The sequence below is a fragment of the Mustelus asterias genome, chromosome 8, assembly GCF_964213995.1.
Source record: "Mustelus asterias chromosome 8, sMusAst1.hap1.1, whole genome shotgun sequence".
Classification (NCBI taxonomy): domain Eukaryota; kingdom Metazoa; phylum Chordata; class Chondrichthyes; order Carcharhiniformes; family Triakidae; genus Mustelus; species Mustelus asterias.
This window is the reverse complement of record NC_135808.1, coordinates 25833469-25905557: the sequence shown is the minus strand read 5'-3', so window position 1 is coordinate 25905557 and position 72089 is coordinate 25833469. Positions and strand designations below refer to the sequence as shown.

General features: G+C 49.5%; 2 protein-coding genes across 2 annotated transcripts in view; both read right to left on the bottom strand.

Moving 5' to 3' along the window:
* The window catches only part of LOC144497860 (zinc-binding protein A33-like), a 13875-nt gene extending 2447 nt beyond the window's left edge, over positions 1 to 11428 (bottom strand). Inside the window, exons 1-5 of the mRNA XM_078219299.1 lie at positions 11057 to 11428; positions 8379 to 8474; positions 6699 to 6932; positions 1471 to 1493; positions 708 to 823 (exon numbers count right to left, since the gene is read on the bottom strand). Coding sequence (XP_078075425.1) covers positions 708 to 823; positions 1471 to 1493; positions 6699 to 6932; positions 8379 to 8474; positions 11057 to 11275 — 688 coding nt within the window. The 5' untranslated portion in view covers positions 11276 to 11428. The remainder of the gene's footprint in view (positions 1 to 707; positions 824 to 1470; positions 1494 to 6698; positions 6933 to 8378; positions 8475 to 11056) is intronic.
* An 18607-nt stretch (positions 11429 to 30035) lies between these two features.
* LOC144497691 (E3 ubiquitin-protein ligase TRIM39-like) lies at positions 30036 to 59955 on the bottom strand. Its single transcript, XM_078219133.1, has 6 exons — positions 59554 to 59955; positions 53364 to 53453; positions 40125 to 40355; positions 34326 to 34348; positions 32266 to 32381; positions 30036 to 30598 (listed from the first exon to the last, which is right to left on the bottom strand). Exons 1-6 carry the CDS (start codon positions 59953 to 59955, stop codon positions 30036 to 30038), a joined length of 1425 nt encoding a protein of 474 aa, XP_078075259.1.
* Between the last annotated feature and the right edge of the window lie 12134 nt (positions 59956 to 72089).

The following is a 72089-nucleotide window of genomic DNA, read 5'->3' as shown; positions in this document are numbered from 1 at the left end:
AATAGTCTAGCGATAATACCACTAGGCCATCGTCTCCCTACCTGCCCTGAACTTGTAACCCTGATGCCCTAAAAACATTTGCGTTTGAGTTTCTCGATCCTCTATTTTGTTGAGGGTGCGTATTCCAAGGAGATTAATTCTATCCTGGGTTTGAAGACTTGTGCGTTCCCTGGCGTGACTCCTGAACGGTACATAGAATCCCGACAGTGCAGAAGGAGGCCATTCGGTCCATTGAGCCCGCACCGACCACAACCCCACAGACACCCTATCCCCACGTATTTACCCTCCTAATCCCCCTGACACTAAGGGGTAAATCACTATGGCCAATCCACCTAACCTGCACATCTTTGGACTGTGGAAGGAAACTGGAGCACCCGGAGGAAACCCACACAGAAACGTGTAAACTCCACACAGACAGTGACCCAAGCCGGGAAGTGAACCCGGGTCCCTGGCGCGCTATGAGGTAGCAGAGCTAACCACTGTGCCACTGAGCCGCACCCCCAATTTCTGCCTATAAATAGTAACCGGTTCGCGAAATTTAATTCCCAGAAAGTGCCTGGATGGAAACAGGAGACAGGAAACTCAGGACAGACGAATGTGAAGTTAAAGGAATGAATCATCCCACTCACAATTTGTCTCAGATTGTCAGCAGCTGCAGAATTTAATTTAATTTTTTTTTCTCTCTCTCCGCCGTTTGAATTCTTTACCTGGGACGATGCTGTTCCTCATCTCCTTCCACACCCGGTACTGGAGAGGGCCTTTGAATAGGCCCACGCACAGCTTTGCTGAGAGCACGGACGGGTGTTGAATCTCCTCGTGGGGCCTGTGCACAGTAAGAGTACAGAAAGTAAGAGGGTGACTGGAGGGTATGGAACCAGTGACAACAGATCTGAGTGAGGGGAGGGGGGGTTGTTTGGGGTGGGGTGGGGTGGGGGGGTCCATGCAGGTGGTTGTTAAGACATGCAGTGATCTATTTATTTATTTAAGTTTTTTTTTATTAGTATCACAAGTCGGCTTACATTAACACTGTAATGAAGTTACTGTGAAAATCCCCTCGTGCCACACTCCGGCGCCTGTTCGGGTAATACTGAGGGGGAATTTAGCATGGCCAATACATCTAGCCAGCACGTCTCTCGGACTGTTTGAGGAAACCAGAGCACCCGTAGGAAACCCACGCAGATACGGGGAGAACGTGCAGACTCCACACAGACAGTGATCCAAGCCGGGAATTGAACCCGGGTCCCTGGCACTGTGAGGCAGCAGTGCTAACCACTGTGCTACAGTTCCGCCCTTCTATCAGTGGCAGCAAGGGGAAAATCATGGGGAAATGGAATCTGTTAACCTTGGCACGGGATGGCTCATTCTTTCAACTAGCAGGGGCAAGCCTGATGGGCTGAAGGGCCTCCTCATACGCGACAACGTGATTCTAAGAAATGCGATGAACAGCAGGCGAGTGGATTGTATACATACCTCTCCCTCAGCCAGTTGATCTCCTTTTTTTTTAAAACAAAAGAAAGATAGAAGAACAAATGTTAAATGGTCGTGGCAGTTAACTCATGGAAATTGAATCACTGAAACTCTGGGCCTTGGCAAGGGCCTGGGCTGCAACCGCCACTGCCCCCATCCCCTCATCCCTGCCCCTTTACCCCCCCCACCAATCCTCCCCCACCACCACTCCCCCACCGCCATCAACACCAGTGGGGTGAGATTTTGGGGTCATGATGTGAACTCGGAAGCAGCAAAATGGCTGCCGCAGATCTCGATACTGAACAGCTACGATGTTCCATTAAATCCTGACTCCTGTTTTTCTATTGGTGGATATGGCTTTAAGGACAGCTCTTTGAGGCCTTGTGAAAAGGTAGGGTTTTGTTTAAACCTCACAGTTCCCACCGCACTGAACTCAGTACCCATCACACCCCTCCTCTCTGCTCCACATGGGAGCGAAAACAGAAACCCCTCCCCTGGGTGAATTCTGAAGCCTTACAGTGAGCTCGCACTGGGAAAGAAAACAAAGAACAAAGAACATTACAGCACAGGAACAGGCCCTTCAGCCCACCAAGCCTGTGCCGCCACATGATGCCTTTCTAAATGAAAGCCCTTTTGCATGAATAGGTTAGAGGGTACAGCCTCTTTGAGAGAACGGGTCAGGTCCCAGCTTTGGGTTGAGCTTGCCTGGGGCAGTCTTATGTTGACTGTGCTAGGACTTAGATGTAGAATAAACTGTTCCATTAGTTTACTATCACTGGCCTTATGGTCTTTATTAGTGTTCAATATCATACCTCCAAATATAATAACCACTCCGGCACAGGATCGGGCACGGTGGCACAGTGGTTAGCACTGCTACCTCACAGTGCCAGGGACCTGGCTTCAATTCCAGCCTCGGGTTTGTCTGTGCCAAGTCTGCACATTCTTCCCATGTCTGCCTGGGTTTCCTCCGGGCACTCCGGTTTCCTTCCACAGTCCAAAGATGTTTGGGTTAGATGGATTGGCCATCCTAAATTAACCCTAATGTCAGGGGGATTGGCCGGGTAAATATGAGGAGCTATGGGAATAGGGCCTGGGTGGGATTGCAGTTGGTGCAGACTTGATGGGTCAAATGGTCTCCTCCTGCACTGTAGGGATCCTATGATTCTATGAAGTGGAGAGTGTTCCATTGCACTCCTGACTTGCAACTTGTCGATGATGTAGCGGCTTTTGGGAGTTTGTTTTCCACTGTGTTTGCCTTTCTGTTTCACAGCACAGCTAATGACAGGATTTTAGTCACTCTTTGTGTAGTCAGGGAGTGGGGGAAATAATGAACAGCTATGGATGTCAGACTATCCCAGCAGGCACTGCAGCGCAGAAAACCCTCTAAGTCTACTGCTTTTCTCTTTATAGCTGAAGAGTCTTTGAAAGAAGCATCAAATGAATCTCACTCCCTTCCTCTCGCTCCAGAGCCGTGCAAATTGTGTTCTTTTCAACTATTTATCCAATTCCCTTTTGACTGTAAGTATCAAATCTCCTTCTGACGCTCTTTCAGGCATGGGGACACCATTAAGATGTTTGCACTCGTGGTAGAGACCAGAACTAGGGGGCACGGTTTGAGAATATGAGGTTTACCATTTAAGAGGAGGATGAGGAGAATAGTATTTTTTCTCAAAGGACGATTTGTCTGTGGAATTTGTTTTCCCAGCGAGTAGTGGGGTTAGCCCATCGAAACTATCCAAGAATTGCGTTCGACAGGTTTTTGATGAGCAGGTTTTTGAAAAGTGGAACTGAGACACCCAACCAGATCAGCCGTGACTTTATTGAAAGGTGGAGTAGGTTTGAAGGCCTACTCCTGCTTCTTAGCCCTCTGTCTACCATAGGGTATCCCAGCTGGAGGAGATTACGGAGACGAGGTGTGGGAGGGGGAATTTTGGGAGGAAAAATAGAATGAGAAGTTTAATAATTGAGTTGTACAACTAGGAGCCAGTGTGGATCTTTTCATTGGTTCCTGGGATGTGGGCGTCGCTGGCTGGGCCAGCATTTATTGCCCATCCCGGAGGGCATTTAAGAGTCAACCACATTGCTGGGGGTCTGGAATCACGTGTAGGCCCAGACCGGGTAAGGACGGCAGATTTCTTTCATTGAGTCATAGAATCCCTACAGTGCAGAAGGAGGCCATTCAGCCCATCGATCCTGTATCAACCATAATTCCACCCAGCCCCCATTCCTGTCGCCCCACATATTGACCCAACTAGCCTGACATGAAGCGGCAATTTAGCACGGCCAATAACCTAACCCGCACATCTTTGGATTGTGAGAAGAAACCGGAGCACCCGGCGGAAACCCACGCAGACACGGGGAGAAAGTGCAAACACCACACCCTAAAGGACATTAGAGAACCAGATTCATGAACCAATCGACAATGGTTTCATGGTCATCAGTAGATTTTTAATTCCAGATTCTTACTGAAAAATCAGCAGGGTGGGGTTTGGAGAAACAATCTTGGAATTCCAGTGACAAATGGATGTTGGTATTGGGACACCAACTGAGCAAAAGACTATGGAAACTTGACCCAAACACTTCTGGGCTGAACATTGACGGGAACGGCAGATCTTGAGGAAGACTGTGTACTTTTGAAGAACGCTGACTGCCAATTGGAAGAAATTGAAAACAGGGCTTAAAGATAAGATAGCTTCTACCGTTGGGGAGTTTAGGAGAAGTTATTCAAACCAGAGAGGAACTTACCAAGCAAGACACATGGACAGGTCTGGTTTTTTACTGAGCAGAGAGAGAGAATTTCGAGGGTTCATTTTAGCCTATACTTTCCATTGTGAAGTTAACACGATCGGACTGGTGACCCATGTTGTACAAGCCCGCTTTGATTCTCTATCTCATACAAACTAGGAGCAGGAGTAGGCCATTCGGCCCTTCGAGCCTGCTCCACTCGCCATTCAATATGTCATGGCTGATCTTCCATCTCTGTCGGTACCATGGAAACCCAGCAGGGCCGTGTGTAAAACAGGTAAACAATCTGACCAGGTTCAATTCTTTCGCGTAACGGTACAAAGGAGTAATTTGACAAGAAAGTGCTCAGTGAAGAAGTCCTCAGTCGAGAACTAGGAAGTTCTGTGGGACGAAGGGACCTTGATGTGTTTGTCCACAGATCTCTGAAGGCGGAAGGGCATGTTAGTGGAGTGGTGATAAAGGCATATGGGGCACTTGCCTTTATCAATCGAGGCATTGAGGTGGGAGGCACGATGGCACAGTGGTTAGCACTGCAGTCTCGCAGCGCCAGGGACCCGGGTTCGATTCCAGGTTTGGGTCACTGTCTGTGTGGAGTTTGCACATTCTCCCCGTGTCTGCGTGGGTTTCCTCCAGATGCTCTGGTTTCCTCCCACACTCCAAAGATGTGTGGGTTAGGTGGATTGGCAGTACTAAGTTGCCCCTTAGTGTCAGGGGGAGTAGCTAGGGTAAATGCATGGGGTTATGGGTGGGGTTGTGTTTGGTGCAGACTCGATGGGCCAAATGTCCTCCTGCACTGTAGGATTCTAAGATCTATAAGTTCTACAGATTACAAAAGCAAGGAAGTCATGTTGGAGTTGTGTAGAACTTTGGTGAGGCCACAGTTAGAGTACTGTGTGCAGTTCTCGTCATGACATTTGTGGTGAACCATCGTTGGTTCCCACTGGATAGTACTGAGCCAGGGTCTGGCCAGTACTACAAGGATGGACATATGTTACTGTTGGGTTGTGCTACTTGTTGCTGTTGGGGTTAGGGTGGGGTTGTTACACCTTTGTACTGTAGTGTTGTGGTACATCCCAGTCGGGCTCCGCCTCCTGGGAGAGGTATAAAGGTCCCTGCTCTGGCTGGGACCCCTCAGTCTGGGATCGTGTATATAATTATTGGCTGCTTCATTACAGTAAATAAAAGCCTTTATTTCCCGAGCATCTAGCCTCGTGTTTGATAACGCGCATCAACATTATAGAAAGGAAGTGATTGCACTGGAGAGAGTGCAGAGGAGATTCACCAGGATGCTGCCTGGGATGGAACATTTAAGAGAGGTTACGTAAGTTTGTGTTGTTTACGTTGGAATGGAGAAGACTGAGGGGGTGACCTGATCGAGGTGTATAAGATTGAGGGACATGGACTGAATGGATAGGGAGCAGCTGTTCCCCTTCGTTGAAGGGTCAGTCACAAAGGGGACATAGGTTCAAGGTGAGGGGCAGGAGGTTGAGGGGGGGATGTGAGGAAAAACTTTTTTACCCAGAGGGTGGTAACAGTCTGGAATGCGCTGCCTGAGAGGGTGGTAGAGGCGGGTTGCCCACAGGGTGGTTAGAAGGCCATTCAGCCCTCTAAAAGCAGGTGATGGCCTCTCGGGTAAGGGAGAGTGTGAGCTTCCCAAGATGGACTCCCCCCCTCCCCCTCCCCACCTTTATCGAGCTCACACATGTCTCTCTCTCAATTTGACGATGTTTTAAGTTTAAGCTATTGTTAAACATTCCTTGGCGCCATTGCGGAGAGGGAACTGCCAGAAAGGATATGATCCCTGATGCCTTTCGGGGCCGAGAGGCCAACTGGAATTTTCTGTTCTACTCCTGAAATAAAGCCTCAGAACAAGGCAGCTCTCGAGCAGAGACTAAGAATTCAGCCCCAAGACGCTGCTGCAGGAAACCATGTGAGAAAATCACCAAGGGGGTGTCAAAAAACCGTGTGTATTGAGCATTTTTGTTTATCATAGAATCCCTACAGTGCAGAAGGAGACCATTTGGCCCATCGAATCTGCACCGACCACAATCCCACCCCTGTAACCCCACATCTTACCCTTTTAACCCCACTGACACTCGGATTCACTTATCATGGCCAATCCACGAGTCTTTTGGACTGTGGGAGGAAACCGGAGCATGCGGAGGAAACCCACACAGACATGGGGAGAATGTGCAAACTCCACACAGACAGTGACCCGAGCTGGGAATCGAACCCGGGTCCCTGGCGCTGTGAGGCAGCAGCACTCGCCACTGTGCCAGCCGTGCTGCCCCAATTGCTTTCTTAAGATACTGAGGAGCAATCCCACTCAGCACACCTCTCCCCCCCCCCCCCCCCCCCCGCCCTCCCCCGCTGGCCTAAGACAGGCTGAGTGGGGCTGGGGTGGTGGCTGATGGGAGTTCCTGTGGCCAGTGTTAGCGCCCCCCCCCCCCCCCCCCCCCCCCTCCTCCTCCCCGGCCTGCTGCTACCTGTAGGAACTGTAGGCTGTCGTGCTGATTGGCAGCGGCCTGGCAGTAGATGATGTCCTTCTGTATAGAGATCAGGGCCCGCTGGATACCTCGCAGGTTTTCTTCCAAGGGCAGCAGCAGGCCGCTCGTCTGCTCGGCCAGCTCCATCCTCAGGACTCGCTCCCTCTCATCCAGGAACCGGTGCATACTTGTAAACTCCTCCGCAACGTGGCACGTCAGATCCTCAATCATATCCTGCAGGAATAAAAATGTGGACAGGGTGGCGTCATGGACCAGACACTGACCTTTCACCTGTGGGACTGGGTGGCGTCATGGACAAGACACTGATCTTTTACCTCTGGAACTAGGTGGTGTTATGGGTCAGACACTGACCTTTTACCTCTGGAACTAGGTGGCATCATGGACCAGACACTGACCTTTCACCTGTGGGACTGGGTGGCGTCATGGACCAGACATTGATCTTTCACCTCTGGGACAGGGTGGTGTCATGGGTCAGACACTGATCTTTTACCTCTGGAACTAGGTGGTGTTATGGGTCAGACACTGACCTTTTACCTCTGGAACTAGGCAGTGTGTGGTGTCATGTGTCACACTCTGACCTTTCACCTCTGGGAGCACACAGTGTCATGGGTCAGACGCTGAGCTTCCACCTCTGGGACTGCATGGCCATGAAGGTCAGAACCTGACCTTTCAAATCTTGATGTGGAAATCTTGGACATAGGTACAAATTTTGAACAGATCACTGAGATGGAGATCCCTTCCTGCCTAAACTATTTAAAATAAAATACACAGTTATCGCAGTGTCAATGTGAGCATGGCGTGCAAACCTCTTCCACTTTGGTGTTCAGTTGTCAGTCTTGGTCAAGATGGCAGGGTAGTGGGTGAATCAGTCAGCCTGCTAGAACAGGATGTGAGCCAGGATGGTGGAGAGTAAGAAGTATTGGTCAGTCTGCAGGATCAAGATGACAAGCTCAAGACATGAGGTTCAATGCACTCCTTTCCTCTTCAGCACCACATCTACACTGGGAGTGTTTGATGGGGACAGTGTAGAGGGAGCTTTACTCTGTATCTAACCCCGTGCTGTACCTGTCCTGGGAGTGTTTGATGGGGACAGTGTAGAGGGAGCTTTACTCTGTATCTAACCCCGTGCTGTACCTGTCCTGGGAGTGTTTGATGGGGACAGTGTGGAGGGAGCTTTACTCTGTATCTAACCCCGTGCTGTACCTGTCCTGGGAGTGTTTGATGGGGACAGTGTGGAGGGAGCTTTACTCTGTATCTAACCCCGTGCTGTACCTGTCCTGGGAGTGTTTGATGGGGACAGTGTAGAGGGAGCTTTACTCTGTATCTAACCCCGTGCTGTACCTGTCCCGGGAGTGTTTGATGTGGACAGTGTAGAGGGAGCTTTACTGTGTCTAACCCCGTGCTGTACCTGTCCTGGGAGTGTTTGATGGGGACAGTGTAGAGGGAGCTTTACTCTGTATCTAACCCCGTGCTGTACCTGTCCTGGGAGTGTTTGATGGGGACAGTGTAGAGGGAGTTTTACTCTGTATCTAACCCCGTGCTGTACCTGTCCTGGGAGTGTTTGATAGTTATTTTCATTGCCCAGCACAAACATCCTTTATTTTGATGACCTCTCAGCTCTTTTGAATCTAATTGGGGGAAGCGGTATTGGAAACACACCTTGAGAGCTGCAATCTTGTGTTCTTGTTTCTTCATAATCCCAGTGAACACGGCCTTCCTGTCCTTGAGTGCGTTTAGAGAGAATCTCAGTTCGTTCTGTGAACACAAGTAAAGATTCTTTTTAACAACTACTGAGGTGTGGGCATCACTGGCATTTATTGCCCATTGCCTATCCTTAATTGCCCCTTGAGAAGGCGGTGATGAGCTGCCATCTCGATCCCTTGCAATCCATGTGGTGCAGGTACACCCACACCATTGTTAGGGAGTGAATTCCAAGATTCAGAGCCAGCCACAGTGATGGAACGGCCGATATATTTAAAAGTTAGGATTGTTAAATTAAATCACAGTTCTGCCTTTTTTGCGTCCTGCCTCTGTCACATGAACAGTTTCCCAATGCCATCTTCTGGTAACTGGCACTTCAGAATTGAGGGGGAACTGATGGCAATGTGTTTGACCATTTTCGACTTCACACCGATGCCCTCAAATTGGAATCACCCCATGCATAAGGACACGAGATACAGCGGGTTATTGGGCATAGCTGGAGCAAAATTCCTGTTTGACCTAATTGGTCATTAATGCCGGGACAGTAAAATTCAGTCAATCCAAATCGTGTACCGAGGGAGTGCTCGCTGGGGTTGTGTACCGAGGGAGTGCTCGCTGGGGTTGTGTACCGAGGGAATGCTCGCTGGGATTGTGTACCGAGGGAATGCTCGCTGGGATTGTGTACCGAGGGAATGCTCGCTGGGGTTGTGTACCGAGGGAATGGTCGCTGGGGTTGTGTACCGAGGGATGCTCGCTGGGGTTGTGTATCGGGGGAATGGTCGCTGGGGTTGTGTACCGAGGGATGCTCGCTGGGGTTGTGTACCGAGGGAATGGTCGCTGGGGTTGTGTACCGAGGGATGCTCGCTGGGGTTGTGTATCGGGGGAATGGTCGCTGGGGTTGTGTACCGAGGGAGTGCTCGCTGGGGTTGTGTACCGAGGGAATGCCCGCTGTGGTTGTGTACCGAGGGAATGCTCGCTGGGGTTATGTACCGAGGGAATGCCGCTGTGGTTGTGTACCGAGGGAATGCTCGCTGAGGTTGTGTACCGGGGGAATGGTCGCTGGGGTTGTGTACCGGGGGAATGGTCGCTGGGGTTGTGTACCGGGGGAATGGTCGCTGGGGTTGTGTACCGAGGGAATGCTCGCTGGGGTTGTGTACCGAGGGAATGCTCGCTGGGATTGTGTATCGAGGGAATGGTCGCTGGGGTTGTGTACCGGGGGAATGGTCGCTGGGGTTGTGTACCGGGGGAATGGTCGCTGGGATTGTGTATCGAGGGAATGGTCGCTGGGGTTGTGTACCGGGGGAATGGTCGCTGGGGTTGTGTACCGAGGGAATGGTCGCTGGGGTTGTGTACCGAGGGAATGCTTGCTGGGGTTGTGTACCGAGGGAATGCTCGCTGGGGTTGTGTACCGAGGGAATGCTCGCTGGGGTTGTGTACCGAGGGAATGCTCGCTGGGGTTGTGTACCGAGGGAATGCTCCCTGGGGTTGTGTACCGAGGGAATGCATGCTGGGGTTGTGTACCGAGGGAATGCTCGCTGGGGTTGTGTACCGAGAGAATGCCTACTGCATATATATATATTATTGTATTGGATGGGTTAGTAAGTTTTTAGATGTCACAAATATAGGTGGAGTTGTGTGGATAGTATAGAAGATTGTCAAAGTATACAGTAGGATATAGATCAGCTGCAGATATGGGCGGAGAAATGGCAGATGGAGTTTAATCCGGGCAAGTGTGAGGTGCTGCACTTTGGGAGATCAAATGTACAGGTTAAATACACAGTTAATGGCTGGACCCTGAACAGCATTGATGTACAGAGGGATCTTTGGTTTCAAGTCCATAGCTCCCTGAAAGTGGCCACCGAAATAGAGAGTGTGGTAAATAAGACGGATGGCATGCTTGCCTTTATTGGTCGGTGCATTGAGTACAACAGTCAAGATGTCATGTTGCAGCTTTCTACAATTTTGGTTCGGCCATACTTTAGAGTATTGCTTTAAATTCTGGTCGCCACATGACAGGAAGAATGTGGAGCTTTGGAGAAGGTGCAGAAGAGGTTTACCAGGATGCTGCCTGGATCAGAGTGTATGAGCTATAAGGAGAGACTGGACAAACTCGGCTTGTCTTCTCTGAAGTGACGGAGGCTGAGGGGAGACCTGATAGAAGTCTATAAAATTACGAGAGGCATAGATAGGGTTGACAGTCAGAATCTTTACTCCAGAGTTGAAATGTCTAATACTACGGGGCACGCACTTAACCTGAGAGGGAGAAAGTTCAGAGGAGATGTGAGGGTCAGGTTTTTTACACAGAGAGTGGTAGGTTTTTGGAATAAGCTGCCAGGGGTGGTGGTGCAGGCAGATATGACAGGGGCGTTTAAGGGGCTTTTAGATAAGCACATGAATCTGCAAGGAATCGAGGGATATGGAGCAAGTGCAGGCAGAAGGAATCAGTTTAATTTGGCATCATGTTTGTAGGCTGAAGAGCTGTTCCTATGCTGTACTGTTCTATATTCAATACAGACGCAGAGCTGCTAAGCGGGCTTGGGCTAGAAGGCCACTTGCCGGATAGCAAGCATGTGATGGGCCAAATGGCCATCTTGTGTGCGGTATAACATCTACGCTCGATCGCACCCAGTGCCTACCTTGTAGTTTCGAACTGCCTCGGTGATGGGGTTGAAGTTGTGGTCCCTGTGCGTTTCGGTGTCGATGCACAGCAGGCAGGCGGGGGTCCTGTCCACCGTGCAGTACATCTTCAGCGCCTCGCCGTGCTCCTCGCAGTAAGCCTTCTTCCTTCCTTCCTTGACCCGCGGGTCCATGGCCTCCCCATCCTTGGGTGACAGGGCTGGGTCTGGCTGGGGCATCCTGCCAGTGGTGGGGTGAAGGCAAGCTATCGTCCACACCCTACTCCACTGCCAGTCACTTACCCAACCGCCCACCTGGTGCTTGAAGAGAAAAGGGTTTTAGTGTTTGCCTGGACGTTCCCTGAAGCCAGACTGCAGCTTCCAGGCAGACGTTCCGACGAAACCTCTCACTCGCTGCAGAGGTCAAGTGTTGAGTTAAGTCAGGAGTATTTATAACCCCCGTCACCTGATAGCCTTGAGGCAGCTATCAGTGCCTGTTTGTTATTACAGTGACCTGATACAGCTAGAGGCTCACCAACCACCACCGCCCCCCCCCACCCCTCTCCCTCCACCCCACCAGCCCTTTCCACAAGCACTCAGCGCCTTCCCATTCTCCCCCAGATTCACATCACTGTCTCGGTTTACACCTTCCCGGCTAATCCCTTGGGATTTTCCATTTTGGATACTTCGGTCCTGTGAGGCGCAGATCCATGGCCTCTTGTTGGGAGGGCGGGGGGAGGAGGGTTACTCTTGATTCTTTACATCAGTCACTGAAAGCTAGGTTTGCCGATGTATTTTGTGAATGTGTCCCACATCAGGGAACATGGCCAATGAAGCTTGCCTTTCTGTAGCCGTGTAATAAATCACCTTGAGGCCTTTTAGAAATTTGACCCTGTGACACATGAGGAACTACCAGAAGACCAAAGGCTTAGTCGAAGATTTGAGCTTGTAAGGAGCATCCCAAAGGAGGGAAAAAAGTGCCGAAAAGTGTGGGGGCGGGGAGGGAATTCCAGAGCTCAGTTGCCCAGACCACTGAAGTCATGGCGGCCGATGATTAAAATCGGGAATGGTGGAGCGATCAGGATTGGAGGAGCGTAACAGAGATCCCGGAGGGTTGTGGGGCTGGAGGGAATTGCAAAAGTTGCAGGACCAATGGGGGGGAATGGGATGGGATCGGGAGGTGGGAGTTGTGGTCGGTTTAGCTCAATTGGCTGGATGGCTGGTTTGTGATGCAGAGCGACACCAACAGCGGAAGTTCAATTCCCATGCCGGCTGAGGTTATTCAAGGCCTCCTCAACCCTGCCCCTCGTCTGCGGTCCAGTGACCCTCAGGTTAAAATCACCACCCACCTCACGGTCACATGAGATGTTGTTCGTGACTTCGATAAGGGACCGTTGAGGGGGGCAGAAGCTGATTGGAGGGATTCAGACATGGAGTTGCGGGAAAGGTGGACAGGAAGCAGGGATGCCACATCGCGGTTCGAGGGCTTTGTGGGGTGAAGGGAAGTGAGGGATGAGGATGTGGTTTGCGAGGGTGGAAGGGGTCGAGGGTTGTTTTTCTTTTCGGCTGGATTTGAAGGATAGAGGGTAAGAACCCAAAGAGAGAGAGAGAGAGAGAAAGAAGCGTTTTCCAATCTCAACAAACTGACAGGACAAGTTGGGTGACCAGCAGTTCAGGAGGTGTTGGGTCCCATGGGCAAAATGAGTCTGGTAAGAGCATGGGGGAGGTGGAAATGGGTGAGAAAGTAGGGTCCCGTTTAGGTGAAAGTTTTTAAGTGTATCTATTAGTGGCTTACTTTAACACAGCAATGAAGTTACTGTGAAAATCCCTGAGTCGCCACACTCCGGTGCCTGTTCGGGTTCACTGAGGGAGAGTTTAGCACGGCCAATGCACTGAACCAGCACGTCTTTCGGACTGTGGGAGGAAACCAGAGTACCCGGAGGAAACCCACGCAGACACGGGGAGAACGTGCGGACTCCATTGATCTGAGCTGGGAATCGAACCCAGGTCTCTGGTGCTGTGAGGGAGCAGTGCAAACCACTCTGCCACCCCATGCCGCTCTAATCCCACCTTCCTGCACCCAGCCCATAGCCGTGCAGCTTACTGCACTTACGGTGCAGATCCAGGTACTTCTTAAAAGAGTTTAGGGTCTCTGCGTCCACCACCAACTCGGGCAGCGAATTTCAGACACCCACCCTCTGCGTAAAAACGTTCTTCCTGGTGTCCCCTCTACACTGCCTGCCACTTATCTTAAACCTATGTCGCCTGGTTCTAGAATTCTCCACCAAGGGAAACAATTTTATGCTGTCCACTCTATCTCTTTCCTTCCTAATTTTGTGCACCTCTATCAAGTCACCCCCTCAGCCTTCTTTTTCCAAGGAAAATAACCCCATCCTATCCAATCTCTCCTCATCGCTACACTTTTCCAGCCCTGGCAACATTCTTATAAACCTCCCCTACACCCTCTCCAGAGCAATTACAGACTCATTCCTGTAATGTGGTGACCAGAACTGTGCACAATACTCCAGTTGTGGCCTCACCACTGTTTTGTGATGTTCATTCACACGTAGTTTGCCACCCACCCCCCCCTACCTCCCCCACCTCCCCCGCGCCCTCCACTCCGCTGCATGTATTAGGTGCAAGTGATGTGCAGTTGTTCTTTTTTCTGCTGGCTATACATACTGGAAGAAGTCTCACAACACCAGGTTAAAGTCCAACAGGTTTATTTGGTAGCAAATTATTTGGTAGCTTTCGGAGCGCTGCTCCTTCTGGACATACTGGACACACAGATCTCTCCACTCCCCAGAGCCCCAACGGTTTTGAAGAAGTGAGAATGTCAACTCCTTAATCCAGTTAAGTGGTGGGGACAGTACTGCGTGATATTAAATTATTTTGACAGATGATCTGTATTTATTTCGACGGACAGCTGGTTGCCAGAGCCCAAAAATGTCCATCAGCTGGAGAGCTGAGTGACTAGGAGAGTGGAAAGTTGCGGTCGCTGAGGTGTTTTGCAGTCAGATTGAAGACGGAGTCAGTCCATGCCTCAGGTGAACTTGACTGAGGTGGGAACTGTGCAGTGAGCTGCCCAACCTCTTACCCAGCAGATAGGAAGTTGGGAGGCAGCAACACCTTTGAGGCACGGTGCCACAGTTGTTAACGTTGTTGCCTCACAGTGCCAGGGACCCAGGTTCAACTCCAGCCTCGGGTCATAGGCTGCGTAGAGTTTGCACGTTCTCCCCGTGTCTGCATGGCCCATCAAGTCTGCACCAACAACAATCCCACCCCAGGCCCTATCCCCACAAACTCATACATTTACCCCGCTCATCCCTCTAACCCTATACATCCTCGGACACTAAGGGACAATTTAGCATAGCCAATCAACCTTACCTGCACATTTTTGTACTCGGGTTTCCTCCGGGTGCTCTGGTTTCCTCCCACACTCCAAAGATAGAACATAGAACATAGAACAGTACAGCACAGAACAGGCCCTTCGGCCCACGATGTTGTGCCGAGCTTTGCCTGAAACCCAGATCAAGCTATTTCCTCCCTATCATCCCGAAGTACTCCATGTGCCTATCCAATAGCTTCTTAAATGTTCCTAAAGTTTCTGACTCCACTATCCCTGCAGGCAGTCCATTCCACACCCCAACCACTCTCTGCGTAAAGAACCTACCTCGGACATCCTTCCTATATCTCCCACCATGAACCCTATAGATATGCCCCCTAGTTACCGCTCCATTCACCCGAGGAAATAGTCTTTGAACGTTCACTCTATCTATCCCCCTCATCATCTTATAAACCTCTATCAAGTCTCCTCTCAACCTCCTCCGCTCCAAAGAGAAAAGCCCAAGTCCCTTCAACCTTTCCTCATAAGACCTACCCTCCAAACCAGGCAGCATCCTGGTAAATTTCCTATGCACTCTTTCCAGTGTCTCCACATCCTTCTTGTAGTGAGGTGACCAGAACTGCACACAATATTCCAAATGCGGTCTCACCAAGGTCCTGTACAGTTGCAGCATAACCCCACGGCTCTTCAACTCAAACCCCCTGTTAATGAACGCCAACACACTATAGGCCTTCTTCACGGCTCTATCCACTTGAGTGGTAACCTTCAGAGATCTATGGATATGAAAGATATGCAGGTTAGGGATGGATTGGCCATGCTAAATTGTCCCTTAGTGGCCGAAGATGTGTAGGTTATTGGGGTTAGCAGAGTAAATATGTGGGTTTGCAGGGATAGTGGGGTGAGCCTGGGAAAGATGCTCTGTCGGGGAGGCGGTGCAGACTCGATGGGCCAAATGGCCACCTTCTGCACTGTAAGGATTCTATGATTCTAACCCTCACTGCCGTCCCCTTAATGAGTATTGTGTGGCTCCTGTGTTACTGGACATCATGGTCGTGTGGAGTGGCTAGCCTCCTGGATGCAAACATCTAACTGTTTGGAATCAGCATGGCCAGTGAAAGTGGTGGAGACCACGATCCAAAATGTACTCTGTAGGGACGGCACAGTGGTTAGCACTGCTGCCTCACGGCGCCAGGGACCCGGGTTCGATTCCCGGCTTGGGTCACTATCTGTGCGGAGTCTGCACGTTCTCCCTGCACTCTTCTCCAGGTGCTCCGGCTTCCTCCCGCACTCCAGAGGTTGGGTGGATTGGCCATGCTAAATTGTCCCTTAGTGTCACAAGGTGCACAGGTTAGGTTGGTTAGCCATGGTATGGGGTTACAGGGGTTGAGCCTGAGTGAGATGCTCTTTCAGAGAGTCGGTGAAGACTCGGTGGGCCGAATGGCCTCCTTCTGCACTGTGGGGATTCGATGGTAAGATATTGAGTGCCCTGCCAAGTTCTGAGAATGAGAGGTTGAGAAAATCTCACCTATATTCTGTTAAGAGTTTAGAAGAGTGTGGGGCAATCTTCTGATTTATATTCTGAAGGGGTATGACAGGAACACGGAGAGATTGTATCCGCTGGTCAGATCATCTAAACCGGGGGGGTAGCATGGTCTCAGGATAAGGAGCCAATCATTTAAGACTGCGATGAGGAGACATTTCTTCATAAATGTCTTGTGAATCTTTGGAATTCAGAGGGGCTGGAAACTCCATTGTTGAGTATATTTAAGACCGGGTTTGATACGCTTTTCTTCTCTGGGAATGAAGGGATTTGGGGAGTGGGTGGGAAAATGGAGTTGAAGACTGAAATCACATTGAATGGCAGGTTAGGCATGAGGGACTGTGTGGTCTACGCCTGTTCATGGTGTTGGTGATAGATGAAATATTGGAACCTTTACTAAAGCAACTAGAAGTTATGCATAAGACTAGTCATCACGCATGGTGGTACTGCTGCCTCATAGGCACCCTGGTTCAATTCCTGGCTTGGGTCACTGTCTGTGTGGAGTTTCCACGTTCTCCCCGTGTGTGCGTGAGTTTCCTCGGTGCTCCAGTTTCCTCCCACAGTCCGATAGGTGCATTGGGCATGCTACATTTTCCCTCGGTGTACCCATAAGACATAGGAGCAAAATTAGGCCACTTGGCCCATCGAGTCTGCTCCCCCATTCAATCATGGCTGATATTTTTCTCATCCCCATTTTCCTGCCTTGTCCCCATAACCCCTGATCCCCTTATTCATCAAGAACCTACCCGAACAGGCACTGGAGTGTGGCGACTGGGGGATTTTCACAGTAACTTCATTGCAGTGTTGATGTAAGACTACTTGCGACACGAATAAATACACTTTAATCTTAAGCTTTTCAGAACAGACGTCATACTTGATCAACTTTATTGATTTATTTGAAGTATACAAGAAAGATTAGATAAGAGGGAGGAAGGTCTGGATAGTTTTTTAAATTTACTTTTCTCAAGATTTGGGCCTCACTGACTGGGCCTGGCATTTATTCTCCACACCAATTGCCCCCTGATACCCATTGATTCCAGTTTCACTCGGGCTGCTTGATGCTACACTTGGTCAAATGTGGCCTTGACCTCACGGACAATGACTCTCACCTCACCTCTGGAATTCAGCTGCTTCGTCTATGTTTGGACCAAGGCTGTAATGAGGTCAGGAGCTGAGTGACCCTGGCGGACCCATGCTGAGAGCCAGGAGCAAGTTATTGCTGAGCAGGTGCTGCATGATAGCACTGTCGATGACCCCTTCCATCACTTTAGTGATGATCGGGAGTGGACTGATTGTGCAGTCATTGGCCGGGTTGGGATTGTCCTGTTTCTTGTGTACAGGACATACGTGGGCAATTTTCCACATTGTCAGGTAGATACCAGTGTTGTAACTAGACTGGAAGAGCTTGGCTAGGGAACAGTTGATAGGTTAAATGAAGAGGTTTGAGAGGTGCCTTGTATTGAGTGTAACTGCGAGCATTGATGTGTTGGGCTGAGTGGCCTGTCTCTGCTGCTTAATGTTGGGTTAGGACAGAACAAACCCAATCACCCGGGCCAGACACGGCATTCACTGTCACTTGATGCTCAGAAGAGGATGATACGGGAGGGGAGAATGGGGGTGGGAATAGGGCATTGAGCAGAGGGAGTGGAACGGGGAAAGAGTGGGGGAGTGGGACAGGAGAGAGTGGGGGGGGGGGAGGAGGAATGGGGGGGGAGGAGGAGTGGGGGGCAGGGAGTGGGTGTATGTGGCAGGAGGAATGGGGAGTGGTGTTAGGGAATGGAGCATGGGGGGGGAGGATGAGGGGGGAGGATGAGGGGGAGGATGAGGGGGAGAGGGAGGGTGAGTGGGGGGAGGATGAGGGGGGAGGATGAGGGGGAGGATGAGGGGGAGAGGGAGGGTGAGTGGGGGGAGGATGAGGGGGAGAGGGAGGGTGAGTGGGGGGAGGTGAGTGGTGTGGGGGGAGGGGGAGAAGTGTCCAATTGTGGATGGCAGTGACACCGGACACCACAGATTTTTGCAGGATGTTGGCAGCTCCCGACCTGGTTAGTCACTGCGAGCCTGCGAACAACTGCTGGGGACTGAGGACTCTGAGCCTTGGCTGTTTATTCAGTATTTGCTCTCTGTTGCCGAGGAGACAGTTGCTCCAGTCCACACACCTGTTTGTTTTGTGGAGTTGCTCTCGGGGAGCGGGCTGGCGATGGCGGCTGGCGATGTTCCTATCCTGACCGTTTCTTTTCTTTTCTTCTTTCATGGGATGTGGACGTCACTGGCAAGGCCCACCCCCCACCACATGCCCGCAAGCCCCCCCTGCTGCTGCCCGCCCGTCTGACTTGCCGCCGCCCGCTCGTCCCACCTGCCGGTCCCGCCCGCCGGTCCCCCCCCCCCGCTGCTGTCTGCCGGTCACCCCGCTGTCGCCCCTGCCGCCACCCGCCCGTCCCGCCCTGCCACCACTGCCCCGCCCCCCCCCGCCGCTGCCCGCCCATCCTCCCCCCACCGCTGCCCACCCATCACCCCCTGCCTGGCTGTCCCCCCCGCCGCCATCCACCATCCCCCCCGCCGTTGCCCGCTCGCCCTCCCCGCCATCACTCGCTCGTCCCCCTCGCGCCGTCACCACCCGCCCCTCCCCTCCGCCGCCCGTCCCTCCCCCTCCACCGCCCACCCATCCCACCCACACCCCCTACCTGTTTCCCCCCCCCGCCGCCCGCCCAACCCCCCACCACCGCCCACCCGTCCCCCCACCACCGCCCACCCGTCCCCTCCCCACCGCCCTTGGGGAACAGAATAAGTCGCTTCAACCTCACCATTTCAGAGTCAACCACATCGCTGTGGGACTGGAGTCACGTGTACACCAGACCAGGATGTTTGCTGATGATTACACAATTTTTAGCACCATTAATGTCTCCTCAGATACTGAAGCAGTCCCTGTCCAAATGCAGCAAGATGTGGACAACATCCAGGCTTGGGCTGACAAGTGGCAAGGAGAGAAACAGTGTGGTCCGTAACCATCTCCAACAACAGAGTTTCCACTCATCGCCCCTTGACATTCAACAGCATTCCTATTGTTGAATCCTCCACTATCAATATCCTGGGGGCTACCATTGACCAGACACTGAACTGGACCGGCCACATAAATATTGTGGCTACCAGAGCAGGTCTGAGGCTAGGAAAACTGCAGTGAGTAACTCACCCTCTGACTCCCCAAAGCCTGTCCAGCATCTACAAGGCCCAAGTCAGGAGTGTGATGGAATACTGTCCACTTGCCTGGATGGGTGCAGCTCCACCAACACTCAAGAAGCTCGACACCATCCAGGACAAAGCAGCCCGCTGGATTGTCACCCCTTCCACACACATCCAGTCCCTCCACCACAGACACAGCCTGTGTGAGAGTGCAGTGATTGATCAGGATGGCTCCTGGGGTGAGGGGGTTCAGTCACAAGGTTTGTGTGAAGACACTGGGGCCGTGTGGAGGCACTGGGGCCGCGCGGGGCACATGGGGGAACATGAGGCCGCGCGGGGGCAATCGGGGGCACACGGGGCTGTGCGCGGGCACACGGGGCCGTGCAGGGGCACTCAGGGGCACACGGGGCCGCGCGGGGGCTCGCGGGGGCACTGGGATGATGCGGGGACACTGGTGTTGCCTTCCTTGGGGTGAAGGGGGATGGAGGAGAGATTTGTTCGAGGTGTACAAGATAATGACAAGATTAGTTCAGGATGACAAAGAGGACCTGTCCTGCTTGGCTGATTTGAGGTTTGGGGAGGTAGGGGGATGCAGGTGAGTTCAGGTGGGTGGTGGGGCAGGGTGAGAGGAAGAACAGTTTTACTCAGCGAGTGGTTATCGCTGCTGCCTCACAATGCCAGGGACCCGGATTTGATTCCCGGCTTGGGTGACTGTGTGGAGTTTGTATGTTCTCCCCGTGTCTGCGTGGGTTTCCTCCGGGTGCTCCGGATTCTCCCTACAGTCCAAAGATGTGCAGGTTAGGTGGATTAGCCGTGCTAAATTACCCCTTAGTGTCAGCGGGACTAGCTCGGATAAATGCATGGGGTTATGAGGATAGGACCTGGATGGGATTGTGGTCAGTGCAGACCCGATGGGCCGAATGGCCTCCTCCTGCACTGTCGGGTTTCTCCCAATGAGTGTGGTGGAAGTAGAGGTGGTAAATAATCTCAAATGGACCTTGATAGGCAGTTGAAATAAAGATTGTCGGGCTATGGCAGTAGGGAGCGGGGAGACAGAAAAGGACTGACTGCTTTGCCCTCGAGAGAGCTAGCATAGGGCCAGTGGGCTGAATGGCCTCCCTCCCCACCCTCTACAAACCCTCGAGTCAGTGGGTTGAAGGTTGAGGCCCTGTTCCGGGAGAGTTGAGAATGAATTGTAGGCTGACCCTGCCGGTGCAGTAAGCAGGCTGGGGCCTTTCAATGAGGCCTAGTGTGGCCTCTCGGGTTAGATGGCATTGTTTGATGATTAGTGGGGGGAGAGTTACCTCACTGCCCACACCAGCACACACCACCCTCCACCCACCCCCCTCCGCCCCCCCACCCCCCCCCCCCCCCCCACCCCGCAGTGACCTGGGTTAATATATATCCCCACCAACCTCATTAAAAGGAGCAACCTGGCCACTGCTGCAGCTTGGCGGCCTGCAAAATGGCCACCGCACTTGGAAGGAAGGCAATGCCCTTGGGCTGACCGTAGGACATGAAAGACGCTCCATCGGTGCCTGCTTTGAGTTGACTCGCTCTCTTCCTGACATCTCGGAATGGTTAGGTTTCCTCTGCCAACTGCTGGGGTTTGGTTTCACTGAGACTATACTCTGAAAGGTCTGGGGGTTGGTGGGGGTGGTGGGGGAGGGGGGTTGGGGGGAGGTGAGGCAGCGAGGGGCAGGGAGCAGGTCCTGAGGGTGTTGGTAAAGGCAACCAGCTGTCTCTCGATCTGAAAGTGCTCAGCCTTTTCCTATGTAAATAAACAAATCCACAAGTATCCCTGTTTACGCCGTTCCCATGCCGACCTTCAGTCATGTCGAGATGGAAGACGAGGCTGCTTCTCGACATCAGCAGAGCTGGGGTTGCGCCATTCTTTCGAATTCTCACTCCCCTTTACAGATCCCTCACTTCCACTCTGTGCTGAGGCCCACAGCTCTCCAACATAACCACCTCTCTCCAACTCTCACCTCTTGTCCAGCCCCGATTTTAATTGTTCCACCATCGGCGGCTATGCCTTTGACTACCCTGGTGGCACAGTGGTTAGCGCTGCTGCCTCACAGCTCCAGGGACCCGGGTTCAATTCCCGGCTTGGGCCACTGTCTGTGTGGAGTGTGCACGTTCTCCTCGTGTCTGTGTGAGTTTCCTCCGGGTGCTCCGGTTTCCTCCCACACTCAAAAGATGCGTGGGTTAGGTTGATTGGCCATGTTAAATTACCCCTTCGTGCCCAGGGTGCGTAGGTTATCGAGATTAGTGGGGTCAATATGTGGGGTAATGGGTTAGGGCCTGGTTGGCGTTGTTGTCAGTGCAGAGTTGATGGGCTGAATGGCCTCCTTCTGCATTATAGGACTTCTGTGATTCCATGATAAACTCTGGAATTCCCTCTCTATCCCTTTACATCTCTCTCTCTCTCTGTCCATCTTTCTAACACTCCTTGAAACCTGCCTCTTTTTACTTCGATGTGGAGATGCCGGCGTTGGACTGGGGTGGGCACAGTAAGAAGTCTCACAACACCAGGTTAAAGTCCAACAGGTTTATTTGGTAACACAAGCCACTAGCTTTCGGAGCGCTGCTCCTTCATCAGGTGAGTGGGAATTGTGTTCACAAACAGGGCATATAAAGACACAAACTCAATTTACAAAACAATGGTTGGAATGCGAGTCTTTACAGGTAATCAAGTCTTAAAGGTACAGACAATGTGAGTGGAGAGAGCGTTAAGCACAGGTTAAAGTGCGATGGGAAAGTCTCTCAGCGTAGTCTGTGTTATAGCTTAACCCTCTCTCCACTCACACTGTCTGTACCTTTAAGACTTGATTACCTGTAAAGACTCGCATTCCAACCATTATTCTGTAAATTGAGTTTGTGTCTTGAAATGCCCTGTTTGGGAACATGACTCCCATTCACCTGACGAAGGAGCAGCGCTCCGAAAGCTAGTGCCTTGTGCTCCCAAATAAACCTGTTAGACTTTAACCTGGTGTTGTGAGACTTCTTACTCTTTTTACTTTGGCAATCTAACTCTCCCAATCTGCTGCCTCGTCTCATTGTCATGTTTTATCTGATCGTGCTGCTGTGAAGCATCTTGGGATATTTGACCTCAGTTAAAGGTCCTCAATTGGAGCAGGTTATTGTTGAGAAGGGAGAGAGGTACAATTGGTCTAACCCCTTGGTTAGGGAGGGGGAGAGTCACCCAGGGCTACAGTTTGTGATCCCTATTGACAGGTGTGCGTGTGTATGTATGTATGTGTGTGCACAACATGTACAGCTGTGGTTGTGAAGTCCAGTTCCAAAGATAGAAGGTCACATTAGACTCTCTCTACAGCTGCTGTCACACCTGTTGAGTTTTTCCTGTAGTTTCTCTTTTTATTTCTGTGGCTCTGTGTGTGTGTGTGTGTGTGTGTGCATGTACAAGTGTGAGAGGGTGTAATGTGTGTGCATGTGTCTGTAGTGTTTGAATGTGTGTGCATGGTGTCTCTGTATATGTGTGTGTATGTGTGCATTTGTAGTGTGTGTGTGGTGTGCACGTGTAGTGTGTGCAGGTGTGTGTGTATATATGTTACGTATGTGTATGTGCCTTTGTACGGTGTGTGTGTATGTGTACGTGTATATATGTGCCTATGTGTGTTTACAGTTTGTGCATGTGCCTGTGTGATGTGTGTGTGCATGTATGTGCCTGTGTGTTTATGCGTGCACATGTCTGTGCTTGTGCATGGTGTTTGTGTATGTGCCTGTGTGCATATGATTATGCTCGTACATAGGATTTGTAGTGTGTGTGTGTGATGGTGAGGATCGGGAGTAAGATGAGGAACATGCTAACATAGAGCTGTGAGTGATTTGTCTTCATATGTTGGTAATGTTAGCTTTCAGCCTTGTTTGTTAGACCGTGCAAAATGATTCTTAAACGATGATAGTCAATTCCTCGCTGCCTCTGAAAAGTCACATTAGAAGGACAGAATCACAATATTCCGCCCCTCCCCCACATGACTCCACCTCCTCTCCCCCCCCACCCCCCACCCCCCAAGTAATGCTGGGGATCCCTTGCCCAAACCCTGGTGTAGCCCAAAATCACAGTTACCCAAGCTGACCTACATCAGATCAATGGCACAGAGACAGGCCATTCAGCCCATCCAGTGCGTGAAATTCAGCATGGCCAATGATCCTAACCAGCACGTCTTTTGGTGATGAGTTGCACCACTCTCTGGCTGAGGAAGATTCTCCTGATTTCCCTCTTTGGAATTCCTGGCGAACATCTTAAATTGATGGCTGCTCCCTTGCCCGCAAGGTAGATATGTTTCCTCTGTGTCCCCACCCGATCAAAACCATCCACCTTTCTGAAAAGCTCCAATAGCCAGGCCCCGGTCAGGGACACGGCTGATCAATCCTTTCCTGACTGCATACATCGACCTATTTCTCTTGTTACCCTGACCAATCATCTCTGCAGGGCAGCACGGTAGCACCGTGGTTAGCACTGCTGCTTCACAGCGTCAGGGACCCGGGTTCAATCCCCGGCTTGGGTCACTGTCTGTGTGGAGTTTGCACATTCTCCCCGTGTCTGCGTGGGTTTCCTCCGGGTGCTCCGGTTTCTTTCCACAGTCTGAAAGATGTGCTGGTTAGGTGTATTGGCCGTGCTAAATTCTCCCTCTGTGTGCCCGAACAGGCGCCGGAGTGTGGTGACTGGGGGTTTTTCTCAGTAACTTCATTGCAGTGTTAATGTAAGCCTTACTTGTGACATTAATAAATATACTTTAAAGCCCATTCCAGTGTCCTCGATATTCTTTTAATAACACGACCACCAAGAATGGACTCACTACTCCAAGTGGAATCAAGGCATTCAACCATAGAATTCCTACAGCACAGAAAGAGACCATTCGGCCCATTGAGTCTGCACTGACTCTCCGAAAGAACATCTTACCATGCCCACATACCACCCCCCGCCGCGCCCCCCCCCCAATCCCTGTAACCCTGTGCATTTAGCATGGTCAATCCACCTAATTTCTCATCTTTGGAGTGTGGGATGAAATCGGAGCATCCGGAGGAAACCCACGCAGACACCGGGAGAACATGCAAATGCCACACAGAGACCCAAAGTTGGAAGCGAACCCGGGTCTCTGGCGTTGTGAGGCAGCAGTGCTAACCGCTGTGCCACCGTGCCGTTCTGCATTAGATGATGACTTGAATAAAAATAATATGCTGGGGAGAGGGGTGGAATTACAGGGGATAAAAGACAGGGGAATGGCACCAAATCAGGATAATCGTCTGGAGCTGCCGGCACAGATACGATGGGCCAAATGGCCCCCTTCAGCACCGTAATGATTCTGTGGTTGTGATTGAGGCCTGAAGCAGCTTCACCAGCACTCCCCTATGTTTCAATTCCACCTCCTAGGAACGATCACTTGGTTTGCGTCCTATAATGGTCCTATTGACCCCTGGCAAGGGAAAGAACAGAATTTCTGGAGAAAATCCACAACGCTGTTTATTTTTGTTAAAAACGGAGGCATTTATTGGAGTTAAGTTAGGCTTGAAGCAATGTATTTTCTACAACATATCGGTTGAAAACATCGACACAACAAATTTTTAAAAAGCCAAATAATCTTGCAATGAAGTGGATTTATTTCTGGGTGTGGTTATTGGGTGGGAATTTCCCTGCCAACTCTTCCCCCCCCCCCCCTCCCCCGGTGTGTATTCCGTTAATGGAGGTGGCTCGCCATTGGCCAGCGGCGGGATCTTCCAGTCCCGCCGCTGTCAACGCGGTTTTGCCGCTGTTTGCACTGGAGAAGGCACCAGGGGCTGACATTTTTGGAATGGATAAATAGCATTGGTGGAATGGTCACTACCTCAATGACATGCCACTCTCAATGGCAGCGAATCTCTGTTCTGCTTTGTTTGTTGGTAACAGTTCTGGCTTTTCTTTCTGCCACCCCTCCCTCCCAGGATTTATTGCCGAGGTTCTATGGTCAACGAGGGATTAAACAAATTTACAAGTCTTGGAGATCTGTTGCGTCTTGGGGGAGGTGGGGAACGGTTATCATTTTGGGCTGAGGGACACCCACCCTGGCTGGAGGTTCGGTCACTGATTTTCCCATCCCGCTGCAGTGAATGGAGATCTTTGCTGGGTGTCAAATTCCCCGATTTCGCTGCAGTGGGAGCTCGTGGTGTGAACGGACGGTAAGATCGTGCCTGGGGTGGGGAATAGTCCCGGGCAGGGAGCGGACCGCGCAAAAGTCTGTTTACTGCTGGCAAACCTTTCCAGTTTTGGGGCGGCTGGAAAATCTCGCCCTGGGCCCCTGCTCTGCCTCCCCTCACGACTTCACGGTTCCTGACCAGGTATTTCCACGGGGAGGAATTTGACATTGCGGCAAAGGGTTGGGGGAGAGCGGAAAATCCAGCGGGCCATTAGAAGGTCTGTTTACTTCGACGGGACTGGAAAACCTCATTAGTGGGAGGGGCTGTAAAATTTAAGCCCTGTAAATTAAATTATGTGTGTTTTTTGTTCCTTGTTATGCTACGTCGCTTCCACTCGATGGCGCCATCGCGTCTCCCCTCGTCAAGCAGCAGCTTCACCGGCTGCGGCAGGTCAGAGGTCAAAGAACTGACTTCTCTGGAATTTGAGCCAAGTGACAGAGATTACCAAAGACCCACAGTTCCCCAAATGGCAGCAACAAGATCAAAGCATCCGAGAAGCTGAAATATCCTCCGTTTCAGAGCATTAAAGCAGCAGCAGCGTGTGGCTGCACGGTCAGTGTGTTATATAAAGGTGTTTGAAATAACTCTGAGGGGTACAACTTCCCCCCACCCCCCCACAAATCCCTGCCCCTGCACATACACACACACACACAAACATCGCTGAGGGTTGAGGCACTGAGGAAAGGCAGAGTTGATAAACCAAAGATTTACAGTAACAAAACAAAGCACAAAGTTTCAGCTCATTTCATTGTGATCTTTCCATTCCAATGGTTTAGTTCAGGATAGACTAAAAATAGACTGTTTCACGAGGAGATCATTTCCCAGCACAGGTACAGCACGGGGTTGGATACAGAGTAAAGCTCCCTCTACACTGTCCCCATCAAACACTCCCAGGACAGGTACAGCACGGGGTTGGATACAGAGTAAAGCTCCCTCTACACTGTCCCCATCAAACACTCCCAGGATAAGCTGCTCTTTTCCTTCTAGATGGTAGTGGTCATGCATTTGGAAGGTGCCATCTAAGGAGCCATGGTGAGTTTCTGTCGAGCATCTTGTGGATGGTACACACGGTGCCACTGTGTGTGGGTGGCAGAGGGAGTGAATGTTTGTGGGTGTGGTGCCAATCAAGTGGGGCTGTTTTGTCCTGGATGGTGTCAAGCGTCTTCAGTGTTGTTGGAGCTGCATTCACCCAGGCGAGTGGAGAGTAAAGTTCATTTAAAGTTTGTTTTATTAGAGTCACAATTAGGCTTACATTAACACAGCAATGAAATTACTGTGAAAATTCCCGAGTTGCCACACTCCCGCGCCTGTCCGGGTACACTGAGGGAGAATTTAGCATGGCCATTACACTCAGGCTTGTGCCTTGTAAATGGTGGACAAGCTTTGGGGAGTCAGGAGGTGAGTTATTCGCTATAGGATTCCCAGCCTCTGACCTACTGTAGTCGCCACTGTTTATATGGTGAGTCCAGTTGAGTTTCTGGTCAATGGTCACCCCCAGGATGTTGCTGGTGGGGAATTCAGCGATGGTAACACCATTGAATGTCAATGGGAGATGGTTAGATTCTCGCTTGTTGGAGATGGTCAGTTTATTCCTTTTGACCCCAATACCCTCCGGTGCATCACATTACAGGCCAATATATCCTTAGTGCTGTGGTGTCCAAACTGACCATAACACTCTAAACAGGGTCAAAGCAGACATCGGAACAGCTGCAAATTCACTTCTACCCGTTTGTTTTACACCATCCTGGGGATAAAGAGCATTTTCCCTGAGCTCCTCATGAATCTGTCCACTCACGTTTAGCAATTCCTGCATTTAAACAAATGAACAAGGATCAGGAGTAGGCCATTCAGCCCCTCGAGCCTGCTGCACCATTAACTAAGATCATGGCTGATTGGAACATGACCCTTGCCTCCTCCAACACCCCCAACCCCACCACAGGTCGCAGTTTCTGGTAGGTATAGCACCCACCTATCACCATTTTGGAAACCCTCAGAACTATTGTTCTCAGGTCCAATCCCCCTCCGAATCAAGTTATGTTACGGCTTTATAGAACCTTAGTTAGGTCGCACTTGGAATGTAGTGTTCAATTGTGGTCGCAAGACTACCAGAAGGATGTGGGGGCTTTGGAGAGGGTACAGAAAAGATTTACCAGGATGATGCCTGGTATAGAGGGCATTAGCTATGAAGAAAGGTTGGAGAAACTTGGTTTGTTCTCACTGGAACGACGGAGGTTGAGGGGAGACCTGATAGAAGTCTACAAGATTATGAAGGGCACGGACAGAGTGGATAGTCAGAAGCCTTTTCCCAGGGTGGAAGAGTCAATTACTAGGGGGCATAGATTTAAGGTGCGAGGGGCAAGGTTTAAAGGAGATGTACGAGGCAAGTTTTTTACACAGAGGGTGGTGGGTGCTTGGAACTCATTGCCGGGGGAGGTACATTAATAGGATAGGAATAGAGGGATATGGAACCCGGAAGAGTAGGGGGTTTTAGTTCAGTCAGGCAGCATGGTCGGTGCAGGCTTGGAGGGCCAAAGGGCCTGTTCCTGTGCTGTAATTTTCTTTGTTCTTTGAATCCTAACCAACTCAATCTCTCCTCATAGGTCAGTCCCAGGAATCAGTCTGGCGAACGTTCCCTGCAGTCCCTCTGAGCAAGAACATTCTTCCTCAGATAGGGAGACCAAAACTGCACACAATATTCCAGGTGTGGCCTCTCCAAGGCCCTGTATCATTGCATCAAGATATCCCTGCTCCTGTGCTCCAATCCTCTTGCTATGAAGACCAACATACCATTTGCCTTTGCCTGCTTTACCTGCATGCTTACTTTCAGCGACTGGTGTATGAGGACATCCAGGTCTCATTGCACCTCTCCTAATTCATGTTCATTCAGATAAAAATCTGCTTTTTTTTGCTCCCAAAGTGGATAACCTCACATTTATTCCAATTATACTGCATCTGCCATGCATTTGCCCACTCATTCAACTTGTCCAAATCACACTGCAGGATCTGTGCATCCTCCTCACAGCTCACCCTCCCACCCAACTTTGTTTCATCTGCAAATCTGGGGACATTAAATTTAGTTCCCTCATCTAAATCATTAATATATACCGTGAGGTCCCAGCACTGATCCCTGCAGTACCTCACTAGTCACTGCCTGCCATTTGGAAAAAGACCCATTTATTCTTACTCTTTGTTTCCTGTCTGCCAATCAGTTTTCTCTCCGTCTCAATACACAACCTCCAATCCCATGCACATTACTTTATATGTTAATCTCTTGCGTCAAAAACCTTTTGAAAGTCCAAATAACCCACATCCACTGGCTCCCCCTCATCAACCCTACCAGTTACATCCTCGTAGAATTCCAGTAGATTTGTCAAGAATGATTTCCCTTTCATAAATCCATGCTGACTCTGTCCATTCCTGCCACTCTTTTCCAGGTGTTTTGCCATAAATTCTTTGCTAATTCTTTGGTTTTAGAAGTTTCCGCATTACCGATGTCAGGCTGACTGGTCTATAATTCCCTGTTTTCTGTCTACCTCCCTTTTTAAATAGTGGGGTTACAGTAGCTACCCTCCAATCTATAGGAACTGTTCCAGAGTCCAGAGAATCTTGGGAGATGACCAGCAATGCATCCACTATTTCTCGACCTCTATGACCTCTTGTTCTAGATTGCCCCACGAGAGGAAGTATCTATGTCTACCCCCGTATCCTCTTAAATCATTAAGTCTAGTCAGTGCCTCCCATGAATTCATTTTTTTATCATATATTGCCGACTATTCGTGATCTTACTCTTCTGTGAATCAATTACTTAGCAAGGCCTTCCCAATCACAATAATTCCAGAGTGTGACAGGAAGGTGCCTACTTGATCCAAGGCTCAAGCCCTTGCCCTGGACATAATTTGTACAGGTCTTTGGAGTGTTAGTGTGAAACTGAGCCTCAGCCCAGGTGGCAGAATGAAGACAAAAGGCTGCGGATGCCACAAATCGGAGACAAAAGTGGAGAATGTTGGGAAAATCTCAGCCGGTCCATTGGCGTCTGTGGAGAGAGAGAGAAAAACGGAGGTGGCGTTTTGAGTCCGCGTGACAGCTCTGAAGAGGGATCATAGGGACTAGAAACTCTAACTCTGTTTCTCTCTCTCCGCAGTTGTAGCCGGACCTGCTGACATTTTCCCAGCATTCTCTGTTTTGATTTTGGCCTATGTGTTTTAATTTTTAAAGATGGCGGAACAGTTAACAGACATGCTGTCCCTCCTTTATTCCAATAGTATTCCCCGGAGGGAGAGTGGAGGTTGCTATGCCGGGGCTGGGTGGCGCAATGGTGATGGTGTTGGTGACTGGAACAGAAAGGCAGAGGGCCGAGGGGAAAATACTGGTTTGAACCCCACACTAGGGCAGCCGGTAGAATTAAAATTAATCTACTCGATTGAATGGGGAAACGATAAACTGTGGACGGTGCCGTCAAATGTGGTAGAGAGGGAAACAAGCCCATCTGTTTATCGGTGTCCCTTGAGGGAAGGAAATCTGCCCTTAACCCAGGCGGGGTCTACAGGAAGGCTTCAGCAGCCTAGCAACCGGCAGTAACCGAGCGAGCCACTCAGTTCTGGGGGCCAATTTAGGGACGGACAACAAATTCTGGCCTAGTGGACGATGTCTATGGAAGGATTTAATAAAAAAGACACATGATACTGGATGAAGAGACGGGGAAGCGATAGCGCAAGAGGCTCGTGGGTGGCGGAATTCCTTTAGAGTCCCAGGGGGGTGAGTTTAAGCGTGTCCCCTTTGTGGGCAATGTAGAAATAGGGGAAGATGGCCTCGGAGAATTTGTCCTTGAAGGTATAGAGGTGAGACACATCTTCGGCGTTGTAAAAGGAGACCTGCCCGGCCTCATAGTCCAAATACACCCCCATCTTCCTCAGCTTCCCCTTCAGCTGCAGTTCAATGGGGGGCGAGGTGAGGGCAGTGTAGTCGCTGTCCTGCAGAGCCATGGCCCACACCCCGGCCTGGGGCTCCGGCGTGAAGAACTTGCGGCTCTCCTGCCAGTGGAAGGGGGCGAAGCCCCGCTTCCGGGGCACCGAGCCCTTGGCCACCCCTACCTGCCAGAGGATGCTGTCGCCCACTTCCACCTCCCAGGCGTGCTTGCCCTTCGAGAAGCCCTCAGAGCCCAGCACACTGAGCCAACGGCTGAACCGCTCCGGATTGTCGGGGATGTCATCTTGCTTCTCTCCCACCCGGACCTCGGTGCCGTCCTGGGACAGGATGAGGTGGGCGTTGGCCGTCAGCGGGTCGAGGGTCACAAGAGTCGGAACTGAAACACAGAGAGAGAGAAAGAGAAAGAGAGTCATGGGGAGCGATCTTATCAAAAAAAATTAAAGTGCTGAATGAGCGTGAACACGGGAGAGCTTCTGATCCGTTTTTTGGTGCATTTGAAAATGTAATCTGACACCACTTTGTGCAGAAAGTGATGCACAATCTGTTTCCCGCCAGCAGGGGGGAGGGTGCTGGGTCTAAGCTCGCTGGAAAGCCAGCTGCTCACACCAGAGGGTGCAATTGCACATGCGCATACCCCAGAACAGAGAGAGGGAGATCTGTCAGGCACCCTACCACCGCTCCCCCCCCCCCCGCCTCTCCCTTGCCCCTCCACGATTGCTGGCCTCCCCAGCCATTCGCCCCCTCCCAGACAGCCGATTGCTGCTGGGACTCCCCACCCCTGGCCCAGCTGATCGCTGCCCGAAACTCCCATCACCCCCGACCCGGCCAGATATCCGGGCCTGGTAAGATTGCGAGAGGCGAGAAATTGGGCGTGAACCCGATTTTGTGCCTCTCGGTTGATCTTACCGGCTCGCCCTGCCTATCGACCTGCGGGACGCCCCCGCCTCCTGCCATGGAGTTTTGGAGCACAGAAAAGAGGCCCTTCGGTCCATCACGTCTGCTCCAGCCACCAAGCACCTGTCTATTCTAATCCCACTTTCAAACACTTGGACCGTAGTGTTGCATACGACGGTGTTTTAAATGCTCATCTAAATTCACAGAGAGAGAGAGAGAGATCAGGAGAGGGATGTTAAACTGCTGTGAGTGACCACATCTCGTCTCAGGCAGGCCCTGCGGAGACAGCAAGGGAGCAATAATTTTCCAGAAACTCACGGCTCCCCCAATAGGTTAAAAGAAGAGAGAATTTGGCCCATTGTTTTTGTGTGGACTCCGAATTAACTATCCAATTAGTCCCACTCCCTCTCTTTTCAAGAAAAATAAATCTTTGGAAAAGTACTTTGTTAAAAGAGAAATTAAATCTTTATTTTCCTTTTTAAAAAGTACTTTTCCTGTTCCCTTTGGGAAGCTACGGTCAGGTTTGAAGTGAACCTTTCAGGCAGTGCATTCTGCATCACAGGGGCATTTATATATTCAAAAAGAAATTCACTTGCTCTCCCTTTCCAGCAACGCACCCCCCACCCCCCCGCTCCCGCCACATGAGCCCCTGTCAGCCTCTCTCAGACAGAGGGAACGGATCGCACAGTCACCTCGCGAGGTTGTGATGTCCCGGCCAATTTTTATCCCTCCACCAAAGTCACTTTGCTTTTTAAAACAACACCCCACGTTGTATCGGTGACTGTGTGTGGGGGCTTGCTGTGCACAGATTGGTTGTCCCGTTTCCTGACCTTACGACAGTATCCACTTTTCAACGAGTGCACGGTGGGGCGCACAGTGTCACTCAACGATGTGGTTGACTCTTAAATGTCCCTCTGAAAAGGCTGAGCGAGCCGTCCGGTTCACAGGGCAATGAGGGATGGGCGGCCAGAGGAGGGACCCAGCCCAGTCACGCCCAGGAACAAATAAGAGAAAAGTGCTAAAAGTCACTATCGGGATATATATCCCTTCTTCCCGTGGCTTCTGTCCTCTCCATCTCCGCCACCTCCCTCTCCACAGCCCTGAACCCCCCGCGCATTCTCTGGAAAGCCAAAGTGAGGTTGGTCTCACCTGTGTCGACATGTTTCAACATCCGCTTCCACACTGCGTACTGCAGAGGGACATTGAATCCTCCCTGGCTCAGATCCATGGGCAATTCCTTGGGTTTCCTCACCAGGGCGCCATTCCTGTAGGGAGCAGTGAGATTTGCGTCAATTGGAGAGGAGTGTCAGACTATATCGGTGCGTGTGCAGCTGGAGCTCCCGTGCGGAACTGCGCAGCGTCGGATACTACGACACCTTCACGATAGGACTGGATATGTGTCGCGGCCTGGGAGGAGGGTCAGGTGTCAGGACGGTCTCCGGGTTAATGGTGTGAACACAGTAAGAAGTTTAACAACATCAGGTTAAAGTCCAACAGGTTTATTTGGTAGCAAAAGCCACACAAGCTTTCGAAAGCTTGTGTGGCTTTTGCTACCAAATAAACCTGTTGGACTTTAACCTGGTGTTGTTAAACTTCTTACTGTGTTTACCCCAGTCCAACGCCGGCATCTCCACATTAATGGTGTGAGCCAGTCAATGTCCATTGCCCTACGGGTAGTGATGGAACTGAGGAGAGCTGTGTCACTGGTCTCTTCATAGAACCATAGAATCCCTACAGTGCAGAAGGAGGCCATTCGGCCCATCGAGTCTGCACCAACCACAATCCCACCCAGGTCTCATCCCCGTAACCCCATATACTTACCCTAGCTAATCCCCCTTACACTAAGGGATAATCTAGCATGGCCAATCCACCTGACCTGCACATCTTTGGAGTGTGGGAGGAAACCGGAGCACCGGGAGGAAACCCACGCAGACATGGGGAGAACATGCAAACTCCACACAGACAGTGACCCGAGGCCGGAACTGAACCTGGGTCCCTGGTGCTGTGAGGTAGCAGTGCCAACCACTGTGCCCCCGTGCTGCCCATGCGGTTCTATGAATCGCTTTTAGTGCCCATAACAGGAATGTAGTGTCACAAGCAAGTTTTCAGTTCCGTTTGATTTAGTTCGATTCATTCAGATGTCCAATAAATATCTCAAATGAAGGTAACGCCAATCATTTTATAACCTACTGGGTGTTTCAGATGCCTTAGAGCAGTAATATTTACAACATGAACAGCCTATTATTTGGTTTCCAGTACGAACAAATATTTTGCTTCTGTCCTGAACTGGGGATCATAGTTTGAGGATAGTTTAGAACTGAGGTGAGGAGAAATTTCTTTACCCAGTGAATGTGTGGAATTCACTACCACCGCATGTAGTTACAGCCAAAACATTGTGTGATTTCAAGAAGAAATTAGATATAGCTCCTGGGGCTAAAGGGATTAAGGGATATGGGAGGAAGGCGGAATCAGGATATTGAATTCGATGATCAGCCATGATCAGAATTGGCAGGTGAAACTAGAGCTAGGGGAAATGGCCTCAATATAAGGGGGAGTAGATTTAGGAATGAGTTGAGGAGGAACCTCTTCACACAAAGGGTTGTGAATCTGTGGAATTCCCTGCCTAGTTGAGGCTACCTCGTTGAATGTTTTTAAGGCAAGGATAGATACATTTTTGAGCAGTAAAGGAATTAAGGGTTATGGTGAGCGGGCGGGTAAGTGGAGCTGAGTCCACAAAAAGATCAGCCATGATCTTATTGAATGGCGGAGCAGGCTCGAGGGGCCAGATGGCCGACTCCTGCTCCTAGTTCTTATGTTCTTAAAATGAATGGCGGAGCAGACTAGAAGGGTCGAATGGCCTACTCCTGTTTCTATTTTCTATGTTTCCATTTAACTTGAAAAAAAAAGACAAATAAACATATTCTATTTAAATAACGATAAAGCAACGCTTTTAATTCTGCTTGCCTTTCATTCTGATTAGCTTTTCAAATGTTCGCAAGTGAAGGAGAGTGGGGGTTAGAGGGTCTTTCTTGCTCAGACTAAGTGTTCCGCGGAGGAATTTGTTTTGGGGAGCCTGTTAATAGATTACCAGGGTGTGTAACCGGAACCCGTTCAGTTTTTGGCTTTTAAACCAAGGCTGAAGGTGACCACTGCTTGGGACAGAACACTGTCAAACCTTAACTGGCAACCTGGAAGGGAACATCACCTACCTGTCAAATATCGAGCCGATGTTCTGCAACACAGAGAGAGGAGGAGCGTTAGCGAGGGGCAACAAGCTCAAAGCAGCAAAGCATTCAGCGGTCGACACTTATCTGAGGGGTGGGGAAGTGGGGGGTTCCTGAGGCAGTCCGTATCTTCATCCTGCACCAGAACGATCCCAGAATCCCATTCGCTAGGGGACATGACACCAGTGAGGGCTGATTTCTCAGGAATTGAATGGGTCACGGGTTGATATGAGGGAAGCTTTTACCATCTAGTTGGGGAACCAGAGGAAGTGGTGGCACAGTGGTCTGCTCAATGGACTAACAAGCCAGTTGTCCCGGGGATGCCTGGGGGACATGGGTTCGAATCCCACGAAAAACAGATGGGGAAATTTGACTTCAATTTTTAAAAAAAGTCTGGAATTAATTAGGTGCTGTATCTTGCTGTAGAGGATAAATGGCAGAGAAACAAGGCCATTCGGCCCGATCTGCCCATGCTGGTGTTTATGTTCCTCCCATCTTCCCTTCATTTAAATCTATTACCGCAACCCTCTTCTCCCCTTTCATAGAATCTCTACAGAGCAGAAGGAGGCCATTTGGCCCATCGGGTCTGCACCATTCTCTAACTGAGTCCTTACCCAGGCCCTCTCCCCCAGCCTATCCCCATAACCCCATATGTTACTCATGGTTAATCCATCTAGCCTACATATCTTAGGACAATAAGGGTCAATTTAGCATGGCCAATCCACCTATCCTGCACATCTTTGGAGTGTGGGAGGAAACCGGAGCACGTGGAGGAAACCCAGGCAGACAGTGGGCAGGACATGCAAACTCCACACAGACAGTGACCCGGGGCTGGAATCAAACCCAGATCTCTGGAGCTGTGAGGCATAGTACCACCGCGCCGCCTGACACAGTACTTTTGTCTGCTTCCCCTTAAGCCCATCTTTATGGAGAAAATGGTGGCACAGTGGTATTTTCACTGGACTGGTAATCCAGAGACCCAGGATAATCCAGGTTCGAATTCCATCATAGCAGATGGTGAAATTTGAATTCAATAAACAAATTGTAAGAATGCAAATGAGGCAACATTGCAACCCTCCTCCCTGGCTTTGAGTGTGTGCGGAAATAAACTAACCCTCTGAGTTCATCCGACCTCGAGATTGCTGTGGGGTTAGTAATAGACAATTGGATCCCACACAAACTGAGGGGTTAGAGCCATAGATTTTCACAGCATAGGGAGAGGCCTTTCAGCCCACCTTGTCCATGCTGGCCATCAAGCAACATCTACTGTAATCCCAATTTTCAGCACTTGGTACTTAGCTTTGTATGCTGTGGGAAATACACCGCCACTTGTAGAAGGGGGAGTAAGTCAAAAACACCTCTCTGTTTATGGGTGAGTGGTGAGAGGAGACTTTACTTCTGCTTAAATTTACCCCCACTCACCCTGACATTCCCCCACTCCCAGCCGTCCGTTAGAGTCATTCCATCCCTCTTTCCGGCTTTCTGTCATCTCTTTCCTGCTTGTCCTTCCGCCCCCGCTGCTCCTCTCCCTCACGGAGGTACGGTATCATGTCTGAGTCTTCTCAGTGCCACTCCACCCTCAAGGCCACTTCCTAACGCTTCACTTACACCATTGGCGACTCAGTTAAGTTGCCATCCGTTCTCAACCTGCGCTCATCGGCCACTTACCCGGAGGTCGAGCGCACGGCCAGGTCGGGTCAGAGGGCAAGATTCAATGTGGCAGGGGAGGGCTGACTCACTTGGAGACCAGCTTGGATCGGCTGGGCCGGTTTCCTTTCCTAAAGGGCTTTAGCGAACTGACGGGCCTTAGACAGCAATTCCTGGAGGAGCGTTTTAAAAATAATTTCAGATTGCCAAACTGCTAAAGTGGGATTTGAATCCATTTTCCGTTGACTCAGGCCTCTGGCCCAGTAATGCGGCCATCACACATGCCCAAGCTTTTGTTCCGTTCCATGAACTCCAGCCCACATTAGTAACCTTCCAAAAGGCCTCCACATAGAATCATAGAATCCCTACAGAAGAGGCCATTCGGCCCATTGGGTCTGCACTCTCTGACAAAGTATCATACCCAGGCCTTCTCTCCTTCCCTACCCCTTAACCTCACACATTTCCCATGGCCAGTCCACCTGACCTCACATCTTTGGAGTGTGGGAGGAAACTGGAGCACCCGGAGGAAGCCCACACAGCCAATCACCCGAGGCCAGAATCGAACCCAGGTCCATGGCGCTGTGAGGTAGCGGTGCTAACCACTGTGCCAGCCTCTTCCCTCACAGTGTCTACACTGGCAAAGCCTCTCCAATCCCATCCATTTTCTCTTTTCATGAAAGGATCTGCATTCGATAATTGCTGATTCACAAAGTGAATTGTTCGCTGAAACCTTGCTGCTATTCAAGCCGGCGGGATTTTACGTTTACCACCGGGAAGCTCAAGGCCGTGAGGGATGAATCAACGGAAAACCCTGTTGACAACAGTCTGACCATAAATACCGCTGACAGCGGGTAATGTGCCACCTGCCCCGCCAAACACATCACGGGGGAAAGAAAAATCCCACCCATATAAAACGCCAGGATCTGCAGGGCAATAATGGGTTGGACAAATGGATTATTCCTTCAAAGATTCGGCACAGATCCGATGGGGTGAATGGCCTTCTCCTGTGCTCTATCATGCTGTGTAGGATAAATGGCACAGAAATGAGGCTATTTGACAATCAGCCCATGCTGGTGCTTATGTTCCACCCGCGCCTCCTCCCATTTTCCCTCATTTAAATCTATCATCGTAACCCTCTGTTCCTTTCTCCCTTATATACTTGTCTGGCTTTCTCTGACATGGGAAAGACAGTGGCACAGTGGTAGTGTCACAAGTCTAGTAATCCAGGGACCCAGGTTGTTTCTCCAGGGACATGGGTTCAAATCCCCCCCGCCCCCACCCAGTTCATTAACCTGGGTTCCAGGATTACTAGACTCGTGACATTACCACAAGTAGGAATTGGAATTCAACCGGTAGTTCCTTCAGCCATCCTTACCCAGCCTGGCCATGTGCTTGACTCTATAGAGGGAGCCCTGGCCATGTGCTTGACTCTATAGAGGGAGCACAGTGAAGGTTTACCAGGCTGATCCCTGGGATGGCGAGTCTGTCATATGAGGAGAGACCAAGTCAGTTAGGATTGTATCCATTGGAGTTTAGAAGAGTGAGAGGGAATTTCGTAGATGCTCATAAAATTTTAAGAGGATTAGACAGGGTGGATTCAGAAACAATGTTACTGATGGTGTGGAGTCCAGAACTAGGGGTCATAGTTTGAGGATAAGGGGTCAACCTTTTAGAACTGAGGTGAGGACAAATTTCTTCACCCAGAGGGTGGTGAATATGTGGAAGTCACTACCACAGAAAGTAGTTGAGGCCAAAATGTTCTGGCCGGAAGTTTACCGTCCTGTCCGCCAAAGGGACCAGAGCAGGCGAGGAACGGAGCATGGGGAGGTCCGTTGACCTCGGGCTGGATTTTATGGTGCCTGGGCAAGCCAGGCCGTCAAATCACACAGAACAAATTAGATATAGCTCTTGTGGCTTAAGGGATTAAGGGATATGGGGGAAAGGGGGGATCAGGATATTGAATTCGATGATCAGCCATGATTATAATGAAAGGTGGAGCAGGCTTGAAGGGCCGAATGGCCTCCTCCTGCTTCTATTTTCTATGTTTCTATGTTTAATGGGTCACTCAGTTCAAGGGCAATGAAGAGTGAGGGAGATGGGGGCAACAAATACTGGCCCACCCCGGCCAGAATAAAGGGGAAAAGAAAATTACGTCAACCACTCCCCGAGTCCCGCATTCGCACCACTCTCCAGGTAAAAATGTTCCTCCTGTCTGAATTCCCCATTGGATTTGTCGGTGACTATCTTATATTGCTGGGCCTTTAGATTTGGGGTGGCACAGTGGTTAGCACTGCTGCCTCACAGCACCAGGGACCTGGGTTCAATTCCGGCCTCGGGTCACTGCCTGTGTGGTTTGCACGTTTTCCCCATGGATTTCCTCCGGTTGCTCCGGTTTCCTCCCACAGTCCAAAGATGCGCGGGTTAGGTTGATTGGCCATGCTAAATTGCCCCATGATGTCAAGGGGACCGGTGGGGTAAATACATCAGGTTAGTGGGGCAGGGCTTGGGTAGGATTGTGGTTGGTGCAGACTCGATAGACCGAATGGCCTCCCTCTGCACTGTAGGGATCCTATGGATTCTTTCCCCCCACACACAAGAGGAAACATTCTCTCTGTATCCGCTCTCTCAAAACCCTTTGAAAATTCAAAGACCGACTCCCCCTCCTCTCCCCCCACCCCTCAGCCTTCTTTGGTTAAAGAGATGAGAGCCTCAGCCTGGTGATCATTTTCTGACAGACATGTCCTCACACATTTCTGGTGTCAGTGTTGTAGATCTTCTCTGCTCCTTATCCAGTGCCTCGACATCATTAAAAAAAAATGTTGACCAGAATGGCACACAGTCTAAAGTGTGGCCCTAACAGACGGGCACATGGAATCGGAACAGGAGTAGGCCATTCGACCCCTCGAGCCTGCTCTGCCATTTGATAAGACCACGACTGATCTTTTGGTACTCCAAATTCCACTTTCCCCAGCCAGCCCCGATAACCTTTGACCCCCTTGTCGAACAAGAATCCCTCTACCTCCACCTTAAAAATATTCAGTGACCCCCGTCCCCACCGCCTTCTGTGGCAGAGAGTTCCAGAGTCCCACAACCCTCAGAGAGTAAAACGTACTCCTCATCTCTGTCCTAAAAGGGTGCCCCTCATTTTAAAACAGGACCCCACTCGTTCTGGATTCACCCACAAGGGAAAACATCCTTTCCACGTCCACCTTGTCAAACCGTTCAGGATCACTTCACTCTTGGTCTAATCGAGGATTTGCATTACCTCCCTACTTTTCAGTTCTATCGCTTTAGAAATAGAGAGGTGGCAGTGTATTGGGGACCTGGGTTCGAATCACGCCACCGCAGATGGACAAATTTGAACTCAATAAAAATCTGGAATTAAAAGTCGAAAGGTGACCATGAAACCACCATGAAACCCCATCTGGCGACACGGTGGTTAGCATCGCTGCCTCACAGCACCGGGGACCCGGGTTCGATTCCTGGCTTGGATCACTGTCTATGTGGAGTCTGCACGTTCTCCCCGTGTCTGCGTGGGTTTCCTCCGGATGCTCCGATTTCCTCCCACAGTCTGAAAGGCGTGTTGGTTAGGTGCATTGGCCGTGCTAAATTTTCCCTCAGTGAACCCGAAAGATGCCGGAGTGTGGCGACTAGGGGATTTTCACAGTAACTTCATTGCGGTGTTAATGTAAGCCTACTTGTAACTAATAAATAAACTTTAATGATGGGTAAGATTGGTATAGAGGGATATGGTCCAAACGTGAGCCATTGGAACGAGTTTAATGGTTAAAAACTGGGTGACATGGACAAGTTGGGCCGAAGGGCCTGTTTCCATGCCGCAAACCTCCATGACTCTATGTCCTTTCAGGGAAGGAAATCTGCCATCCTTACCCGGACTGGTTTACATGTGACTCCAGACCCACAGCGATGTGGGTGACTCCTAACTGCCCCTCTGAAACGGCTGAGCGAGGCACTCAGTTCAGGGGGCAATTAGGAATGGGCAATAAATGCTGGCCCAGCCAGCGACACCCACAGCCCAAGAATAAATACGAAGAAGCCTCGCTTGCTTCTTGAAAATCACATATTCTTTATTTCGAAATGTGTTATTATTTGAAAGAATGCAGCTGATGTCCCTACCTTCAGTAAGGGGATGTCTTCCTTTGGTAAAGTCTTTTTGATATCTGATATTAAGTGGTCGATGGTGACAGGGTTTCCTCCTGTCCCGGTACTGCTCTCCTCCAGCTGCTGCAGGAAGCCCTCTTCCTGCATTTCGACCTGTTGTAGGATTGCACTTTCCTCCTGCTCCAGATATTTCTTCAAAGCATTGAAAGCTTTCTCGATCTTGTCCCGCACCTTATCGCCTTGATTCTGGCAAAAGAGAGGGACAGGTTCAGAGATGAAGCAGACCGCAGCCAGAGTGGTTCCCACCCCACCCCCCACCCCCCCCCGCTTCCCCCCACACTCCCCACCCCCCCTCACCCTCCCCGCTTCCCCCCACACTCCCCACCCGCCCCTCACCCCCCCCCCGCTTCCCCCCACACTCCCCACCCCCTCCCTCCCCCCAAGAGCCACCCTTTCTCTCACCATGATAGAACAAAGAGCAATACCGCACAGGAACAGGCCCACCAAGCCTGCACCGAACAGGCCCACCAAGCCTGCACCGAACAGGCCCACCAAGCCTGCACCGAACAGGCCCACCAAGCCTGCACCGAACAGGCCCACCAAGCCTGCACCGAACAGGCCCACCAAGCCTGCGCCGATTTCTCATCCTTATTTAGACCCACTACTTATTGCCGATACACGGTTTCTCTCCCTCTGTCCACTTCCTGTTCATCAAGATCATAGAATCATAGAATCCCTACAGTGCACAAGGTGGCCATTCAGCCCATCGTGTCTGCCCCGATCACAATCCCACCCAGGCCCTATCCCTTTACCCCACATATTTACCCTGCTAATCCCCCTGACACTTGGATCAATTTACCGTGGCCAATCCACCTAACCCGCACACCTTTGGAGTGTAGGTGGAAACTGGAGCACCCGGAGGAAACCCATGCAGATGCGGGGAGAATGTGCAAACTCCACACAGACAGTGACCGAGGCCAGAGTCGAACCCGGGTCCCAGGTGCTGTGAGGCAGCAGTGCTAACCACTGTGCTGCCCCAAAATAAGCCTTCAATGTTGCTAATGTGCCTGTTTCCACCACCTCCACTGCAGTGAGTTCCAGGCACCCACCACCCTCAGTGTGAAAAACCTCCCCCACACGTCTCCCCTAAACTTATCCCCTCTAACTTTGAACCTGCACCCTCTTGTAGTCCACCTTTCCACCCTGGGAAAAATCCTGAACCTGTGCTTGTAAATGACGCTTTCACCCTGGGTAAAAGCCTCGGACTATCCACCCTACCTATGGCTCTTATCATTTTGTAGACCTCCATCAGGTCGCCCCTCAGCCTCCGTCTTTCCTCATACCCTCCAGACCAGGAAACATCCCGGCAAAACGTTTCTGCACTCTCTCGAAAGCTTCCGTCTGGTAGTGTGGCGACCAGAAATGCATGCAATACTCCAAATGCGGCCTAACTAAAGTTTTATATAGCTGTAGCATAACTTGCCAACTTTTGAGAGAGAAATAACAATGGGAAATTACGCACAGAAATATTGAAGTTTAAATAAGATCTGAGTTTTATCTGTTGTGAATGGACACAAACCTAAAGATGGCTGCCAATGTTGAGACAGCCACTGGCAAGACTTGCTGCCGGGTGATTCCGAACACAAAAGGCATCATTTTGGACTAAATCTTGTTCCTACCAGAAGAGGGGTTTGAATAAGAACAAGGAGACAGTTCATCCCGTCTCACCCGGGTCTTTACGAATTAGGGGGTGTATCCCAGCTGGACGGTGACAATTTGAGAGGTCTCACCTGGATCAGCAACTTTGGGGAACCTCACCTGACATATGCTCCTAATAACACACACAAAATCAGAGAGGTTTTTTGGTCACAAACACACATGCACTCTCACACTCACACACACACTCACTCTCACACAGTCTTGCTCACAAACACTCACAGACTCACTCACACACACACACTCACACACACACACACACACACACTCACACACACACAGACAGTCACACACACACAGACAGTTATACGCACACACACACACACTCACACAGTCTCGCTCACACACACTCACACACACACATTCACACACACTCACACATACACACAGTCACACACAAACACTCACACAGTCTCGCTCACACACACTCACACTCACTCACACACAAACACTCACACACAGACTCACTCACACAGACTCACTCACACAGACTCACTCACACACGCACTCACACACAAACACTCACACACTCACTCACACAGTCTCCCTCACACACACTCTCACACACACACACTCTCACACACACACTCACACACACACACAAACACTCAGTCTCGCACACACACACACACACACTCTCTCACACACACACAAACACTCAGTCTCGCTCACACACACTCACACACACTCTTACACACATACTCACACACACACACACTCTCGCTCACACACACACACTCACACACACTTACACAGAAACATGCACACAGTCTCGCTCACACACACACACTCTCACACACAAACACACATGCACAGTTTCGCTCACACACACTCTTACACATACACACACTCAATGATTCGAGAGAATCATCCGATCATTAACACACACTCAGATCAAGGTTAATCCTCTGATGACTGGCTGACCCTGAGCAGATCCCAGAATCTGTGATGATCTGATAATGAAACAATCCAGAAAGAAAAACTGTTTAAAGCTGGAGATGAAACTGGAGCTTCACTGGTGCCAGTGTTGTTGATTGTGGCTGGGATTTGGAAATGGTGAATTGACTTTGATCTGGGTAATAGTGTCAATCTGATCTGCGTGTGTTTGTGTGGCTGTTCTGAATGATAGTCTGGAAATACCAGTGGGAGGGAGTGTTGCTTACACTGCTGCAGTGACAGTGGCGCAGCCCAAGCCTTGTCAGTGATGTTGCTGGTGGGTGGGGGAGAGGGAAGGGGGGCTGGAGATCAACATCAGTCACACCACTCTCCTCATCTACTTCTAAACAGCGGCCAAGAGAACCTTCACACCCACCCAGCCGGCAGCAGCGGCTTCGGGTTCAACCTGAAAGAAGGCACCGCTGGAAGTGCAGCAGTCCCTCAGCTCAGCGCTGGCTCTGAGCCTGGGCTCCTGCCTCTGGGACTTGAACCCACGACTTTGTTGCTGCTACAGGAACTGGCTTGTGTAGCAACTTGTAACAGCTTGTGTTCCGGAAAGAAAAGCAGATTGCAACTTTCTAAAAAATGCTGCTTGCCTATAAACAATTATGGAGCAAGGGAAGGTGAGAAAGAGAGAGAGAGAAAACTCTGCTCAAGATGTTGTGAAGAATTCCAGGGGCAAATCTGGTATCGTGATAAGCTCTGCCACACGGCCAAGTGTGGTCAACACTGGAGATAAGCTGTGTCTGTGTCTGCACACTCAGAACTGAGCAACCTGTGGCCGAAGGACATATAGAGAACAATATCGACAACACAGAGAGGTGTGAGAGGATGAGAGCAAGGGCAGGTGAGAGAGAAAGAGATGGAGAGAGAGAGAGGGAAAGAGAAGAGATAGGAGAGAGAGGAAGAGAGGAGAGGGCGAGGGAGAGAGAAAGAGACGGTGAGAGAGAGAGGGTGAGAGAGAGTAGGAGAGAGAGGATTAAGAGAGAGAGAGAGACGGTGAGAGAAAGAGATGGAGAGAGAGTGTGAGAAGGAAAGAGAAGGGGTGGGAGAGAGAGGAAGAGAGGAGAGGGTGTGAGAGAAAGAGGGTAAGAGAGATAGTGAGAGGGAGAGGACACAAGAGAGAGTGACAGAGAGAGCGCAAAAGAGAGAGAGGGTGAGGGGGGGGGGGTGGCGAGAGAGGTCATAAGAGATAGGGTGAGGCTGAGATTGGGGACAAGAGAGAGGGTGAAGAGAGGGAGAGAGGGTGTGCCAGTGCGAGTGGGCATCAGCAGAGCTGACGAATGAGAACGGGATACAGAAAGATAAAGGGAGAGAGAAAATAAAGAAAGGAAGAGCAAGGTGAGAGAGAAAGAGAGAGAAAGAGCTCGCCAGATCAAAAATCCCTACAGAGGAGGCCATTTGGCCCATTGAGTTTGCACCGACTCTCCAAAGAGCATCTTAGACCATCTGCAACCCCCCCACCCGATGCCCATAACTCTGCCCATTTAGCACGGTCAATCCACCTAGCCAGCACATGTTTCAGACTGTGGGAGAAAGCCGGAGCACCCGGAGGAAACCCACGCAGACACGGGGAGAACGTGCAAACTCTTTGGTGATTCATTTTGGTAGGACAAATTTAAATGTGGATTACAGGGTCAAAGGTAGGGTTCTGAAGACTGTGGAGGAACAGAGAGATCTTGGGGTCCATATCCACAGATCTCTGACGGTTGCCACTCAAGTGGATAGAGCTGTGAAGAAGGCCTATAGTGTGTTAGCTTTTATTAACAGGGGGTTGGAGTTTAAGAGCTGTGGGCTTATGCTGCAACTGTACAGGACCTTGGTGAGACCACATTTGGAATATTGTGTGCAGTTCAGGTCACCTCACTACAAGAAGGATGTGGAGACACTGGAAAGAGTGCAAAGGAGATTTACCAGGATGCTGCCTGGTTTGGAGGGTAGGTCTTATGAGGAAAGGTTGAGGGAGCTAGGGCTGTTCTCTCTGGAGCGGAGGAGTTTGAGGGGAGACTTAATAGAGGTTTATAAAATGATGAAGGGGATAGATAGAGTGAACGTTCAAAGACTATTTCCTCAGGTGGATGGAGCTATTACAAGGGGGCATAACTATAGAGTTCATGGTGGGAGATATAGGAAGGATGTCTGAGGTAGGTTCTTTACTCAGAGAGTGGTTGGGGTGTGGAATGGACTGCCTGCAGTGATAGTGGAGTCAGACACTTCAGGAACATTTAAGCAGTTATTGGATAGGCACATAGAGCACACCAGGATGATAGGGAGTGGGATAGCTTGATCGTGGTTTCAGATGAAGCTCGGCACAACATCGTGGGCTTAAGGGCCTGTTCTGTGCTGTACTGTTCTATGTTCTATGTTCTTCCAGACAGTTACCCAGGGCTGGAATCGAATATGGGTCACTGGCGCTGTGAGGCAGCAGTGCTAACCACTGTGCCACCCAGAAGGAGAGAGAAAGAAGCAAATTATTGAGAGATGCAGGAAATTTTGAGTAATGACAATGGTGGGTGGGGGGGGGGGGGGGGGGGGGGGGGGGGAGCGGGGGGCGGAGGGCATGGGGGGCAAACATCCTAATGGAGACCGGGAGAGTAAGGTTGGGAGGGGCAGACAAAGGAAGAGTTCCTGAAATGCTTCAGGAGACTTTTCTTGATGTGCATCCTTTGGTTCCACGAGGAAAGAGACTGTGGTGGATCTGGATGCGGGGCATGTAACAGGTCAAGTGGATTCACCATCAGGAGGGACACTGCTTCAGGGGACAGTGAAAAGGTGGAGCAGACATCAGTCCCCAGGACAATGGAGACTCTAGCAGAACAAGGAGGTGATGGCCTAGTGGTATTATCACTGGACTATTAATCCAGAAACTCAGCTAATGTTCTGGGGACCTGGGTTCGAATCCCGACACGGCAAATAGCGGAATTTGAATTCAATAAAAAATATCTGGAGTTAAGAATCTACTGATGACTGAGAAACCGTTGTCGCAAAAACTCATATGATTTACCAATGCCCTTTAGGGAAGGAAATCTGCCACCCTCACCCCTGTGTGACCTACATGTGATTCCAGAGCCACAGCAATGTGGTTGACTCTTAACTGCCCTCAGGGATGGGCAATAAGCGCTGGCCCAGCCAGCGACACCTGTGTCCCACGAATGAATAAAAAGAATGGGCTGCCTTTAAACAAGAGATTGTTTAGCTACACTCCATTTAAACTCCTACTTTACATCTGTCATCCAAGTATTTATTGCCAATCCTTATTCGCCCTTCAGTCAGTGATAGTGAGCTGCCTTCTGGGGCCACTGCAGTATATGTTGCTAATTAGATGTTAATTATATTGTAGGCGAAGGGCATTGTTTAATTCAGCACTTAGAGAACATATAAAGAGAGACTGTTGGAACATTGGGGTTGTAGTTGGTTGAAGGTGCACGCATGTAATGCTGCGTTCTGTAGATAAGCCTGTTACCATGAAAAAGATTTGCATCTCGTTTCATACCATAGCATCTGGCTCAGGATCCAGTATGTGGTGTAGGTACACACACTGTGCTGATAGGGAGTGTATTCCAGGAATTTGCCCCAGTGAAGGAACGGCCGATATATTTCCAAGTCAGGATGGCGAGCGACTGGGAGGGGAGCCTACAGGCGGTGGTGTTCCCAGGTATCTGCTGCCCTTGTCCTTCTAGATGTAGCTGTGGGTTTAGAAGCTGCGGCTGGCGGTGGATCTTACAGATGGTACACACTGTTGCCACTGTGCATCAGTAGTGGAGGGAGTGAATGTTGAAGCTGGTGGATGGGCTGCCGACTAAACATCCTGCTGTGTCCTGGATGCTGTTAAGCTTCTGGAAGATTCCATCACACTCCTGACTTGTGCCTTGCGGATGGTGGGCAGGCTTTGGGGATTCAGGAGGTGCGTTACTCACCGATGACTGGCTCTGGTAGCCATGGTATTTATATGGCTAGTCCAGTCCAGTCCAGTGATAAGCTGCGGGTGATTGTGTGGTGTTCAGCAATAGTAATGCCATTTACCATCTTGCTGAATTGGTTAGATTGTCTGTCGTTGGAGACAGTCATTGCCTGGAACGTGCGTGTGTGTGTGTATGTGAGTGTGTATGTGTGAGTGTACGTGTGCATGCAGTGCGCGTGTGTGTGTGCATTTGTGTGTGTATGCAGTGTGTGTGTATATATGTGTGCGCATGTGTATGTGTGTGCATGCAGTGCATGTGTGTGCATGTGTGTGTGCATGCACGTGTGCGCATGTGTGTGTGCGCATGCAAGACGTGTGTGTGCACATGTGTATGTGCGCATGTGTGTGTGCGTGCTCCTGTTTGCACATGCATGTGTGTATGTGTATGTGTGTGTGTATGTGTGAGCGTGTGTGTGTGTGTGCGTGCTCCTGTTTGCACATGTGTGTGTATATGTGTGTGTGCGCGTGTGTGTGTGTGAGTGTGTATTACTTGTTACTGATCAGCCTGAGCAAGTCTTAGTCGTGGTCTATCATCAATTTTTGTGGAAACCCATCTGGGTCACTAATGTCCTTCAGGGAAGGAAATCTGCCGTCCTTACCTGGTCTGACCTACATGTGACTACAGGCCCACAGCAATGTGGTTGACTCTTAACTGCTTTCTGAAATGGCCGAGTGAGACACTCAGTTCAAGAGGCAATTAGGGATGGGCAACAAATGCTGGCCCAGCCAGGGAAGCTCACATCCCCATGAAGGAATAAGGAAAATGGTCTCCTCGTGATATTTCTGTACTTTCACTGTTCTCCCAATGTTTTCTCCTGATACAGAGTTCTACATTGTATCCTGTCTGAAAGTGCTACCAATCCATTGAGGGACGTTAGAAGCACCCACCGGCATCATTGAGCCAGCAATAGCGGAACGATATGATCTAAATCCAGATTCTCTCTTTCCTGCGTGCCAGTCGATTCTGGCAATGTCAGAAGGCTTCACTATCTCCGCCTGCTATCTCTTCCTGAGCATGTTGTGAGGCCGGCGATTGCAACTTTTTAAACTCTTTGGGCCAGGAGAAGTGAAAAACAAACAGGAAAATAACAACTGCCAGCTTCCATTTCGAAGGACGTTTCTGCCTTATTTCAAATGTGTACACATTGAGTCCACCTCCAGCCAGCGAGGGACGGGTAGACAGACTTTGTGTTTACAGGGAGCCACGGCACACTGTTCAGGCATTCCACACTGCGCTACACATCCACTAGCAGTGCTCACTCTGGGGACCTTGTAGGCCATTCGGCCCAGCTGGTCTACAATCGTTCTCACTCACTGCTAGCACCTTCCCCACCCTCCTTTACCTGACCACACCTGCTTAACCTTCTGTTCCTTTCTGTGCTGATCTGGAGTCCCCCTTTATATGCACCCCCCCACACCGTCATTTATCTCACACACTCTCTGTGGTAACGGGTTCCACAGGAAAGAGATAGAGAATCTGGTGAACTGGTGCGACGCGAATAATCTCTCCCTCAATGTCAGTAAAAATGAAGGAGATAGTCATTGACTTCGGGAAGCGTAGTGGAGGATATGCCCGTCTACATCAATGTTGATGAAGTGGAAATGGTCAAGAGCTTGAAGTTTCTAGGTGTCCAGATTACCAATAACCTGTCCTAGACCCACCATGCCAACTCTATAGTGAGGAAAGCCCACCAATGCCTCTACTTCCTCAGGAACTCGGAAATTTGGCATGTCTGCAACGAATCTCATCAACTTTTACTGAAAGCATTCTTTCCGGATGTATCACAGCTTGGTATGGCTCCTGCTCTGGCCAAGACCACAAGAAAGTACAAAAGGTTGTGAAAGTAACCCAGTCCATCACTCAAACCAGCCTCCACCCATTCACTCCGTCTAACTTCCCGCTGCCTCGGAAAGGAATAACTAAAGACCCCAAGCATCCCGGACATTCTCTCTTCCTCCTTCTTCAGCCGGGGAAAAGATACAAAAGTCTGAGTCAAGTACCAACCGACTCAAGAACTGCTTCCTCCCTGCTGCCATCAGACTTTTGAATGGAACTATCTCATATTAAGTTGATCTTTCTGTACACCCTAACTATGGCTGTAACACTACATTCTGCACTCTCTCCTTTCTTTCTCTATGAACGGTATGCTTTGTTTGTATAGTGTGCAAGAAACAATACTTTTTGCTGTATGTTAATACATGTGACAATAATAAATCAAATCAGATCAGAATGAAAGGCGGGGTAGGCTCGAAGGACCGACTGGCCTTCCCCTGCTCCTAATTTCTATGTTTCCTGCACCACTTCAATCTTCGCCGATGTCGAAGTTCAATAAGAGTCCACGTGTCGCCATAGGAACGCAGTGGCTGGTCACTTCCTTGGCAATGTGGAGCAGCTGTCTCTCCCATTAATGTCTCCCCTCCCCCCCCATCTATCAGTGATTGTTGGTCAAGTGAGGGCTTTTTATAACCAAAGAAATGTAGCTTCTGTCGAGAGCAGTTCATGAATCCCTGCTCTTCTCTGAGCAGACATCGGGCCTTCGGTGTGCGTGCCATTGGCCTTGGGCTTTGGTGGTAGGGGACAGGGGACCACTGGTTGCCCGGAGTACAGTTCACACACCCCCCCCTCCCCAAATGGTCTTCTCTCCAGTAAAGTTGCCCCCATTTCACTCGGGACCAATTGCGGAGGGCCTGCTACTCCCAGCTGTCCGGATCTTTTCTCTGGTGAGGACAGAGAGGTCCCATGAAGAAGAGAACAGATTTCAGGACCTGCCCCTCCCACCCCCCCATCATCCTCGCTTCATCATTTCAATGCTCCCGAGTCTGTCCCAAGAGAAATTAATAAAGGAAGTTTGAATTTGCCCCTTCTTTTAAAAAGAAACGAGGAGGTACAGTGGTTAGCACTGCTGCCTCACAGCGCCAGGGACCCGGGTCCAATTCTGGCCTCGGGTCACTGCCTGTGTGGAGTTTGCCTGTTCCCTCCATGGCTGCATGGGTTTCCTCCCACACTCAAAAGATGTGCGGGTTAGGTGGATTGGCCATGCTAAATTGCCTCTTAATGTCAGGGGGACGAGCTAGGGTAAATACGGGGTTGTGGGGATAGGGCCTGGGTGGAATTGTTGTCGGTGCAGGCTTGATGGGCTGATTGGCCTCTTTTTGCACTGTAGAGATTCTATGATTCTATGAATCATTCTGGGGGATCATTGCTGGCTATGTCAGTATTAATCGCCCATCCCTAATTGCCCCTTGAACCGCTGCAGTCCCTGAGGTGTAGGTGCACCCACAGTGCTTCCATCTGTCGCAGTTTGGTATGACTTGAGAGTTTTGAGGTGTCAATGCAGAGGGGCAGTGAAGGGACAGGCACGGATAGGCCAGGCCATGGAAAGAAGGCAGATTTCCATCTGTGAGGGACACGGACACGAAGCAGATTGACTCCTTGTGGCCATCCGGTTGTTAGATGATGATTAAGGAGAGTGAGTTGGATTTCAATTTTCAGAGCTGCCAAGCCGGGATTCTGAAACTACCATTCCTGTAAACCACCCCCCCACTCGCTCTTTAAACCCGGCTCCACTGTGCTCTGCACCTCACGGCAGGACAAGGACTGAGATACTTTAATTTTCAGCATAGGAGCAGATGAGGCCATTCAGTCTCTCAAGCCTGCGCTGTCATTTCATAATTAAGAAAGCCCACCAATGCTTCTACTTTCTCAGAAGACTAACGAAATTTGGCATGTCCGCTATGGCTCTCCTCAACCTCTACAGATGCACCACAGAGAGCATTCTTTCTGGTTGTGTCACAGCTTGGTGTGACTCCTGCTCTGCCCAAGACTGTAAGAAACTACAAAGGGTCATGAATGAAGCCCAGTCCGTCATGCAAACCATCCACTGATTCTATCTACACTTCCCGCTGCCTCAGAAAAGCAGCCAGCATAATGAAGCACCCCACACACCCTGGACATTCTCTCTTCCACCTTCTTCCGTCGGGAAAAAGATACAAAAGTCTGAAATCACATACCAACCGACTCAAGAACAGCTTCGTGTCTTTTGAATGGACCTACCCTGCATTAAGTTGATCTTTCTCTACAGCCTAGCTATGACTGTACCACTACATTCTGCACCCTCTCCTTTCCTTCTCTATGAATGGTATGCTTTGTCTGTATAGCACGTAAGAAACAATACTTTTCACTGTATGTTAATGCATGTGACAATAGTAAATCAAATCAAATCAAAAAGCTGGTGGCTAATGTGTATCTTAGCCCCACCTACCAATCTTCTCTTAATTCCGTGTCCCTCAATACCCTTACCTGACAAGAAAGTTCCTCAGTTTTGACATTTCCAGTTGACCCCACCTCAATATTTTTAGGGGTGGACGTGTTCTAGATTTCTGTACCCTTTCGTTTTGAGTTGATTTGATTTATTATTGTCATATGCATTAGCATACAGTGAAAAGTATTGCTCTTGCACACTATACAGGCAAAGCATACAGTTCATAGAGAAGAAAATGAGAGAATGTAGTGTAGTGTTACAGTTATGTTACAGTTTGTTAAGAGGTGTAGCTCCTGGACAGGCCCAGAGCTAATGGGGTGGTCATATTTCTTCATTTTGGCCTCTCTTCACTGAAGGAAGTGGTTCCTTTCAACCGACCTCACCAAATTCTTCAAGTGGCATCTGCCTCTTCCCAAAGGTGCCAGTCCAACTCCACAGAGTCCCAATTCCAACTCCATCCCAGCTACAACAGGGAATCAAACACCCACCACCCTGCCATTGTTGGTGCCAATCTGATCCACACCAGCTGTCTGGCTCCCCGAGGAGTCAGGGTCGCCGTGGCAACATGCACTTAATCGCACGTTGCGAGGCCGGAATTATGGATGGCGATGGTGGAGGCGCAGATTTCCCTATCCATCCCATGGAATGCGATGGGAAATCTCCCCCAGCCTTGCCGCCTTCCCCTGGAGGGTGTGGGAAGGATTTTCCGGTTGATGTTCAGGGTGGATGCATCTTCCGTGGCCATTTATTCCTGGATTGGGACTCGAACCAGGGTGGTCCAGCTCAGAGGCAGGGAGTTTTAAAAGTTTATTTATCAGTGTCACAAGTAGGCTTACATTAACATTGCAATGAAATTACTGTGAAAATCCCCTAGTCGCCACACTCCGGCGCCTGTTCGGGTGCACTGATGGAGAATTTAGCATGCACCTAACCAGCACGTCTTTCCGACTGTGGGAGGAAACCGGAGCACCCGGAGGAAACCCACATAGACACAGGGAGAATGTGCAGACTCCACACAGATAGTCCCAAGCTGGGAATTGAACCCAGATCTCTGGCGCTGTGAGGCAGCAGTGCTAACCACTGTGCCACGGTGCTACCCATTGTGCCATAAGGCCCCACCCCCCGCTTTAAGCAAAGTAAGCGCAGTCAATTGTGCAAGACCTTCCAGACAAATGTGAGATAATGCATTTTGGAAGGTCTAATAAGGATAGGAAATATACAGTAAATGGCAGAAGAGTATTGATAGGCAAAGGGATCTGGGTGTACAGGTACACAGGTCACTGAAAGTGGCAATGCAGGTGGAGAAGGTAGTCAAGAAGTCATTCAGCATGCTTATCTTCATCGACCGGGGCATTGAGTTTAAAAATTGGCAAGCCATGTTGCAGCTTTGTACAACTTTAGTTAGGCCACACACACTACCAAACAGATGTGGAGGCTTAGGAGAGGATACAAAAAAGATTTACCAGGATGTTGCCTGGTGTGGAGGGCATTAGCTATGGGGAAACTTGGTTTGTTCTCACTGGAATGACGGAGGTTGAGGGGCGGCCTGATAGAAGTCTACAAGATTATGAGGGGCATGGAGAGAGTGAATTGTCAGAAGCTATTTCCCAGGGTGGAAGAGTCAATTACTAGGGGGCACAGGTTTAAGGTGCGAGGGGCAAGGTTTAAAGAAGATGTACGAGGCAGATATTTTACACAGAGGGTGGTGGGTGCCTGGAACTCGCTGCCGGGGGAAGTAGTGAAAGTGGATACGATAGTGGCTTTTAAGGGGCGTCTTGACAAGTACATGAATAGGATGGGAATAGAGGGATATGGTCCCCGGAAGGGTTGGGGGTTTTAGTTAAGTCGGGCAGCATGGTCGGTGCAGGCTTGGAGGGCAGAAGGGCCTCTTCCTATGCTGTAATTTTCTTTGTTCTTCCGCCAGCGTACCCGTAACACCCGCGCTGTGCTCTCTGTCTGGGTAGCCAGTTTTTCTGCGCCCATTTCCTCTGCTATTGTATCTCAGCTGACTCCACCTTTGAACAATGCTTGGGTGAGTCTACCCTATTGACATTAAATAGAGAGTAAAACTGACCATGGGGCGAGAGTGGATGAACGACCGGGAACCCATTTTGTGGATTGGTGTATAATGAAGTTACTGTGGCCCACAGCACTGCGTCCTCCACCCACCCCCCCAACACATACCCACAACCCCCCCACGCCCCCCACCTCCCGACACCATCCCAGATTACTATGTTTCTTGCTCGGCAGCCGAACACACGATCCCCTGGGTGACAAAGTCGTTGCTGCACCTCGGTGACTTCTTCTCAGCCTCCACCCATCACCTCCTTCTCCCCCACCTCCACCCCCGACCCCCCTTCTCCCCTCACCTTGTCTCACCTTCAAGTCTATGAGGTTCATTTGCTCATCTCTCCCGACGTTCTCCTTGGCCTGGGCCTCGAGGCTTTCCAAGGCTTGTTGAAGCTTTTCCTGAAACGCACAAAGCCAAGGGGATTAAATTGGATGGAGGGGAAGGGGGGTGGAATAGGGAAAGGGGGAGGGTGGTTGGGGGTTTGGGGACACAAGGTCTCAGTCCAGGCACCCCGACCTGCGTCAAGAGGAGGTAAAGGTGGGGAGGGATGTTGGAAATCAGAAGCAGAGACTGATGGTGCAGCTCTCTCCCAACCCCTCGAACATCGTGGGTGGCACAGTGGCACAGTGGTTAGCACTGCTGCCTCACAGCGCCAGGGACCCGGGTTCGATTCCAGCCTTGGGTCACTGTCTGTGTGGAGTTTGCACTTCCTTTCCGTGTTTACGTGGGTTTCCTCCAGGTGTTCCTCCCACACTCCAAAGATGTGCGGGTTCGGTAAACTGGCCATGCTAAATTGCCCCTTAGTATCAGAAGGGTAAATATGCAGGGTTATGGGAATAGAGCCTGGGTGGGAATGTGATCGGTACAGACTCGATGGGCCGAATGGCCTCCTTATGTACTGCAGGGATTCTATGACTGCGGAGAAGATAAAGGAAAGAGGGCCTTGCACTTATGCAGCGCCTTCCTCATTCCCAGTGCACCCCATTGCGCTTTCTAGTCAATGACGCCCCTTTGAAGTGTAGTTGCTGTTGGAGTGTACACAGGAAATTAGTACTGGAGGAGGCCATTCAGCCCCTCGGGTCTGTCCCTCTCATTCAACAAGATCGCGGCTGATCATTGACTTTGACTCTGCATTATCTCATCCCCCTTAATTCCCATGTAGGAAAGGTGGCAACCAATCTGTGCACAGTAGGATCCCGCAAACTGTGACGAGAAAATGATGAGGTAATCGGGCATTTCTAAGCCGCGTGTGAGAGTGGAAGAGATCAGCACTGACTGGCAGACTCGGGAATAGTCGTGGGTATTCCTTGAAAGAGAAAGGTGCCATTGGACCGGCTGCCTCCGACCAAGAAGGTCCAGCAGGTGAACATCGTAAGCCAAAGACAGCACCACTGGCACTGTGGCACCCCAGTTGGTTGCTGCACTGGGAACACTGGCCGGGATTCTGCACTGCGGTCTGGGAGATGGGATTTGAACACACAGTATTCTGACTGAAAGACCAGAACGGTCCACAGTGAGCCGTGACGGACCCTCCTGGGGTCTGGGGGGAATGGGGTGGCGAGGAAGAGGGACTGAAATTTAACGTGTCCCTCTGGATTGCTAAATAGAATCATAGAATCCCAAGAGTGCAGAAGGAGGCCAATCGGCCCATCGAGCTTGCACTGACAACAATCCCACCCAGGCCCGATCCCCATAACCCCATGCTTTTACCCCATCTCGTCCCCCTGGCGCTAGGGGACAATGTAGGACAGCCAATCCACCTAACCCACTCATCTTTGGAGTGTGGGAGAAACCAAAGCACACAGAGGAAACCCACACAGATACGGGGAGAATGTGCAAACTCCACACAGACATAGACCCAAGCCAGGAATTGAACCCGGGTCCCTGGTGCTCTGAGGTAGCAATGCTAACTACTGTGCCACTGTGCCGCCCTCTATAAAACCGTAACCCTGGCATCCAACAACAAACATGTGCTCAGTCATGTGATTGATATACTCTTGGAACTCCCACCACACCTCACTGCATATACACACTCCCCTGGGAATCCCCCATTGCATTTACACACTCCCCTGGGAATCCCCCATTGCATACACACACTCCCCTGGGAATCCCCCACCGCATATACACACTTCCCTGGGAATCCCCCACTGCATATACACACTCCCCTGGGAATTCCCCCGTGCATATACACACTCCCCTGGGAATTCCCCCCTGCATATACACACTCCCCTGGGGAATTCCCCTGCATATACAAACAGCGGCACAGTGGCACAGTGGTGCCTCATAACGCCAGGGACCCGGGTTCGATTCCCGGCTGAGGTCACTGTGTGTGTGGAGTTTGCACGTTCTCCCCAGGTCTGCTTGGGTTTCCTTGGGATGCTCTGGTTTCCTCCCAAAGTCTGAAAGACGAGCTGGTTAGGTGCATTGACCCGAACAGTCGCCGGAGTGTGGTGACTAGCGGAATTTCACAGTAACTTCATTGCAGTGTTAATGTAAACCTTACTTGTGACTAATAAATAAATTTTACACCCCTGAAAATCCCCTTCCTGTATATACAAACTCCCCTGGGAATACCCCCTTCATATCCACACTCCCCTGGCATCTCTCCTGCATATACATGCTCCTCTGGAATCCCACTCCTGCATATACACACTCCCCTGAGGATCCCCCTGCATATACACAGTCCCCTGGGAAACCACCCCCCCACTCCCCTCTGCATATACACACTCCCCTGGGAAACCGCCCCCCCCCCACTCCCCTCTGCATATACACACTCCCCTGGGGATTCCACTGCAGATACACACTCTCCTGGGAATACCCTTCACATGTACATGCCTCTGGGGAATCCCCCTGCAATTCCACACTCCACCAGGATTCCCCTCTGCAAACACTGACATCCCAAGGCCCTCTATAAAACCGTCCCCCTGGCATCCCACAACAAACTTCCAGGGAACCCCCTTCACTATCTGGCCACGCCCCCCGGCCAAGCACATAAACACTCACAGTTCCAGCCAGGTACACTGACAATGGGAATTGGCAGCAATGTGAAGCGGGTTCACTGGGCAGGAGTCCCACCTGACTTGGCGAACGCTTCAGTTGCTTCTTGCTCGATATTCTCCCTCCCCACGAACCCCCACGGTTAATAAAATGGTACCGTGACGTGCAGCCAATGTGGCCACCCATCCCATCAGTTACCACACCCCCCCCACCCTGCCCCCCACCACACCCCCCACCCCCCGCCCCCCCACCCTGCCCCCCCACCACACCCCCCACCCCCCGCCCCCCCACCCCGCGTCCCCTCCCCACTCCCTCCAGCACTAGTATTTAACAGCTTGTTCTGACTGTACAGATCCCAATGGGGTAGGCTTAGAAACATGGAAGATAGAGGCAAGAGCATGCCATTTGGCCCATCGAGCCTGCTCCACCTGTTGGATGTGATCACGGCCGATCCCCAATGCCAACGGCACGCACCCGTGCCACGCTCTGTGTGCCCCTTGAGGCTTTCGCTGTCGAGAATATGGGAGTGCCATTGCCTGTAAGGCTATGGGGAGAGAGCTGGAAAGTGGGGTTAGGCTCGATGGCTATCTGTTGGCCAGCACCGGCACGACGGGTTGAATGGTCTCCTGCCATGCCATAGATTCCTCATCGTCTGAGCCCCGAGTGTTGAGTTTTGACAAATATGGGACAACCTGAGGGGTAGAAATCCCAGACAGCAGGAGGCACTGACAGAAAATGTGCCCACCTTACTAACCTATATTAGCTCTGCTTGGTGTGCCCAGTGTGGAGGGAGCAGGAGGGGCAGCGCTGGAATGTCGGGACAAATCCGAGTACCTGGGGTATCTCACTTTATAACACTCTTCTCCCTCTGAGAACGTGTTCCAGCTCCCACACCCCGGTGCACGAGAACCCTGGATGCCAGCGTGACACTGAGGGAGCGCCGCACTGTCGGAGGAGCCGTCTACGCATGTGAGACATTGAACTCCTGGTGGATAGTTAGGACCCCAGAGAATCACCACAGTGCAGAAGGAGGCAATTCGGCCCATCCAGTCTGCACTGACTCTCACAGAGCTTCTCACCCATGCCCTCTTCACCCTATGCCCCCACCCCCACCCTATCCCCACAACCCCACACTTGCCACCACCCTGAGGAAGGGTGGGAGGAGTTTTCACCAGTGTCCCGGGCAATATTTAACCGCCCCACCCCGCCCTCAATCCAACATCACAGACATCCGGGTGTTCCAATCACCAGGCTGTTACTGGGAACTCACTGAGAGCTACTTCACCCCCAACACACTCCACAAAATACCTTGCAGGCTGGAAAAGCATTTTGAGACCTTTTCCAGTCATGACAGACGCTACATATATTGCCTTTAGGTCCCATAACTTCTTTGTCATTTAATCTCTCCCACCCCATCCCCATTGGTGACGTTATAAAATACCTCACTTTCCTTCAGTTCAACTGTTTCCCTGTCTCCAGATTCTGAGATTCCCCTCTCCCCATGTCACCCTCCCCATGCCCCTCTGCTCATGCCACCCTCCCCATGCCGTCTTCTTTTGCCCCTCTCCCTGTGTACCCCTTCCCACTGCCCCCAACCCATGCGCTCCTCCCTTTGACCCCTCCCCATGGCCCTCTCCCTTGCTCCTCTCCCCGTTCACCCCCTCCTCGCACCGCCTCCCCACGTCCCTCTCCCCGCGCTCCTTTCCTCATGTTCCTCTTCCCGTGCTCTTCTGCCCATGCACTTCCTCCCTGTGCCCCTCTCCCTGTGCCCCTCTCCCTGTGCCCCTCTCCCTGTGCCCCTCTCCCTGTGCACCTCTCCCTGTGCACCTCTCCCTGTGCCCCTCTCCCTGTGCACCCCACTCTCCTCTCCCTCCCGTCCCCCAGCACTTTGCTTTCATTTCTGATCTGCAATATATGCAAAAGGGGGCGAAAAATATCTACTGGAAATGCAGATTACCAGTAAAACTTGTCCGAATTTGTGCTCCTGGAACTGGGACTCCAGTACTGACCTGTGACTTTTACTGGGGTTTGAACATCTTGAATCGCTTGTTTTGCCTTTCTTAGAAAAAATTGATAAATTGTTCTAACGTATGTTATTTATTCATATTATTTAAATTGAATGTGATTACTGGTGCTGGTAATACCACTTTTCACTGGGGTTTGAACATTTTTTTTACTTTACAAATTGCTTTAATTTATAAGAATAAATTTATGTAATTATTCTATTACTTGCATTAGATGGAATTACTGGTATTACCGATTTTCACTGGCATTTTAAAATTTTGAACTTTTTTTCCGTTTTTTATTTATAAGTGTCACAAGTAGTCTTACATTAACACTGCAATGGAGTTACTGTGAAAATCCCCTGGTTGCCACACTCCAGCGCCTGTTCGGGCACACTGAGGGAGAGTTTAGCATGGACAATGCACCTAACCAGCACGTCTTTCGGACTGTGGGAAGAAACCAGAGCACCCGGGGGAAACCCACGCAGACACAGGGAGAACATGCAAACTCCACACAGACAGTGACCCAAGCGGGAATCAAACCCGTGTCTCTACTGCTGTGAGGCAGCTGTGCTAACCAGTACACCATATTTATAATTATAATTTTAAAAAATGAGTAATGTACCTTATTTTAATGATTAAACTAAACTCAATTACCAGCAGCAACATTATTGATTTTTGTCACTGGGATTTGAAATACCTGAGCTATATTTTTCATTTTGTGTTTATATTTTAAAGAAATGAACGATGTATATTATTTATAATTGAAGTTATTAATGGTAAATGCAATCAATGGGTCAGTGTTAGATTTTTACTGGGATTTGGAAATGTTGTAGTCTTAAATTTGATTTGTAAATTGTTTTAATTGAGAGTGTAGATGAATAATACGATTTGTATTCTTTCTATTACATGCAATAAAATTCTGCATTTGAATTCTGCAATTAAAAATTGATGTTTTTTTTGTTGGGGATTGTGGGGGCGGGGGTGTAAAATGGGCGTGAGCGGATTTCCCACCGGATTTTGACCCCGTCTCTCAGGGCGCCATCTTGCCGCCCGTTCACGCCACATACCCGTCGCAGTGAACTCACAGAAGTTGGCGAGCGGCCAAATCGCCGTTCGCTGCAGTGGGACGGGAGAATCCCATTGGTGCGGACGCTCGGAAAATTCCAGCCTCTGTCTCCGCAACTGAACAGGAAGCGTCCAAAGGTGGGAGGGGGGGGGGGGGTGCAAATAAAATAGAGACACCCGTCCGAATCTGCAGGAAGGAATCTTGGGTCTCCAACAAAACTCCCTTCAAGTCTGTTCAGCCATCCAAAGGTTTGAGAATCCTAAGGACAAGGATGTGGACAATTGTGCCCCTCTCGCCTGTGGTCGTGGCTGGATTTGTGCCTCTTGTTTCTTCACAGCCCCTCTCTCCAACTAAAACGTGACAGATTCGCCCTCCCTGCCCCCCCTCCCCTCACCCCCCACACCTGCCATCCCTGCCCACCCCACCTACCTTGAAGCGTTCCGCAGCCTCCTTGATGGGCAAGGTCCGGCAGTCGGGATGATCCTTGGTCATCTTGTCACACATGAGCTTCATGTCGTCGAGGCAAAAGACGGTGTAGGGCAAGTTGTGCTGCTGACAGTAGTCGCCCTCTTCCGGCCTCAGCTCCAGAATCTTCCTGAGGGTCTCGACCAGCTTGGCCGCCAGCTCGTTGTCCACGATGTCGACGGGCGAGCACTCGGATGAGCAGGTGGGGCAGCTGACCTTGCCGTCCTTGCTGATGACCAGCTTGGCCAGGCAGTCCTTGCAGCACGTGTGGCCGCAGCCCATGGTGACGGGGTCCTTGAAGAGCTGGCCGCACAGGGCGCAGGTAACCTGCTCCTTCAGCTTGTTGATCTCCTCATCGCAGGCCATCTCGGAGCGAGGCTTCACTGCTGCCTCACAAACCTCTCTCTATCTCTCTCTCTCTCTCTCGCTGAAGTGTTCCTGGCTGGGCTGAGGGAGAGACAGCCTAGGAGCTGTGCCCACCTCTGCTACAGCCCTGCTCCTCCATCAGAGATTGCCTGTGTGTGTCTCTGCGGGGGTGTGTGTGCCAATGGAATGTCCAACCCTGCCCTCCCGCCACTCCCCCGCTCTCTCCACACACCGTTTATAAAGGCGGCCTCCACCAATAGAAATCACTGCCGCTGGTAACATGGTTTCAGCTGGAGTATTTGAGACCAAAATGCAATCACATTCGCACACACATACATACATTGACACACACACTCACACACACTTTAACACACACTCACACATACAATGACACACACACATATACACACACTCACACATACACACACACACATGCACACACACACACTGACACACAATCACACACACTCTCACACACACACACTAACACACTCACACACACACTGATACACACACTCTCACACACACACACACCCACATATGTACACACTCTAACACACACACACGCACACACACTCACACACATACTCAAACACACACACTGACACACACACTCTCATATGCACACACACTCTGACACACACACTCTCACACACACACACACTGACACACACACACTCACATACACTCAAACACACACATTCTCTCACACACACACTCAAACTCACACACAAAATCACACACACACACACCACTCTAAGACATTCACACACACATTTCCACACACACACACACACACTCACACATATACTCTCACACACACACATACACAAAATCACACACACACACGCACACACACTCACTCACAAACACACCGACACACACACTCTGACACATACACTCACACATTTACTCACACACATTTACACACACACAATCACACACACACACATGCACACATTCACATACACTCACCCACACACTGACACACACTCTCTCACACACACACACTCACACACACTCACACACATACTCTCACACACACACACACTCACACACACACACTCACACGCTCACATACTCTCACACACACACACACACACACACACACACATACACTCACACACTCACAGACACACACTCATGTACACACACACTCACACACACACACACACAGACTCACACACACTCAACACACACACACTCACTCACGCTCACTCACACGCACTCACACTCACGCACTCACATACATTCACACGCATCACACACACAAACACACACACACACTCACCCACTCAACTCACACACACAAACATACACTCACACACACACACTGACACACACACATAGCACATACACACAAACACACACACACTCACTCACACACACTCACACCCACACCCGCACTCACTCACACACACACTCATAACACACACACACATACACACACACACGCACTCAAACACACACACACACTTACACTCACACACACTCACACATTCACACACCCATGCTCACACACACACATACACTCAACTCACACAAACACTCACGCACACATACACACACACACTCAACTCACACACACACTCTCTCACACACACACACACACACCCTCACACACATGCACTCACACTGACACACACTCACGCATAACACGCACACCCACACACACACACTCACACACACACAAACACACACACACACAATCGCACACACACTCACATACACTCAGACACTCACTCACTCATACACACTCAACGATACACACACACGCTTACACACTCTCTCATACACATACTCACACACACATACTCGTACACACACACTCGCACACACACTCGCACACACACTCGCACCCACACACATTCACACACACACTCACCCACACACTCACACACACACACACTCACGCACATACACACTCGCACACACACTCACACCCACACACACTCTAACGCACAGTCACACACACACTGACACACACACTCACACACATACACACACACACTCTCACACACACACACTCGCACACACACACACGCTCACCCACACACTCTAACACTCTCACGCACACACTGACACACACACCCACACACACTCAGACACACACACTGACACACACACCCACACACACACCCACACACACTCAGACACACACATACTCACACTCACACACACTCCCACACAAAAGGACACACATACACACACACTCTAACACACACTTACTCACACACTGCCACGCACACACTCACACATACTCACACACACACTCACTCTCACACATACTCTCACACACATTCACACACGCACACACTCACGCTTATTCTTTCACACACACCCACGCACACACACTCACACTTGCTCTTTCACACACACACACTCACAAACACGCACTCACAATCACTCACGCACACACTCTCTCTCACACACACACTCACACACACTCACAAACACACACTCACTCATACACACAACACACTCAACACACACACACACGCTTACACACACGCTCACACACACACTCTCTCACACAGACACACACACACACTCACACACACACGCTCTCACACACACTCGCACACATGCTCACACACACACACTCACATGCACACACTCTCACACACACTCACACACACACACCCATACACATATACACACTCACACACACACAGACACTCACTCACACACACATACTCACACTCACACACATACACTCACACACACACAATCACACACACACTCATGCACACACACACACACACACACTCAACACACATAATCACATTCACACACACACACTCACACATTCACACCCACACACAGACTCACACACACACTCTCGCACTCACACACCACACACACACACACTCACACATACGGACACTCACACACACTCTCACACACACTCACACACACTCAACACCCACACACACACACACACACATGCTCGCACACACACACAAACTCACACATACATGCACACTCACACATACACACACACACACACACATAATCACACTCACACACACACACTGACACACACATACTCACACACACAATCACACACACACACACACCTGTACACACACACACTCACACTTCCTCTCACACACAGTCACACACCTCCAAGACATGGGCTGCAGCTGATCAAGAAGGCTGCTCACCACCAACTCCTCAAGGGCAATAAGGAATGGACAACAAATATCGGCTTAAACAATGACGCTCATATTCTGTGAACCAATAAACGAAATTAGTCCAGTAAAATCTTCCCTTTGAGAGTTCCCTGCCTTTCCAATTCAGTTGTACACAATATTGCACTAAAGGAAATAACTTGATAATATAGAGAACGAAAGGTTATGCAGAGGTACATTGTCTGTTTAAGGATGGATTAAAACTTGAAATATTATTCAAAATATTTGACTTTCAAAATGATAACACGCCAGGTGTCTATAACAGTGACCATTATATCAGCCTGTGCAATCATTCATCACAGAATCAAACCAGACCAGTGTCCTGCATTGGTCGACACTGCTTCAGTGATCATTGTCACTTACCAGGAACACCGATGAGGGCAAGAATTGTGTAGTATATTTTCTCGATACTGTGAAATATTTTCATTATTTTCTCCGCACGTGATGAGTTCCTTTGTGCTCAGATAAACGATGAGGTATTACATTTACAGCACCATTAATTTATACTCTGCGCTCTCTCATTGGAGACACTGATGTTGCAAAGTCGTTGATTTTTATTAAGTTTTTTAAAAAATGAGCAAAGAGATTAACACAACAGAGTTAATTCCCTCTTGTGATGTTTGTGTCCTGAGATTACACTGGAAAGCCATACACTCTGAATTTGGGTCCCTCAGAGGATGAGACTGGTGAGTTAATAGTGAGGAGCACAGTGATGGTGGAGGCACTAAATCTGTATTTTGCCTGAGTTTTGGCGGTACAGGACACTAATCCTAACAGATAATGCAGACGTGATAGAAAGGAATAAACTTCAGAACAATCATCATCAAAAGGGGCAATGTGCTGAACAAACGAGTTCCTAGGGCCTTCAGGTCTTACAGCACGATGGCAGACATTGCTGTTACTGTACATTTCCAGTGGGTGGAGTGGATGTTGAATGTTGTTGATAATGTGTCAATCAACTTGGCTGCTTTGGCCTGGATGGTGTTGAGCTTCTTGAATGCTTTTAGAACAGCATTCATCCAACCAAATGAGAGTGCTGCATCACTCTCCTGACTTAGAACCATAGAAAATTAGAAAAGTTACAGCACAGCAATGATGGAGGGCATTCGGCCCATCTAGTCCATTGCAGCGTCAGGTCACACAAGTATCCTTTCTAGTCCCACCTTCCTGCACCAGGCCTACAGCTCAATAGCTTACACACTTATGGTGCAGATCCAAGTAGTTTCTAAAAGTATCTGGTGTCTTTGTCTCCACCACCAAGCTCAAGCAACGAATTCCAGACACCCACAATACTTTGTGTAAAAGAAGTTCTTCCTTGTGCCCCCTCTACACCTTCTGCCACTTATCTTGAATCTATGTCTCCTGGTTCTAGAACACTCCAACATGGAAAACAATTTTACCAGGTCCACTCTATCTCTTCATCTCAATTTTGTACACTTCTGCCATGTCACCCCTCAACCTTCTTTGTTCCAAAGAAAATAACCCCAATCTATCCAATCTCTGCCCACAACAACACTTTTCTAGCCCTGGAAACATTCCTGGAAACCTCCGCTGCACTCTCCCGGAGCAATTACGTCCATCCTACAATATGGTGGCCAAAACTGAACACCTTGTTCTCGCTGTGGCCTCAGCAATGTTTTACATGTTCCAACATTATATCCTTACTTTAATGTTCTATACCTCTGCCAATGAATGAGATCATTTCATGTGCCTTATTTACCTCCCAATCCAGCAGCAAATTGATATTGATTAATAGATGGCTGCTATCCACTACATTGGTACAAGTGTGGCCTTGGAATACTGTGTGCAATTCTGGTCACCCTATTGTAGAAAGGATATTATTAAACTAGAAAGAGTGCAGAAAAGATTTACTAGGATGCTACCGGGACTTGATGGATTGAGTTATAAGGAGAGGCTGAATAGACTGGGACTTTTTTCTCTGGAGCGTAGGAGGCTGAGGGGTGACCTTATAGAGGTCTATAAAATAATGAGGGGCATAGTCAATATCTTTTCCCAAAGGTAGGGGAGTCTAAAACTAGAGGGCATAGGTTTAAGGTGAGAGGGGAAAGATACAAAAGTGAATAGAAGGGCAAGTTTTTCACACAGAGGATAGTGAGTGTCTGGAACAAGCTGCCAGAGATAGTAGTAGAGGCGGGTACAATTTTATCTTTAAAAAGCATTTAGATAGTTACATGGGTACGATGGGTATAGAGGGATATGGGCCAAATGCGGGCAATTGGGATTAGCTTAAGGGTTTTTAAAAAAAGGACGGCATGGAAAAGTTGGGCCGAAGGGCCTGTTTCTATGCTGTAAACCTCTGTGACTCGATGACTTTATCCACTACTCAGCCACTCCTTGCGTTGCCTGCAACTTTTCCAATTGTGTCCCCAACGTTCATGTCAAATTGGTTTACCTATGACACAGGCAGCATTGGTCCCAATACGGAAGCCTGTGGAACACCACTTGAAACCACTTTCCATTCGCAAGGGCATCAATCGGCCATTACGCTTTGTCTCCTATTACTAAATCAACTTTTGATACACTTTACAACTATACTTTAAATCCCATGGACATTTTTCTTCATCACTTTGCCATGTGGGTCATTGTCAAATGCCTTGCTAAAATCCATGTACATAACATCCACTTCACGATCTTCATCAACCCTTCTTGTTACTTTCTCAAAGAATACAATCAAGTTTTTGAGCCAAGACCTTCCTTTACCAAAACCATGCTGATCATCCCTGACAAGTGCATGCCTTTCTACATGACAGTTAATACACTCTCTCAGGATTGATTTTACTAATTTGGCCACCACCGACGTAAAACTAAGACGAATTTGTACCTTGTTGCTCGGCTTTGGCGAATTCAGGGGGTGAGTTCGTAGTTTCAAAATTCGCAGCCTCCATTGTGCTTTTTTAGCCATTCCAGTCCAGTTTTTGATCGACGCTAATGTTAGGATTTTGATAACAGGGCATTCAGCAATCGTAATGCCATTGAATCTAAAGGTAGTCAATTAGATTATTTCCTGTTGGACAAGATCATTGCCAGGCACTTGCATGATGCACATGGGGACAGACTGTTTCAAACACATATTGATGATTCGGACTTGAGTTCAAGAGGTACGATCAATCAATTTGAAGATGATTCAAACATTGGGCAGCTGGTTGACAGAGAAAAGAGAGACTTGGATGGCAGTGAGATATCAATGGAATACTCATGTGAATGAAACATTTGTAAACGGACCTCAATCCATAAACTAATGATGTAATGAGTTTGAGGAAAGCTGAAAAGGCAATAAATGATTTGATTCTAAGAATTGTAGATGATCAAGGCGGTCTAAGGAGTGCATGTCATTAGTTCCCTGAAAGTTACAGGACAGTTATATAACTTTGTCACTATATAGGTTTTGAATGGACCTACTTCACAATAAGTTAATCTTTCTCCACCCCAGCGACGACTGTAACATCACATTTTGTATTCTCTCCTTTCCTTCTATATGAATGGTATGCTCTGTCTGTAGAGCAGGGAAGAAACAATAATTTTCACTGTATTCTAATGCATATGACAGTAATAAATCAAATAAAATCAAAGCAAAATAAAGAGGTCAAACATACAAACAAGCTATTTGCCTTTTTATTATGAACTGGAAAGTTATCCTTCAACTGTGTAAAACGGAAGGTAAACTTCAGTTGCAGAGTTTTGTGTGTTATTCTACTCATCCAGCTTTCGGAAGGTTGCGACTGTCCCAGAGAGGATAGAAACAAGATTGATGAACCTGTTCCCTGCACTGGATAATTTTAGTTGTGATGAACGATTCAACAGATATGTGTTGTTTTTCGTTCCAACACAGTAGAATGAGGTGAGACAAAATTGAAGATTGCACAATTATGAGTGCATAGACAGCTGAGAGCTTATAATAAGGGTTCATAGGTATAGGGTAAACAGCAAGAGGTTGAAAACTGTTCTGAAGGGAAAATGTTCACTCAGAACTCGGTGAGGATTTGGAAGCCATCTTCAGAAAGCATACTAGAGGTAGAAACTGTTTTCATATTTTGATCATGTGCAGCAAGGTGGCACAATAGTTAGCACTGCTGCCTCACAGCGCCAGGGATCCCAGTTTAATTCTGGCCTCCTGTCACTGTCTGCATGGAGTCTGGACGTTCTTCCTGTGTCTGTGTGGGTTTCCTCCGGGTGCTTCTGTTGTCTGCCACAATCCAAAGAAATGTGGGTTAGGTTGATTGGCCATGTTAAATTGACCGTAGTGTCGGGGAGATTAGCAGAGTAAATATGTGGGGTTACAGGGCCTGGTGGGATTGTGGTCGGTGCATACTCGATGGGCTGAATGGCCTCCTCTTTTACTGTAGGGATTCTATGGTATTCTCTGATAAAGTACTTGGATATTCAGCTGAAATGCCATCATCAACAAATGGGTTGTGAGCTGGAAAGTGGGATTGGGATGGATTGCTTTTAGGACAGAATTTGATCTATGTGCTAAATATTCTTATTAAATGTTGTAAATCTCCACAATTTTATGGTAACTCAACCCGTTCCATCAACAGCCTATCATCAGCTTAAACATTCACTATCTCCACCACCAATGCAGCGACTCTTCGGAGCCAGAAGTCCAAATGTTTATCCTCCCAATGCAATGCAGAATGTGGAAAGTAAAACAAGAACTAAACAAAGATTTGAGGGTTAGGTTGATTGGCCATGCCAAATTGACCCTAGTGTCAGGGGGGTTAGCAGGGTCAATGTGTGGAGTTAAGGGAGTAGGGCCTGAGTGGTATTGTGGTCGGCACAGACTCGATGGGCGGAATGGCCTCCTTCTGTACTGTAGGGATTCTATGAGTCTATGATTCTGTGATTCCACACAATGTGGAAGGAGGAATGGAGGCGTAGTCTATTTTCTAAATGGGGAAGTGCTTAGGAAATCAGAAACACAAAGGGACTTGGGAGTCGTTGTTCAAGATTCTGTTCAGTTTAACGTGTAGGTTCAGTCGGCAGTTCGGAAGGCAAATTCAATATTAGCATTCATGTCGAGAGGGCTAGAATACAAGAGCAGGGATGTATTTCTGAGGCTGTATACGGCTCTGGTCCGACCCCATTTGGAGTATTGTGTGCAGTTTTGGGCCCTGTATCAAAGGAAGGATGTATTGGCCTTGGAAAGGGCTCAGAGGAGGTTCACAAGAATGATCTTTGGAACGAAGAGCTTGTTGTATGTGGAACGGTTGAGGACTCTGGGTCTGTACTCATTTGAGTTTAGAAGAATGAGGAGCTGATCTTGTTGAAACTTTCAGGATACTGCGAGGCCTGGATAGAATGGACATGGAGAGGATGTTTCCACGAGTAGGAAAAGCTAGAACCAGAGGGCACAACCTCAGGCTAAAGGGATGATCCTTTAAAACAGAGGCGAGGGAGAATTTCTTCAGCCAGAGAGTAGTGAATCTGTAGAACTCTTTGCCACAGAACAGAGTGGAGGCCAGGTCATTGAGTGCCATTAAGACAGAGATAGATAGGTTTTTGATTAATAAGGGGATTAGGGGTTATGAGGAAAAGGCAGGAGAATGGGAATGAGAAAAATATCAGCCATGATTGAATGGTGGTGCAGACTTGATGGACCGAGTGGCCCAATTCTGCTCCGATGTCTTATGATCTAATGGTATAATGTTCAACAGACAAGTAAGGTGCGGAAAATGCTGTGTTTGTGGAAAAATGTCGTAAGCCGAGGTCACGAGGGAGCAGATCACCAAGAGACAGTTTACAAAGGGAAATGATTTACACTGGACGATTGTGCACAAATGCCAGGATGAGAACTGACTAGTGCTCGAACTGCCTCCCCCAGAACCATATTGGTCACCTCACTTTAGAAGGGGCATATTAGCACTCGAAAAAATTCAGAGGAAGTCCTGACGGGGAATTATGGTTGTGAGGTGAAGGAAATGTTGAACAGTTTGGGAAAATATTCACGGGAAATTAGAAGAATGACAGATGATGTCATTGAAATATTTAAGATTCTGGGGGGACGCTTCATCTCCTTCGGCGAATTCTGTAAGTGGGGTCTCTGTTTAAAAATAAGGTGTCTCCCTTTTAAGAAGCAGAAAAGAAGGAGCGTTTCCAGTTAGTTAATTGTTAGCATTTGGAATTCTCGTTACCACTGAGCAGCGGATGCTGCTGTGTTGTTTAACATATTCAAAACAGAGTTAAATTGATTTGCGATTTATCAGGGCGGAGTTGGGGGGGGGGGGAGGGCGGAGGGTAAGGGGATTGCTGGTCAGCCGTGAAATTGGATCTAAGTTCTCAATCATGTCTGCACTCATCTTATTGAAATGTTAATCAAATTCGAGAGGCCGAATGAAATAGTCCTGGTCCTATTTAAACTGTTGTTTGGAAAGGGAATTCCCCCTTTTCTACATTATTCAGAGACATTGTGTTGAGCTGGGAAGAAATTGCAAAAAGTACATTCCAATTGAAGGGGGCTATAGCGGCCGAAACATCGCACAATGCAGTGTCGTGAAGAGAAGTGTCCATTGATGGATAGCTCGGGATCCATTACCATCTGTGAAATACCTGTTCAACCCAGACAGGCGATGATGAGGTTAAAATTTAACTCCCCTTATTGTATTTATCAACTAACCATCCTGTCTTCCCTGTTGTTCTTAATCTTCAGCCTCTTCGTCCAATACGAGCCTCTGCTAGAATCATGAGGACCGGATGTCCCGGATTTGTCCCTTATCTTTTTAAAATGCCAGTAATTTGCTCAACACAGCTCCAATATCCCGGTTTGAGGCTTTCCCCTCTTTTCCTGAACCCTACCAGATACTTCATTCAGCGCTGTCGATAAGGGTGCTCACAACAACTGCCATAGTGACATCACTCCATTAGCAAAGTGGAAGGATAGCGGCTTTCGATTGCATTTTTTTTCTCATTCACCATTTGAACGGTGAGTTTATCTGATTCCACTCTCCCGTCTCACCTGTGCTTCATCACCTGGCATCACCATCAGTCTGTCCAAGATCCCCTACGTGGTCAGTATAAAAGTTTGCCACATTTTCTTTCTCTGCGTCCTCTTGAACCTCCTAATCAACACTGATGTCCCTGAGCTCTGACATTTTGGTGTGCATTGTGCATCCAGGCAGCAATGTACCTGGGACCCTTCCCGTCATAGTATTCAGAGTTGTTTTATGCATTGACACTCATGACAGGGAAAGCCTCCTTCCAACCTTTTTCCTCAGCCTAAGTAACCCTTATCCTTTCGCTAAGCATTGGCATTCTCGTTCCATTTCCCGATTGCGCAGTTCCATTTAGGAGTGAGTGTGATGGAAAATGCTTGCAATCTGCAAAGTCCTGTGAAATAAATAATGGCTCAATATCTGAACTGGTTGGCAGAGTGCATCTGGGAAACATTTCAGTCCACACAGACAGTGCTTTCTCTACTGTTGCAGACCCCATCACTGTGACAGTACTGTGCCTTTAAGAAATGCATTTCAGTCTGTTGTTTCCAGCAGTCCCTTCCATTTTATTGGTGCCGTTCTGTCTACGACGTTAACCTGTATTGTTGCTGCTGCAGCATAATTACTTTTACTGGCTAACATGTTGGAATTAATCAGAACTAAAGCTGTTCTGCTGTGTTCCACTGGATTTTGCAGAGTGGGATTTGATCGGATTGATTGACTGGTGTGGTGATATGACTGGGAACAGCTAAACTTATGAAGAGAATTCCAGGTTAGTGCTTGTCTAGATGCTGCTTTTTGAGTTGAGAGAGGAAGAGAGCAGTGTCTATATTTCCCTCTCTCTGAAGTTGGAGACTGGAATATGCCAGGAGATAAGTTTCTTTCTTGGAGATTCTATTGAATGCATGTGGATCTTTCTCTGAGAGTTTCTGTTTTGGAAGCTGCAGAGAGAAAGCTATCCCTTTCTGCCCTGAAGTCTGGAGACTGGGACCTGCTTCGGACTAAGTTTACCTCTGTGAAGTTTTGCTGTTTTGAGGATATATCCATCTTTGAAAATGGCTGTCTGGATCTCTGTGCAGAAATGTGAAAAGGCTGAAAATCCAGGATCACGTGAGCATACTTATTTTTGTGCGAACTAATTCTGAAGATTGGTAAATGTTATCCTTTCTAGTTATATTCTGTGTTCCTAAATAATGTTTGTTTTGAAAAACGTTTCCTCGTGGCTAAATCAAGAGTAAAACAACTTTTGCGCAGCCTAATGCTAAACTCTATCACAAACTTTAGGGTCCAGGTTAACTTCATAAGATACCTTGGAAATTCTGGTCTTAACAATCGCACAATGCTTGCATCGCTGACTATAGTAGCCAGTCATCAAGAGTATGGACTCCCTATTGAAAGTTCATTGCTACATTTTCCCATGGTCCAGCCGGTAACAATGTCCTGCTGAATTCTTTGTTGGATTGTGTTGGCTGATATGATGACATCCAGGGCTTCGTCTGACAAAGAGCTCCACCTCTTTCTCCATCCCTCACCAGCACATTTTTGTTCAGCCACTTTGCTTATTACCAACCACTAAATGACCCAAAGCAGCTAACATCATCAGTCTAGGCCTAAGCTTCTGTGGCAATGTTAGTCTACTGTCTCTGAAAACACCCTTTCCAATTGTGTACAGTTGATGTGGTGTGGCAATGCCGATATTGAACGAGTAATCCATCCACTTTCCAGACTGGGTCCCCTGCCTAATGCCAACCAAATCTGGATAGTTGTTTACATTTGTTTCAATTTCTGCTTTTGGTATAGCATGAACGGCCTCAAGCCCATGCAAAACGCATGGCTTCCTTCTCCAGTGTGTGTTCAAGCTTTCCTCAAAAGGCAAGGCAGAGGGTGAACGATATTCATCATTCCGGCAGTTTGTCCATCTTGTTCTTGCACTGCTAGAGCCTATCCCTTATTCTAGCACATGGGCTGGATTTTGGAGAATAAATGGTCT

What these genes read in the sequence shown, in the direction of transcription:
- LOC144497691 (XM_078219133.1), bottom strand. Translation starts at nt 59,955, where the DNA reads ATGGCCTGCGATGAGGAGATCAACAAGCTGAAGGAGCAGGTTACCTGC. An exon ending in AGGCTGCGGAACGCTTCAAG is followed by an intron (nt 53,454 to 59,553) that starts GTAGGTGGGGTG and finishes TGTGCGTTTCAG; the next exon opens with GAAAAGCTTCAACAAGCCTT. An exon ending in TGAACCTCATAGACTTGAAG is followed by an intron (nt 40,356 to 53,363) that starts GTGAGACAAGGT and finishes CTCTTTTGCCAG; the next exon opens with AATCAAGGCGATAAGGTGCG.